At 41.9% G+C, this 72,089-nt stretch overlaps 1 protein-coding gene across 2 annotated transcripts; it reads left to right on the forward strand.

Annotated features, from left to right (window-relative positions):
* The first annotated feature begins 6,305 nt into the window (after window positions 1-6,305).
* gorab (golgin, rab6-interacting) lies at window positions 6,306-49,450 on the forward strand. 2 transcript variants are annotated; one of them, XM_078218357.1, is made up of 5 exons: window positions 6,306-6,501; window positions 32,104-32,470; window positions 35,171-35,272; window positions 36,151-36,291; window positions 46,861-49,450. In XM_078218357.1, the coding sequence occupies exons 1-5, from the start codon at window positions 6,444-6,446 to the stop codon at window positions 47,312-47,314; spliced, it is 1,122 nt and encodes a 373-aa protein (XP_078074483.1). In that variant the 5' UTR covers window positions 6,306-6,443; the 3' UTR covers window positions 47,315-49,450. The 2 variants fall into 2 exon arrangements, with proteins under 2 accessions (XP_078074483.1, XP_078074482.1); XM_078218356.1 differs by lacking the exon at window positions 6,306-6,501 and adding an exon at window positions 31,764-31,840.
* The last annotated feature ends 22,639 nt before the right edge of the window (window positions 49,451-72,089 follow it).

A 72,089-nucleotide genomic window follows, 5' to 3' on the forward strand; every position in this document is an offset into this window, starting at 1 on the left:
CCCCTAATCATTGGTTCTTCCACCCTGGGAAAAAGCTTCTGACTATCCACTCTGTCCACGCCCCTCATAATCTTGTAGACTTCTATCAGGTCGCCCCTCAACTTCAGTCATTCCAGTGGGAACAAACCAAGTTTCTCCAACCTCTCCTCGTAGCTGATGCCCACCATATCAGGCAACATCCTTGTAAATCTTTTCTGTACCCTCTCCAAGGCCTCTGCATCCTTCTGGTAGTGTGGCAACCAGAATTGAACACTATATTCCAAGTGTGGCCTAACTAAGGTTCTATAAAGCTGCAACATGACTTGCCAATTTTTAAACTCAATGCCCCAGCCGATGAAGGTAAGCATGCCATATGCCTTCTTGACTACCTTCTCCATCTGCATTGCCACTTTCACTGACCTGTGTACCTGTGCATCCAGATCTCTCTGCCTATCAATACTCTTAAGGGTTCTGCCATTTACTGTATATTTCCCATCTGTATTAGACCTTCCAAAATGCATTACTTCACATTTGTTCGGATTAAACTCCATCTGCCATCTCTCCGCCCAAGTCTCCAACCGATGTTGTATCCTCCGACGGTCCTCATCAAATGTCTTCCCTAATCTCATTCTAAAGAATTTGAACTTTACAAACCTTTTTCATATCTGTTAGGAAAATGTTGCCCTCAAACCCAGGTCAACTGACACTGTGGGCAAAGACACTCAAACTCTCAAATTATTGTACGACAAATCTCCTTTATTGTACTGTTCCAAGTTACCACAAAATTACACCTGGTATCAGGCTTCTTTATACACAAAGTAACTAACCTCTGGCTTACTTTGTTACACACTAAGTAACTAACCGTTGACCTACTCTGTTATACACACGTATTCAAAAGGTATCAAATAAACTTCACAAAATATCCAAACTCACAGCATAACCTTAAATATACTACCTGCGATGAGGCAAACTTATCAGATTCCTTGCTGATGGGTTTTGTTCCGATGTCTCCGAGTCCGAGACTTAGGGTTCTGCTTCTACAGTGGTTAATCCTGGGTTACTACTACTGATGTCTCTTCTCCTTATATAGATCCTGATGGTACTGATCATGCATCCAGCCACGTACTCCAAGGACAGGCACTGATCAATCACTGTCATTTTGAGCGTCATACCTCTGTCAGGAATTGTAATTCCCTCAGGAACACGGGATCAGTGTTCAGTCACTGTCTGTTAAAAGCATAGCAACAGCCACTGTCTAATCAATTCCCATATTTGTTCTAGAGCTGCACATCCTGTTGTTTGCTGCTCCCACAATCTTAAGCCTCTTAACCATCAAGCTTTGCTTTTATTCAGCAAACAGAAGGACTTGGTGGATGATGAGTCTGGGGAAGGATGTGTAGATAGTTTGGGTCATGTTGGCGACTTGACAAATACATGAATAGGATGGGAATAGAGGGATATGGTCCCCGGAAGGGTAGGAGGTTTTAGTTCAGACAGGCAGCATGGTCGGTGAATGGAGGGCGGAACGGCCTGTTCCTGTGGTATAATTGGTGTCTTTATCAATACCCACCGGCCTACAAAATGAAAAGATAGTTTTAAGGGATTATATTTGTAGACAGCTTGAAGAGCTCATACAGCGAGGCAATATGGGTAGAGCTCAGGAATAGGAAAGGTGCAGTCACAATGTTGGTGGTTTACTATAGGCCACCCAACTGCCAGCAGGAGATAGAGGAACAGATATGTAGGCAGATTTTGGCAAGGTGTAAAAGCGACAGGATTGTTTTGGTGAGAGATTTTAACTTCCCCTATATTGACTGGGACTCACTTAGTGCTAGGGGCATGGATGGGGCAGAGTTTGTAAGGAGCATCCAGGAGGGCTTCTTGAAACAGTATGTAGATAGTCCAACTAGGGAAGGGGCCATACTGGACCTGGTATTGGGGAATGAGCCCAGCCAGGTGGTCGATGTTTCAGTAGGGGAGCAGTTCGGGAACAGTGACCACAATTCAGTAAGCTTTAAGGTACCGATGGATAAAGTTAAGCATAGTCCTCAAGTTAAGGTGCTAAATTGGGGGGAGGCTAATTACAACAATATTAGGCAGGAACTGCAGATGTTTGAGGGCAAATCAACATCTGGCATGTGAGAGGCTTTCAAGTGTAAGTTGATAGGGATTCAGGGCCGGCACATTCCTGTAAGGATGGCAAGTTTTGGGAACCTTGGATAACAAGAGATATTGTGACCCTAGTCAACAAGAAAAAGGAAGCATTTGTCAAATCTAGGAGGCTGGGATAACACGATGCAAGTGTGGAATACAAGGAAAGTAGAAAGAAACTAAAGCAAGGAGTAAGGAGGGCTAAAAGGGGTCACGAAAAAGCGTTGGCCAGCAGGATTAAGGAGAATCCCAAGGCTTTTTATACATATATAAAGAGCAAGAGGGTAACCAGGCAGAGGGTTGGCCCAATCAAGGACAAGGGAGGGAATCTATGCGTGGAGCCAGAGGAAATGAGCAAGGTATTAAATGAGTACTTTGCGTCAGTATTCATCAAAGAGAAGGACTTGGTGGGTGATGAGTCTGGGAAAGGATGTGTAGCTAGTTTGAGTCACGTTGATATCAAAGAGGAGGAGGCATTGGGGTTCTTGAGGAACATTAAGGTAGACAAGTCCCCAGGGCCTGAGAGAGGCAAGGGAGGAAATTGCTGGGGCCTTGACAGAAATCTTTGTATCCTCACTGGCTCACATGTGGAGATGCCGGCGTTGGACTGGGGTAAGCACAGTAAGAAGTCTCACCTGGTGTTGTGAGACTTCTTACTGTACAGGGGAGGTCCCAGAGGATTGGAGAATAGCCAATGTTGTTCCTTTGTTTAAGAAGGGTAGTAAGGATAATCCAAGTAATTACAGGCCGGTGAGCCTTACATCAGTGGTAGGGAAATTATTGGAGAGGATTCTTCAAGACAGGATTTATTCCCACTTGGAAATAAGTGGACGTACTAGTGAGAGGCAACATGGTTTTGTGAAGGGGAGGTCGTGTCTCACGAACTTGATCGAGTTTTTCGAGGAAGGGACGAAGATGATTGATGAGGGTAAGGCATTAGATGTTGTCTACATGGACTTCAGTAAGGACTTTGACAAGGCCCCTCATGGCAGACTGGTGCAGCAGGTGAAGTCGCATGGGATCAGAGGTGAGCTGGCAAGGTGGATACAAAACTGGCTCAGTCAAAGAAGACAGAGGGTAGCAGTGGAAGGGTGCATTTCTGAATGGAGGGCTGTGACAAGTGGCGTTCCTCAGGGATCAGTGCTGGGACCTTTGCTGTTTGTAATATATATATAAATGATTTGGAGGAAAATGTAACTGGTTTGATTACTGAGTTTGGGGATGACATAAAGATTGGTGGATTTGCGGATAGCGATGAGGACCATCAGAGGATACAGCAGGATATAGATCAGTTGGAGACTTGGGCGGAGAGATGGCAGATGGAGTTTAATCCGAACAAATGTGAGTTAATGCATTTTGGAAGGTCTAATACAGATAGGAAATATACAGTAAATGGCAGAATCCTTAAGAGTATTGATAGGCAAAGGGATCTGGGTGTACAGGTACGCAGGTCACTGAAAGTGGCAATGCAGGTGGAGAAGATAGTCAAGAAGGCATTCATGCTTGCCTTCATTGGCCGGGGCATTGAGTTTAAAAATTGGCAAGTCATGTTGCAGCTTTATAGAACCTTAGTTAGGCCACACTTGGAATATAGTGTTCAATTCTGGTCACCACACTACCAGAAGGATGTGGAGGCTTTGGAGAGGGTACAGAAAAGATTTACCAGGATGTTGCCTGGTATGGAGGGCATTAGCTATGAGGAGAGGTTGGAGAAACTTGGTTTGTTCTCACTGGAACGACGGAGGTTGAGGGGTGACCTGATAGAAGTCTACAAGATTACGAGAGGCCTGGACAGAGTGGATAGTCAGAAGCTTTTTCCCAGGGTGGAAGAGTCGACTACTAGGGGGCACAGGTTTAAGGTGCGAGGGGCAAGGTTTAAAGGAGACGTAGAGGCAGATTTTTTACAGAGAGTAGTGGGTGCCTGGAACACGTTGCCGGGGGAGGTAGTGGAAGCGGATACGGTAGTGACTTTTAAGGGGCATCTTGACAAGTACATGAATAGGATGGGAATAGAGGGATACGGTCCCTGGAAGGGTAGGGGGTTTTAGTTAAGTCGGGCAGCATGGTCGGTGCGGGTTTGGACGGCCGAAGGACCTGTTCCTGTGCTGTAATTTTCTTTGATCTTTGAAATGAGGTATAGATTTAAGAGGGCTGAGTTTAATGTTTCTGTGCTTGGATGAGTAAAACCTATAGTTAGATGAATACTGGACAAAGACGTTTGTATGTGCGGGGATTGGTTTTGGATCCAGTTGTGATTATATTGTGCTTGGAGGCCTGTGGCACGAATAATAAATAAACTAGCAGTGGTTGCTTAGCAACTGGGGCCCTGTAAAGTTAAAATAAGTTTTTTAAGTTTTATTTTTAATTGGAATTAGAGCAGTTGAAGACAGATCACTCAGGAGTGACCAGCTTTCAACTCTGCCAGGAGAAGCTCAACAGGACAAGGGAGATGCAAAGATGCAAGCTTCCTAAGGAACAAGATATAGTCCAGATAAGTAGGGAACTGGAATAGAATGTTTCAGACAACTGAAGTTGAGTGACAGCAACAAAGGTATTGTTCAGAAGAATTCAAGGAATTCAATAAGACAGAGTTGACCTGTTACGACAAGCAACCAATTTGGATCATTACCCAACTCACCACCAGCTCAGCGACAGCAGTGTACCATCAACAAGACAGATGCATTGCAGCAACTCACAATGCTTCCTTCAATCACACCTTCCAAACCCAAAATCTCTACCACCTAAAAGGACAAGGGCAGTAGACACCTAAGAACACCTGCAAGTTCCCCTCCAAGTCCCACACCATCCTGACTTGGAAACAAATCACCATTCCTTCACTGTCACTAGGTTAAAATCCTGGAACTCCATCCCTATCAGCACCTGTGGATGCACTTACACCATATGGACTGCAGCAATTCAAGAAGGCAGTTCACCACCACCCAATCTGCATCACAGGACAATTAAGTATGGTCAATGCTCATGAACCAATATAAGAAGCACACTGAAAAACATACAATCAAAAGGTTTGCATTAATATGCATCCCAAGTCACTTCACACTAACCTAAAAAGGGTACCATAGATGCATCTTCAGGTTTGCCTCACAGCGCCACAGACCTGGGTTCTATTCCTAGCTTGGGTCACTCTCTGTGCGGAGTCTACTTGTTCTCCCCTTGTCTTTGTGGGTTTCCTCCAGGTGCTCCGGTTTCATAGAATCCCTACACTGCAGAACGAGGCCATTCAGCCCATCGAGCCTGCGCCAACAACAATCCCACCCAGGCCCTGTAACTCCACATATTTACCCTGCTAATCTCCGTGACATGGCCAATCCACCTAGCCCGCATATCTTTGGACTGTGGGAGGAAACCAGAGTACCCAAAGGAAACCCACACAGGCTCGGGGAGAACATTCAGATGCCGCACAGTCAGTGACCCAAGGCCAGGATGGAACCCGGGTCCCTGGCGCTGTGAGGCAGCAGTGCTAACCACTGATTCAGTCTCCCAGAGTCCGAAAGACATACTGGTTAGGTGCATTAGGCTATGCTAAAAAATTCTCCCTCAGTATACCTGAACAGGCGCCAGAGTTGGGGGACTAGGGGATTTTCACAGTAACTTCATTGCAGTGTTGATGTAAGCCTGCTTGTGACACTAATAAAAATAAGGTATGTTCTGACAGCATCCCTGTCACAGCTCCTGTACACAATTCAATTTTTAAATTCAAAAGTGCCAGAAAATCTCAGCCGGTCTGACAGACAGATTCCAACACCCGCAGTATTTTTGTCTTGATCAAATTTTTAATTGTTGAGCTGCATCACTCAAAGAAATACTTCGCAGCCTTAGATTCGCCTGTTAATAGTTTGAACTTGGCCACTTTTAGCCAACTCAATCAACTTACGACGTGTTGTCCCTACGCTTGACCAACTGGTTTGAACGTAGCACTCCGGACAATTTTCACCCCCCCGCCCCCTATCCACTTGGTGAACAACACCTGAGGAGGCACCTGCCTAACAAGACCGACACTGCGTCTCGTTCCACGACGGTTGGGCCGGGCCAGGTGTCACGCGTCGCTGGCCGTTAAGGAAGCTCCGCCCAAGAACATTAACGTCACTGGGTGGAGAGATCCTGGCGGCTCCCGTGACGTAAGCGGAGTGGATTCGAGTGCCACGTGTCCCGTGTGATCATGCGCACTGGCTTGTCATTGCTCTGGGCTGCTGTTGGAGTTAGGCCCCCCTCCCCCTCCGTCCTGTTACCTGGTCTCCTTCCTGCTGCAGCCGGGCTTCCTCTTGAGGTTTTGCCCTGATTGTGTGCGAGGAGGTATGGCTGGCTGGGCAGGATTTTCGGATGAGGAGTTGACGCGAATAAAGCAGCTGAAAGGTAACCCGAAGAGTCGGGATGTTTCGATAGTGACCGTGGTTTCAGGGTATTCCTAACTTTAACCTAGGTGATGGGGGAACTTTTGTTAAAAGATGACTCAGGGCAAAATTATTAGTCACTTGAGTAAATGTGGGTTATTTAAGTGAAGCCATCATAGATTTGTTGAGGATAAATCGTCTTTAATTTGCTGCACTTTTTTTGATGAGGGCAATGCTATTGAAGTATTTGATTTATTATTGTCAATATATTGGGATACAATGAAAAGTATTCTTGCACACTATACGGATTAAACACACCATTCATAGAGTACATAGGGGTGAAGGAAAGGAGAGGGTGCAGAATATAGTGTTACAGGTTGTCAAGAAAGATCAGCTTAATAAAAGGTAGGTCCATTCAAAGGTCTGATGTCAAGCTGTTCTTAAGTCGGTCTGACAGCATCTGTGGAGAGAGAATAGAGTCATGTTATGAGTCTAATTGACTCTGTCAGACCCTTTGTTACATGCTGACGAAGGGTCATCCAGACTCAATGTTGGCTCTATTCTCTCCCCACAGATGCTGTCAGACCTGCTGAGATTTTCCAGCATTTTCTGTGTTTGTTTCAGATTTCAGCATCCATCTTGAGTCGGTTGGTACGTGTGGTGAACCATGGATGGTTACCACTATGGGTACTTGTACATATGTTACTCTTGTTACTGTTGGGGTTAGGGTTTGGGTGTTCTACCTGTTATCATTGTTTATGTGGTACACTCCATTCGGCTCTGCCTTCTTACAGGAGTATAAAGGTCACTGCTACTTCCTAGTAGCCCTTAGTCTGGGATAGTATTGTTAAGTAGTGTGCTCCAATCTTGTTGTGAATAAAAGCCTTTATTCCCGGGTACGTCCTAGCCTCCCGTGTGAATCAATCGCACATCAGTATGTGTTCTCAGACTTTTGTATTTTTTTCCGACGGAAAAAGGAAGAGAGTATGTCTGGGGTGCATGGGGTCATAGAGGTTTACTGCATGGAAATAGGCCCTTCGGCCCAAGTTGTCCATGCTGCCCTTTTTTTTTTAAAAACCCTGAAGCTGGTCCCAATTGTCTGCATTTGGCCCATATCCCTCTATACCCATCTTACCTATGTAGCTGTCTAACGGTTTTGGTAGTGAGAAAATGGGTGATGTGAGTCCTTTAAAAATAGATGCAGTAATATTACAAATGAAAATAGGGAAATGGCAGACGTTTTCAAAGATGTGCGTGCCCCTTAGTGTCCTGGGATGTGTAGGTTAGAGGGATTAGCGAGGTAAATTTGTGGGGCTACAGAGATAGAGCCTAGGTGGGATTGTTCTGGGTGCAGACTCGAATGGCCTCCTGCACTGCAGGGATTCTATGTTGAATAATTATTCACAATAAAGGAAGAGGAAATTATACTTACCATTTTGGAGAAATTAATAAAGAATTAAAAATTGGAGCTCACTGAAGTAAACAGAGGAAACATTATTAGAAAAAAATGGCATGCAAGACTGGCAAATTCCCATGACCTGAAGGTTTCTACCACAGGGTTTTAAAGGAAGTAGATGAGAAAATTGCAGATGCTTTAGCCATATTCTTCTAAACCTCCCAAATTCTGGAATTGTTCCTATGGATTGCAAAGTTTCAAATGTAACTGCATTGTTTAAGAAAGATGAGAGAGAGAAACCACAAATTTAGATCTGTTGTCTAGCTTCTGTTGTGAGGGAGTTATTGCAATCTATAGTTAAAGGGCAGAGCGACTGAGCACGTGGAGAAATTTGAACTGATTAAAAAGTGCCAATATGGGTTTGTAAATGGGAGTTAACACCCAAAAGGTAGCTAACTGATTTTTTTGAGCAAGTAACTGAATTAATAGACATGGGGAATGTCTGTGAATGTTACCTATATGGACTATAAGAAGGCATTCAATAAAGGTTCCTCCATTAGGCTAAATTAAAGTTTGCAGAACTAAAGACCTAGTTAAGAAACTTGTTAGGTGGCAAATGGCGACCTTTGAATAATGTGGGAAAATATGAACTTGTCCATTTTGACAAGAAAAATAGCAATGCAGCGTATATTTAAATGGTGTGAGACTACCACCCAATAGGTACAGAGGGATCTTGGTGTGCTGGTACATGAATCACAAAAGGTTAGTATGGAGGTACAGCAAGCGATAAGGAAGACAAATGGCATTTGGTGTTTATTACAAGGGGAATTAAATATAAAAGTGTGGGAATGTTGCTGAAGTTTACAAGTTCTTGGTGAGATAGCATCTGGAGCGCTGAGTACTCTTTTGGTCTCCATAAGATGTTGGAGCAGAGCATTGAGTTTGCTGTGCAACTCAATGAGATTATGACTGATCTGAAATGTTAATCCACAGCTCCACTTTTCTGCCTTACCCCATAACCCTTGATTCCTTATTGATTAAAAATCTATCTATTTCAGCCTTGAACATACCTAACGATCCAGCCTTTACAACCCTCTGCAGTAAAGAATTCCACAGATTCACTACCCTCTGAAAGAAGAAATTCCTCCTCATCTCCTTACTTAGCATATACACAGCTTTTCAGAGTAGGTTCATTCAATTGATTATGATGAGAAGCAGTTACCTTTATGAGGAAAGGTTTTGGAGTCATAGAGTTTTATAGTACAGAAAGAGGCCCTTGGCCCATCATGTCTGTGCCAGCCATCAAGTATCTAAATATTTTAATCCCATTTTCAAGCACGTGGCCCATAGTCTTGTGTGCTATGGCATTTCAAATGCTCATCCAAATACTACATAAATGTTGTGAGGGTTCCCACCTCTACCACCCTCTCAGGCAGTGTGTTCCAGATTCCCACCCCCCTCTGGGTGAAAAAGCTTTTCCTCACATCTCTAAACCTCTTGTCCCTTACCTTAAATCTATGCCCCTTGGTTATTGACCCCTCTGCTAAGGGGAAAGGTTCTTTTCAACCACCCTATCTATGCTGCTCATGATTTTCTACATCACAATCAGGTCCCTCCTCAGGCTTCTCTGCTCCAAGGAAAACAGAGTAAGAAGTCTCACAACACCAGGTTAAAGTCCAACAGGTTTATTTGGTAGCAAAAGCCACTAGCTTTCGGAGCGCTGCTCCTTCGTCAGGTAAGTGGGAGTTCTGTTCACAAACAGGGCATATAAAGACACAAACTCAATTTACAAAATAATGGTTGGAATGCGAGTCTTTACAGGTCATCAAGTCTTAAAGGTACAGACAATGTGAGTGGAGAGAGTGTTAAGCACAGGTCAAAGAGATGTGTATTGTCTCCAGACAGGACAGTTAGTGAGATTTTGCAAGCCGTGGGGGTTACAGATAGTGTGACGTGAACCCAAGATCCCGGTTGAGGCCGTCCTCGTGTGCGGATAAGAAGACCTCATAAGAACAGGATATGGCGCTCGACTCATTGATCGACAGTTCCGACGTGCCACAGCGAAAAACCGCACCGACCTTCTCAGAAGACAAACACGGGACACGGCGGACAGAGTACCCTTCGTCGTCCAGTACTTCCCTGGAGCGGAAAAGCTACGACATCTTCTCCGGAGCCTTCAACATGTCATTGATGAAGATGAACATCTCGCCATGGCCATCCCCACACCCCCACTTCTTGCCTTCAAGCAACCACACAACCTCAAACAGACCATTGTCCGCAGCAAACTACCCAGCCTTCAGGAGAACAGTGACCACAACACCACACAACCCTGCCACAGCAACCTCTGCAAGACTTGCCGGATCATCAACACGGATGCCATCATCTCATGTGAGAACACCATCCACCAGGTACACGGTACATACTCTTGCAAGTCGGCCAACGTTGTCTACCAGATACGCTGCAAGAAAGGATGTCCCGAGGCATGGTACATTGGGGAGACCATGCAGACGCTACAACAACGGATGAATGAACACCGCTCGACAATCACCAGGCAAGAGTGTTCTCTTCCTGTTGGGGAACACTTCAGTGGTCACGGGGATTTGGCCTCTGATCTTCGGGTAAGCGTTCTCCAAGGTGGCCTTCACGACACACGACAACGCAGAGTCGCTGAGCAGAGATTGATAGCCAAGTTCCGCACACATGAGGACGGCCTCAACCGGGATCTTGGGTTCATGTCACACTATCTGTAACCCCCACAACTTGCCTGGGCTTGCAAAATCTCACTAACTGTCCTGTCTGGAGACAATACACATCTCTTTAACCTGTGCTTAACGCTCTCTCCACTCACATTGTCTGTACCTTTATGACTTGATTACCTGTAAAGACTCGCATTCCAATCATTATTTTGTAAATTGAGTTTGTGTCTTTATATGCCCTGTTTGTGAACAGAACTCCCACTTGTTGAAGGAGCAGCGCTCCGAAAGCTAGTGGCTTTTGCTACCAAATAAACCTTTTGGACTTTAACCTGGTGTTGTGAGACTTCTTACTGTGTTTACCCCAGTCCAATGCCGGCATCTCCACATCAAGGAAAACAGCCCAGCCTATCCAGTCTCTCTTGATAGCTGAAACACTCCAGCACAGGCAACACCCTGGTGAATCCCCTCTGCACCTTCTCTAGTACAATCACTTCCTACAGTATGGTGACCAGAACTGCACATAGTACTCCAGCTGTGGCTTAGCCAGTGTTTAATGCATTTCCATCATAACCTCCCTGCTCTTACATTCAATGTCTCGGTTAATAAAGGCAAGAATCCCATATGCCTTCCTAACCACCTCCTCTATCTGTTCTGCTGTCATTAGAGGTCTCTGGACATGCACGTCAAGGTCCCTCTGATCCTCTGTACTTCCTAGAGTCCAACCATTGTACCCATTAGAGTTTAGAAGAATGAGCGATGATCTTATTGAAACATATAAAACCAAAGAATCTTGAGAAACCTCACAGGGTGGATGCTGAGAGCAATTTTCGCCTTGGGGAGGTGCCTAGAACAAGGGAGACAGTTTAAAGGTTTCCCATTTAAGACTCTGATGAGGAGAATTTATGTTCTCTTGAAGGTTGTTGGTCTGTAGAATTCTCTTCCTTAGAGAGCAGTGGAGGTTGGGTCATTAGATATATTCAACACTAAGATAGACTTTTAATTGGCAAGGGAGTCAGGATTATGGGGATGGCAAATAGAAAAGTGGCATTGAGGCCATGTTGCAACTATCCCTCTTATTCCATGAACTCGCTCACAAATTTGTTGTGCAGCACTTTATCAAATGTCTTTTGAAAGGACATGCACTCAAGAATTAGGAGCATGAATGAACCATTTGTCCCCTCAAACCTACTCCACCATTCACTAAGGTGATTGACTGATATTTGATCTGATTTATTAATGTCACATGTATTGATATGCAGTGAAAAGTAATGCTTCTTGCTTGCTGTACAGGCAAAGCATACAATTCATTAAGTACATAGGAGAGAAGGAAAGGACAGGATGCAGGATATAGTATTACAGTAATAGCTAGGGTGTAGAGCAAGATCACCTACCTTGTATTAAGTTGATCTACAGCCTAGCTATGACTGTAACACTATTTTCTTGTCATGTTTTAAGTATTTCAATTGGTAAAAGTTAAGCTAATTAATTTGTTAGAGTTAAACTGTATTGTTAAATAAAGTTTGCTTTGATGAAAGCTTCCTAGTATGTCAATAGAATCACACCTGGAGTAAAACTCCTCATCCTCACACTTATGCCAAAATAGAAAAGCGGTTGTGGTCTAGCCGGGCTTCATGACATACCTCGGGGTTCCGATCTGGTACTTTGACACACCACACTTTAGAAAGAATGTGACGGCATTAGATAAGGTGCTGAAAGATTCATGAAAATTGGTTCTAGGAATGAGAAACTTCAATTAAGTAGAAAAATTGGAGAAGTTGGAAAAGAAGATTGAGAGGAGATCTGATAAAGGTATTTAAAATTGAGTGGTCTGGACAGAGTAGATAAAGAGAAAATGTTTCCACTGGTAGAAGCAATGAGATAAGCAAGTCTATGTGCGCAATCTTCTTGAAGCATTGAGGACCAGAGGACACAGATTTAAGGTAAATGGCAAAGGGAGCAATGGCGACATGAGGAAAAATCTTTAAGTTTTGAGGTGTGGTCATTTGTGATGCACTTAAACAGGGCATGGCAATTTGCAAATTTTCACAAAGAGCAGTGAGATTAATAAGTTAAATGTTTTAGTGTAGATTTACCAAGGCTAGAATTCACTTGTTCACCTTTGAATAACACATTGAGACAGTTCTCATCCATGAGTATGATGGCCTATTGGAAATCATTGTAATTTGAATACATTCAATCTGATGATTTTTAAGGTGTTACCTCAAATGATTAGGAAAGTTGTAAAAACTCAACCTGTTCACTCATGTCCTTCAAGGTACCTGAAGTACCTGCCACTGCTGACCTACTTGGAATGAAAATTAACGCCTGATGCCATAAAAATAGGTGGTAAAAAACAACTTAGACTTCCCATTTGTTGAGTGACCTTCCTGTCTGCAGGATGTCCCAAAGCTCTTTACAGCCAATGAAGTACTTTGAAGTGTAGTCACTGTTCATAAAGAAATACTGTATTGTCAGTTACTCATATCTAAAGAACAAATCTTAAAAAAGAGGACAGACATGATTTAACATCATTTCCAAAAGATGAAGCCGCTAACTATACAATTCTTCCTTAATACTGAAATGTCAGCCAAGATAATGTAGTCAAATTCTGCACTAGGGTTTGAACCAATAATCATCTAGCTCTAATGCAGATCTTAGCACACGAGACACTGCAAAATGCTTAATGACTAATGGATTACTTTTGAACTGTGGTTACTTATAAAAACAAGAAAAGCATCTCTCGTGCATGTGACAAAGTTCTACAAGAGAGTGACCTGGAAATATTTTTTACTGGTGTAAGTTGAGATGGAATATTGGATACTATTCAGCAGGAGAGCATGCTCCCAGTGCTGTGGATTTGTTTAACATTGAGTTGAGCAGGAAGAAGAAAAAATGTTTATTTGTAATGTCTTGTCTGAGTGACTGAAACGTGAAGAGTGATCCAGCCTGAGTGTTTCGATACTTGACTTCAAATCAGCTGCAACTGGTTTTGAACCGCCTCTCGCTTTGAAGTCAGAATGAAGAAGTACAATTACAGATTCAGAATGTAGTTTTTCTATCCCACTGAGGAAAGCTAGAAAACCGACAGTGTAAAGGGCAAGCAAGCTTGCATTTATGTTGTCCTTTTATGTTATTGGAATATCTCAAATTGCTTTACTTTGGAACCAAGCAAAGTACCAAACTTTGTGCATAAGAAGGTCAAAAAACACGATTAAATGAACAGATAATCTATTTCCTCATTATGTTTGAGGAAGGAATGCGAGCCAGAATCGCAGATCACACACTTGAATTTTTGTGCTCACCAGTTTAATAATTCATTTGCGAGCCAATCCATCAATCTTTTACTGGAGTATCAATCTAGACCAGGGTTCCCAAATGGGGGATCGTGACTTCCAGTGGAATCACAAGACAGGATTTGGGGTTGTGGGCTCGGAGGCAACAATGGCTGCCATGAAGCTCAGTCTGAGTGTTCACAACTGCAAAACTCTTCGTAATCCTCTGTTTTTACTAATGATGGCTGTAGCCTAGCAGACAGATCTTTGCTGCTGCACAAACAACTGTGAACAGATTGGTTTTGTTTTAATGTGCAGTTTTGGTACTTCCCACTTTGTTCAATTTCTCCACCACCCAGCTTTTGAAGACCCCACTCAACAACTCTTGCACCCCAAACTTTCCCCCTCGGGTCACAGGAAGTGGGGTGGTGGGGAGGTCACACCAGGAAAATGTTTGGAAGCACTGATCTAGACAGTGTGCTGCTGTAATGATGCTTTATCCCATAACTTTCTGACTGCAAAACAAGAGTGGTCACTGAGCTAATTGACTTAAGTAGGCTTGCAATATAAAGAAAGAATTTGCATCATTTAACTTCCCTTCACTTGCACGATAATTCTTATCCAAAAAAATGGATATTTCAGCATAGATGGTCATTCAGCCTTTGTTACTTGTGCAGTATATGATTTTATAAAGCTATTTATTTGAAACTCAACAGCTTGCATTCATATAGCATATTTAACATAAGATGCCCCAAGGCACTTTGTAAGGGTTCCCAAATGCATTTGACACCAAGCTACTAGGAGATATTAGGCAAAATGAACGAAGAGAAGTTCCTTCAAAGAGAAAAGAAAGGTAGAGAGATTTAGGAAGGGAATTCCAGAACTTAGGACCTTGCCTGCTGAAGGCACCGGCTCCAATGGTGGCCTAACTAAAATCAGGGATTTTAAAATTAAGAAGCAAGAATTGGTAGAATGCAGCAATCTCTGGAGGCTGCTAGGAGGGAGGAGAAGAAGGGGTGGATCAAGGCCACCAGCGTCTGAAAGCAAGGATGAGAATTTTAAAATAGTGTTGTTGATCAATCAAGTATCAGTGTAGGTCAGTGAGCACAGGAAAGATAGGTGAGTGGGACTGGGTGCACTGGCAGCAGAATTCTGAATTACCTCAAGTTTGCAGGGGGGTGGAACATGGGAGGGTGGCCGGGCATGTGTTGGAATAGTCAAGTCTTGAGGTAACAAGCATGGATGAGGATTTCAGCAGCAGATAAGCTGAGGCAAGCAGTGTTAGAGAGGTGGAAGTAGATGTTATTAGTGATGGTGTGAATATGTGGTAGTTAGCTGTTCTTGGGGTCAAGTAAGACACCACGGTTGTGAACAACATGATTCAACTTTAGTTGCCAGGGAGAGAGATGGAGGAATGCTAAAAATTATTTACAATTTTCTGACTAAACACATTAGATGCTAGAGGATCAATATAAAGGGAAAATGCTTTTGAAATGTGCTCTTTGCAACAAAAAGCAGGAGTTTGTGCAAGATTGGTTTTATCAGCAACCACATTGTGACTAGTGTGTTTAAAATATTTTTTTTAATTGATAGAATAGTTACTTGGAAAAAGTGTTTATATGGAAAAGCAGGTGAAAGAAGTTGGGGTACAGATCAGCCAGTGTCGAGTTGAATAAAAGAGCAGGCTTGAGGAGCTGAATGGTTGACTCCTGTGCCTTGTGTTCTTGTGATGTGAAAGTTTGAATTTCAAAAACTTTAATTACTAACATTTTAACTTTGTCATTTTGTTAGCATTTTTATACAGTGCTTAATGAAGTAACACTGGTTAAGCTAAAGTATTACCAAGTATTTTGTAAAACTGATTTATTGGAATTAACAATTAATTAAAATAAAATGTCTTGATGCAAACAGGTCCGGTCAGTATGGGTTGACTATTAAGAAGGAAAATTGATTTTCCAGCCCCTTCAAAATGATAAGACTATTGCAATAATTAAAATGCTTACATTTATGTAGTACTTTACTTTGTCACATTAATACGTCTCATAGAATCAGAAAATCCCTACAGTGCTGAAGGAGGCCATTTGGCCCATTGAGTCTGCACCAACTCTCCAGAGCATCATACCCAGGCCCTATCCCCATAACCCCACGTATTTACTCTGCTAATCCCCCTACCCTACACATCTTTGGAGACTAAGGGGCAATTTAGCATGGCCAATCCACCTAACCTGCATATCTTTGGATTTGGGAGAAAACCAGAGCACCCGGAGGAAACCCATGCAGACAAGGGGAGAAAGTGCAAACTCCACACAGTCACCCAAGGCCAGAATTGAACTCGGGTTCCTGACATTGAGGATGCAGTGATAACCACTGTGCCATTGTGCATCAAAGCACATCACACAGTAAATTGTCTTTAAAATATTGTAACCTATATAGGTAAATGAATTGGCAAAATGTCTAGTTAATCTTTTTTTGTTATTGCTCATTGAAGGGGACACCTGAAAAAGTTGTCCATTGAATAGTACTCTGGGTGGCATGGTGGCACAGTGGTTAATACTGCTGCCACATAGCACCAGGACTTGGGTTCAATTCCTGGCTTGGGTCACTATCTGTGCGGAGTCTGGACGTTCTCCCCATGTCTGCATGGGTTTCCTCCGGGTGCTTCGGTTTCCTCCCACGGTCCCAAAGACGTGCTGGTTAGGTGCATTGGCCATGCTAAATTCTCCCTCCGTGCACCCGAACAGACACTGGAGTGTGGCGACTAGGGGATTTTCACTAACTTCATTATAGTGTTAATGTAAGCCTACTTGTGACTCTAATAAATAAACTTCAGAAACAGTGAGACCTTTAATGCCCATCTGAACGTTTGGTACATGCAGCTGCCATCAGTTCAATGTTTCTTCTGAGGTACACTATCAGTGTAGCAGCATTCCCTCAGTGCATTCAAATGTTAGCTTTCATTTTGTGATCAATTTTGAACATAGATACATAGTTGCTGTGGTCAACGTCAACTAAAATGCATAGGTGCCACCTGCCATATTTGCCATTGACTGAGGTTTACTGTAGTTCCATAACAGTTAATGCATCTTGGAAACAGAGCCACCATACAGAAAACTGGCCTCAGACTCTGTAAAATAGTATGAAAGCATTCTTTTCAGCCAGTGACTACAGCATTACAGATTTTGCTTGTTTGGCCAGAAGTACTAGGGAGAGTACTTCATTATCCAAGGAACTGTCACCCACGGAAGCATTCACATGCTTATGGTGTAGTATGGGTTAATAGTTCATAGTACAAATCTGTATTTGTAGATTTACTGTGTTTTTTTTCCCAAAAAGGTCTATTGCTGCATGATGAAAAATTAGCATCAGATTGTGAAAAAAATGGGTGCCAGTCTGTCTGTCTCGATGCTCCTACCTGGACCACAATTTATGTAATTCTTGAGTTCTTAGCGACATCATGGCTCCACTGTATAATAAATATTACAAAATTGGTTGGTTCAGCAAAATCTAGAAACCTAAATGGTGCCAACCACTTTGCATCTATATTGCATTCGTGCAAACATTTTTTGTTAAATGTGTTTTAAAATAATTTTTAAAAACTGTCCAAATGAAGAATATTGCTCAAAGGCGCCACTCGTCTGGAAAATACTTAAAACCTGCTTCAGTTGCAAATCATGAATGAGGTACCCATGTATTTTAGTTTATGATATTTTTGCATTTAAGTTGGAAGTGATAGGAAAACAAAAGTTGCTGCTACTTTTCCTGAAAGTCCATAAAGTTGGACAGAGTTAAAATCAGTTTAAGGGGAGTCATGATATTTATAACATCATTGAGAATTGAATTAACTAACTAAAAAGAGAAAATGCTTGTTCCATTCAATCCCATAAAAAGGACTTGGATGTTTTCCAGCTTCTTGATGAAGGTTAATGTTTTGGGCATAAATCTCCTCTTAGATGCTGATAGACTTGTGTATTTTCTGTTTTTAATTCAGGTTTCCAATGTTGCAGTTTCTGGTCTCTCTTTCTGCATTGCATATTGAATCAGTGCTGGTCATATATCTTTACTGTAAATTGGTTGGAAAATGCTTTTCTTACTAATTGCAGACCACTTAGAAAGTTGTGTGTGTATTTTTGTCAAATTTATTTTGCCATTATTATCTCTTATTCAGTTCAAGCAACTCTGCTGGAATCAGGAGGGACAAAACGTTGAATTCTAACTAAACTATTTTAGTTCATGCAATTTTTGCTGCCTTGGTTCCGTTCTATCATAGACACTGCTCCTTGGCTCTTTTGAGTTCCACGACATTAGCTTGCACACTTTTTCTGACACTCTTTTCTATTGTAATAAAGGTGCATTCAACTAATAGAGAAGCAGAAATGGATGCTAGAAATTTGAAATACAAACATAAAATGCTAGAAAAACACAGCATTTGTGTAGAGGGAGAATCAAAGTTGACCATAAGAGATAGGAGCTGAAGTAGGCCACTCAATCCACCATACAACGATATCATGACTGATCTGATGTGATAATCCTCAACTCCACTTTGTTCTCAAAATCCTTGATTCCCTTACTGATTAAAAATCTGTCCATCTCATCCATGAAGATACTGAACCTAGCCCTCTGCAGCCTGTCTTATTCCCAAAATCCTTGATTCCTTCACTGATTAAAAATCTGTCTATCTCAGCATTAAACATGCTTAACAACCCAGCCTCTGCAGTAAAGAATTCCACAGATTCACTACCATCTGAGTGAAGAAATTCTCCCTCATCCCTGTCTTAAATGGGCAACCCCTTACTCTGAGATTATGCCTGCTGGTCCTGGACACTCCCACAAGACCTTTCAGCCTCTACCCTATCAAACCCCCTGAGAATCCTATATGTTTCAATAAGGTCACCTCACATTCTTCTGAACTCCAATGAGCACAGGCCCAACCTACCCTACCTCTCATCATAAGAAAATCCGTCCACGCCTAGGACCAATGTAGTGAACCTTCTTTCCTTGGATAAGGGGACCAGAATTGTTCATAGTATTCCAGGTGTGGTCTAACAAGTGCTTTGTATAGTTTTAGCAAGACTTCCCTATTTTTATACTCCATTCCTTTTGAAATAAAGGCCAACATTCTGTTTGCCTGTCCAAATACCTGTTGAACTTGCATGCTAGGATTTTGTAATTTGTGTGCAAAGACCCCCAAATCCCTGTGTGCTGCAGCTTTCTGCAGACGTTTTCCATTTAGACCTTTCTACTAATATTCTGATGCATTCATTTGCAGGCTTTGAAAACTGCTGAACCCCTGAATTCAGTTTTTGCTCCTACAACTTCTGGGTTTTTAATCCCTCCCTGGTGCCGGGGTACTGGATGTCTCAGAGAGGGTAGAAAGCATATTAAAAAGGGAAGGGAATCAAACAGATGTAATTGTACACATTGGTGAAAATGACGTAGGTCAAAAGAGCAGGGGGGTCATACGAAAGCAATTCAGGGAGATGGGTGCTAGGCTAAAAATAAGGCCTCTAGGGTAGCAATCTCTGGACAGCTCCCGGTGCCTAGTGCTAGTGAGGCCAGGAACAGGGAGATTCTACAATTGAACACGTGGCTAAAGGACTGGTGCACGAGGGAGGGTTTCAAATTCATAGATCATTGGGAAGTCTTCAAGAGAGAATGGCACCTGTACGGAAAGGATGGGTTACACCTTAACTGGAAGGGCACAAATATCCTGGCTGGGAGTTTTGCTAGAGTGTTTTGGCAGGGTTTAAACTAGTGTGGCAGGGGGGTGGGGATCAAAAGAGTAGGTCAGTAAGTACTGAGGCTGGGGTCGAGCTGGGGGCCAGGACAAGGCTAGATCAGAAGAAGAGCATTCTGGAGCAGGATGACCTGAGTGGGCCTGGAGGTCTGGAGTGCATCTGCTTCAATGCGAGGAGCGTAACGGTTAAGACAGACGAACTTAGGGCCTTAATGCTTACGCAGAATTTGGATGTGGTTGCGGTGACGGAGACATGGTTAAAAGGACAGGACTGGCAGCTGAATATTCCGGGGTATCAGTGTTTTAGGTGAGACAGAGGAGGGGCTAAAAAAGGTGGAGGAGTAGCGATATTAGTTAGGGAGCATATTACAGCGGTGCAGAGGGTGGACAATTTAGAGGGGTCATGTAATGAGTCGCTGTGGGTGGAGCTCAAACAGGAAAGGTGCAATCACTATGCTGAGGGTATACTACAGGCCACCCAACAGCCCACGGGAAGTGGAGGAATGGATATGTCAGGAAATTCTGGATATGTACAGAAAAAATAGGGTTGTTATAGTGGGAGACTTCAATTTCCCTGGTATAGACTGGAAAATGCTTAGGGCTGGGGGTCTGGACGGGGAGGAATTTGTAAAATGCGTACTGGAAGGTTCTTTGGAACCGTATGTAGATAGCCCAACTAGAGAGGGGGCTATACTGGATCTAGGTCTGGGAAATGAGCCCGGTCAGGTCGTCAAAGTTTCGGTAGGGAAACATGTGGCAAATAGTGACCACAACTCTGTTAACTTTAGGATAGTAATGGACAAGGACGAGTGTTGTCCTAAGGGTAGGGTGCTAAATTGGGGGAAGGCTAACTATAGCCGGATTAGGCAGGAATTGGTGGCCGTTGATTGGGAGAGACTGTTCGGGGAGTAAGTCCACGTCTGGCATGTGGGAGTCTTTTAAGGAACAGTTGATAAGGCTGCACGACAGGCATGTGCCTGTAAAAAGGAAGGATAGGAAAGGTAGGATTCGAGAGCCGTGGATAACCAGGGAAATTGAGGATCTGATCAAAAAGAAAAGAGAGGCGTACGTTAGGTCCAGGCAACTGAAAACAGATGCAGCTCTGGAGGATTACAGAGAGAGTAGGAAAGAACTCAAACTGGGAGTTAGAAGGGCAAAAAGAGGTCACAAAATGTTCTTGGCAGACAGGATTAAGGAGAATCCGAAGGCATTTTATTCATATGTTAGGAACAAAAGAGTTGTCAGGGAAAAAGTCGGACCTCTCGGGGACAAAGGAGGGGAATTATGCTGAGAACCCAAGGGAATAGGGGAGATCCTAAATGAATACTTTGCGTCGGTATTCACAAAGGAGAGGGACTTGTTGACTGGGAGTGTCTCAGAGGGAGGTGTTGACCCGTTAGAGAGAATCTCCATTACAAGGGAGGAAATGTTAGGTTTTTTAGGTAACATTAAAACTGACAAATCCCCAGGGCCTGATGGCATCTATCCTAGACTGCTCAGGAAGACAAGAGATGTAATTGCTGGGCCTCTGACGGAAATCTTTGTCTCTTCTTTGGACACAGGTAAGGTCCCTGAGGATTGGAGGATAGCGAATGTGGTACCGTTATTTAAGAAGGGTAGCAGGGATAACCCGGGTAATTATAGGTCAGTGAGCTTGACGTCCGTGGTAGGGAAGTTGTTGGAGAGGATTCTTAGAGACAGGATGTATGTGCATTTAGAACGGAACAATCTCATTAGTGACAGACAGCCTGGTTTTGTAAGAGGGAGGTTGTGCCGTACAAATTTGGTGGAGTTTTTTGAGGAAGTGACAAAAACGGTTGACGAAGGAAGGGCCGTGGATGTCGTCTATATGGATTTCAGTAAGGCATTTGACAAAGTCCCTCATGGCAGGTTGGTTAAGAAGGTTAAGGCTCATGGGATACAAGGAGAGGTGACTAGATGGGTAGAAAACTGGCTTGGCTACAGGAGACAGAGGGTAACAGTCGAAGGGTCTTTTTCCGGCAGGAGGTCTGTGACCAGTGGTGTTCCGCAGGGCTCTGTACTGGGACCTCTGCTATTTGTGATATATATAAATGATTTGGAAGAAGGTGTAACTGGTGTTATCAGCAAGTTTGCGGATGACGCGAAGATGGCTCGACTTGCGGATAGTGATGAACATTGTCGGACAATACAGCAGGATATAGATAGGCTGGAAAATTGGGTGGAGAAATGGCAGATGGAATTTAATCCAGATAAATACAAAGTGATGCATTGTGGAAGAACTAATTTAGGGGGGAGTTATACAATAAATGGCAGAGCCATCAAGAGTATAGAAACACAGAGGGACCTAGGTGTGCAAGTCCACAAATCCTTGAAGGTGGAAGCACAGGTGGAGAAGGTGGTGAAGAAGGCATATGGTATGCTTGCCTTTATAGGATGGGGTATCGAGTATAAAAGCTGGAGTCTGATGTTGCAGCTGTATAGAACGCTGGTTAGGCCACATTTGGAGTACTGCGTCCAGTTCTGGTCGCCGCACTACCAGAAGGACGTGGAGACTTTAGAGAGAGTGCAGAGAAAGTTTACCAGGATGTTGCCTGGTATGGAGGGTCTTAGCTACGAGGACAGATTGAGTAAACTGGGCTTGTTCTCCCTGGAAAGACGGAGAATGAGGGGAGACCTAATAGAGGTGTACAAAATTATGAAGGGTATAGATAGGGTGAACAGTGGGAAGCTTTTTCCCAGGTTGGAGGTGATGATCACGAGGGGTCACGGGCTCAAGGTGAGAGGGGCGAGGTATAACTCAGATATCAGAGGGATGTTTTTTACACAGAGAGTGGTGGGAGCCTGGAATGCGCTGCCAAGTAGGGTGGTGGAGGCAGACACGCTGGCATCGTTTAAGACTTACCTGGATAGTCACATGAGCAGTCTGGGAATGGAGGGATACAAACAAATGGTCTAGTAATGTTCCGTTTAGTGAAAATTCACTGCAAATTGTATTGACTAGATGCTGGGGCATGTGCTCATGGTGGAAATGTTGATCGGTTTTAAGGGAATTGTAACATTTTAAGGTTTTATAAACATTTTATTTCAGGTCACCTAATTACATTGTTTTGATGACAGTAAGAAAGATCCATCCTTGTTGCTTACAACTCTGAGACAGATTGTAAGTTTGCATAGCTATGAAACAAACAGTTGAGTGGAAGGGATAATAGTGGAAAAGGAGGGTTGGCAATTTCATTCCTCAAGTTGAATTTTGAAAGCATCTTTGGGGGAATTACATAGCAAGGTAGATAGTTGGAAAATGTTTGGGAAAGACACGTCTAGCCTCTTGCCATCTGCCCCTTGGGGGAAAGAAATGGAAATAAAGAGTGAAGTGAATGACAGGAGAGAAAGAGAGTGTGATGGAATAGGAATGTTGATCAGGTGGTTTGAAATGGGAAGTGCTAAGGGTAGGGTTTGAAGTGAAGGAGTGCTATTGCATTGTAATTACAGCACAGAGATTCGGCTTGAGTTTTTTGCCGGGCTTTATATATTATCACGGTAGCACAGTGGTTAGCACTGTTGCTTCACAGTTCCAGGGTCCTGGGTTCGATTCTCGGCTCGGGTCACTGTCTGTGTGGAGTTTGCACATTCTCCTCGTGTCTGCGTGGGTTTCCTCCGGGTGCTCCGGTTTCCTCCCACAGTCCAAAGATGTGCGGGTTAGGTTGATTGGCTAGGTTAAAAATTGTCCCTTAGAATCCTAAGATGTGTAGGTTAGAGGGATTAGCGGGTAAATATGTGGGGGTAGGGCCTGGGTGGGATTGTGGTCGGTGCAGACTCGATGGGCCGAATGGCCTCCTTCTGCACTGTAGGGTTTCTGTGATTCTGTGATTTCTGTGAACTGCCTCACACTTGCTCTCACTAGATGGGATATGGCAGTGGTGCAGGTAAAGGAAGCATGAATAATTGAAGGAGATAATGGGAAAGGAGCTGCTGAGGGTTGCTTTCTTCCCACACTTTCTCACATTTGAACGATGCTGTCTGCAGCTGCTAGTGGCTTATTTCAATGCCATAATCACTGACTCTCATCTGAAAATGTCAGGAGAGTGGGAGAAAATGAAAGAAACAAACAATTGAGAGAAACACAAATTAACTTTGAATTATTCCAAATGCTTCCCAGCCACTTTCAAAGCGTACATACTTTGTAATGAAGACAAACAAGAACAGAGACACTGGGAGAACGTGCAAACTCCACATAGACAGTCACCTGAGGCTGGGTCTCTGGCACTGTGAGGCAGCAGTGCTAACCAATGTACCACCATGCCGTCTATTCTGGGAAATGAACTGAAAGATTAATTATGTGTCTGTACACTTCCTGTCTATTCAATGCCATTGCAAATTACTATGTCCACATAATTGAAACAGCATCTCCACTAGGAAGACAAATAATATGTTTACATTATAAATGCGGACAGAGAAATTTACAATGGAAGCATAAAATAACGACAGAATATATCACTTTAAAATGGGTTCTAAATTATGTCTCTGGTCTGCTAATATCCTGTTCTCTAACCTAATTTTCTGCATACGTATGTGCAATGCCATGGTTAATTATCCTGTGACATATTAAAGATCCTTACATCTGCGCTTCTTGTCTACAAAATATTACCTTGTATATCTTTCTGGGAGATGTTGGTGTCGTGGTAATGTCACTGATAGTGCAATGCCCTGTGTAATGTTACAAATCCTGACATCTGTACGCAGCATTTGCCGCCTATAAAATATTACTTTATATACCTTTCTGGGGAGGTGGTAGTATAATGGTAATGTCACTAGTAATCCAGTATCCCAGGCTAATACTCAGTACACTTGTTCAAATCGCACCACAGTAGATGCTGCAATTTAAATTCAATTAATAAGTCTGGTATATAAAGCTAGTCTCAGTAATGATGACCATGCCAGCGATCATTGATTGTTGTGAAAACTCATCTGGTTCCCTAATGCCCTTTTAGGGAAGGAAATGTGCCAGGCTTACCCAATTTGGCCTACATGTGATTCCAGACCATAGCAATGTGGGTGATTCTGACTTGCCAGCTGAAATGGCCTCGCAAGCTATTCAATTCAAGCTCAATTAGGGATGGGCAAAAATGCTGGCCTTGCCAGCAATGCCCAGACCCCATAAAAAAGAATAATGAAAAATAATACAAAGCCTGCTTCCTGTTCTCATTTTTGTCAACTAGACAGTTTCCATGATAAATTTCTATAAAACCTTTCACTGTAATTACACCCACTGCTGCTGCATGCAGTTTTGCATCCCCCCGCCCCTGGGTCTGTAAGGCAGAGTGACTCCTATGCTTCCATCAGCTGCACCTTTCTTTCCAATTTTCCTTTTTTTTGCTGTTTAACTACTGTACAAGTTGCATTACCATTCTGACTACAGTTCAAAAATACTTCATGAGCTGTAATGTGCTTTTGAGAAGTCTGGTAGTTGTGAAAAGCACTACATATGTAAATGCAAATCTCTTTTTAAAATCATATCATTCAAAAATAAGGTTGCATCCAAATGCAAGATTTAGCAATGTGGATTAAATTAGATCTGCACACTCTGGTTCAGTGTAGCCTCTAACCCCTGCATTACCTGAAGTATGCTCTTGGTCTTTGTTCCCCACATGCAATGCTGTGAGTGATTGAATAACACGGGTAATGTATCTTTTCACTATGTTAAACTTGCTTAACTTATACAATAGTAAAGATAGTTTGCAAACTTGTGTGTGAAAATTTGGGTAGCTTTTTAATCATTTCCTGACCAGCTATGGAAGTTTGTATGCCTCATTATCCCCACTTTAAAGACTTTAGTTCAAACTCGCTGATCTGAAAAGTGCATGATAAATATTCCCCAGGGCAGGAACCAAAGTCAAAGTGTTAGATAAATAACTGTTAAGATGTAAAGATTGCCAATTAGGCAAGAATCTGAACAAATCATCTGCACACTTGCACATGAATTGAGTGCTTGGTTTGTCCCTCAAATAGACTTCCGGGAGACCAGCTTATCTAAATGGTCTAAAATTGTCAAGTTAACCTGCATGTAACTTCTATGAGGAGATTAACAGCTAATACCAAACTAAAAAAACTTTCATTAATGTCCTTAATATCAAAATCTCCTAGCTCGTTCACTGAGTGATTTTTGTGCCTAAATTAGAGGAAGAGAGAATGTTGAAGTATCAAACCTTCTTCATTCATAAGCTTTTGTTCTATAGAGACCCTTTTTCAGAAAACACAATAATTGTGCCAAATTTGGTTGCAGTCAGGGAAAGAAAACTAAATTTTCATAAGACATTGAAGGCTTATGGAAGAAATAATAACTATTGCATGTAACACATATAGGGATTAATTTAGGAGTTTTATTATGCAATTTTAATGTTCAAAAGCCAATAACCGATGATCTGTCTAAATGTTTTCCCAACTAGAAGAAACAAAAATTGTGCAGTACTTGTAAGGTTTACCCTGGCTTATCTGTATTCTGTTTACTAAAATTGATACTAATTGTGATTCGATGGCCAGCCTAGGTATGAGAGCAGAACACTGTTGGAATATTTCGAGTGAGTTTTGGAACTGTCACTCTGCTTTGATTGATCTTCCTTTGAAGACTAGTGTAGAATGGGCTGACCACTGTTGTTTTAATTACCAGGACACCCTCCAGTGATTTTTAACTAAGTTATTTATCTAATGCAGGTAAATTATAGAAATTAATTTGGGAGACTTCCATGAAGTTGCTGTTGGAATGATTTGTATGAAAAATTTAATGCCAGTGACAGGAATGTGAAAGTTCTGTTAATAGTTTGTATTCACATGGAAAAGCGAGCACCGCTTCACCAGTTTTATTTGTTCCTTGTTTGATGAACGGTCACGAGTTTATTTGAGGTATTTCAATATTGCAGGGAATACCTATCCAACAGGAGTTTAACTAATTCTTTCCACACTCGCCCTCGCTTCAAAGTCAGCTACCAGTCTGATGGAGATCTATTTGGATATATTTATAAAATTAGCCTTGTTTCCTTTACATGCACCGTGGTTTGAGTTAGATCTAGATTATAGAAACATAGAAAAACTACAGCACAAAACAGGCCCTTCGGCCCCACAAGTTATGCAGAGCATATCCCTACCTTTTTAGGCCTACCTATAACCCTCCATCCTATTAAGCTCCATGTACTCATCCAGGAGTCTCTTAAAAGACCCTATTGAGTTTGCCTCCACCACCACTGACGGCAGCCGATTCCACTCGCTCACCACCCCCTAACATTTCCCCTGTACCTAACCCCCAGCACCTTAAACCTGTGTCCTCTCGTAGCAGCCATTTCCACCCTGGGTAAAAGCCTCTGAGTCCACCCGATCTATGCCTCTCAACATCTTATATACCTCTATTAGGTCTCCTCTCATCCTACGTCTCTCCAAGGAGAAAAGACCGAGCTCCCTCAGCCTATCCTCATAAGGCATGCCACTCAATCCAGGCAGCATCCTTGTAAATCGCCTCTGCACCCTTTCAATCTTTTCCACATCCTGATATCAATGATGGATAAGCTTTCATGAATTGTAATAATAAAGCAAGTGCAAAATTTTCTCAAAAAATGACGCAGTGTCTAAATGGTGAGAAAACTGGAGCAACCGGTGCAGACCGGACCACAATCGCCCCGAGCTTAGTCATTTCTTGGGATAATGGTGAGCTGCGTGCTGGTTCGGGGAGGGGTGGGGCCTAAACATGCCAATGAGCATGGCTGCAAAGTGATCAGACGCTGTTTTGAAAGGGCGCCCTGATCTCTCAGAGCACTGGGAAGACTCCCTCCTCCCGTGGACATCGGAACACCCCCCTCCCCCCTCTCCCGACACACGGCATTGGGGCACTCCTAATAAGTCTCCCGTCATGACTCCCCACTCAGGCCCCACCTCCTTGGCGCTGCCAGTGTACTAGATGGGCTCTGCCCAGACATGTCCTCAAACTCCTGGGGGCTTCAGTGGATTCCGAGACCCCAGCATGGTCATCATGCCTGGTCTCATGAGTGATTCCCGCTGGATTCGCACCGTGCCTGAATGTCAGAAGACTCTGGGAGTTGGGAAAATCTGGCATTGAATGGCTTAAGCATATTTAAATGCTACCTCAAATCTGCTAATCGGCCCTACGCCCTTTCTGGGCATGATCTGGTTTGTACCAGTAGCAGGGGACCAGGATGATTGCCAACTGTTTGGGACCAGGCGCTAAACCCGTTTTTCGGCACACGTACTGGGATTGGCATGATCTGCTCTGTGTGCAGCGGGGTCAGAAAATGCCACCCAAGTCTTTTGTTTGGTCCATGTTGAATAATTGCACTCTTGTTCCTCAAAAGCCAATCTAATTAAATCAAGAGAAATGGCACATCAAAACCCTATGAATGCTATGCGACTCTAACTTATTTGTGTATTTTTGCTCTTCCCAAATTCCAATGAAGTAGTTCTGTAAGCTACTTGTCGTTGCTTATGTACCATGATATCTTAGATCTAGTATAGGATGATGTTGACAGACAATCTTGATTCAGCCACCAGATGTCACCAGTTTGCTTAGTGAATACTACATAACAAAAGGTTTTCTGAATACCTGGAGCATCTAATTTTCTGTCAATAAAAATATAATTAAATAACCATTAAATTAGTTTTATGAGCCAGCTGGATGTAACCATATCCAGGTATTGGTAGTCTTCCAGTCTTGCACACTGATGTATGAGATAAAGGGCACATAATTTCAAACTACCCTGGTCCACCTGCTGGTTTAAATAATAAGTGGACCATCTATTAATCTATTTAAATAGGCTGAGATGGAATGAACAATGATTTGAAGTGTCTTTGGGATATCAAAGTATGCATCATTTAATAAGTTATTGCACAAGTAACCTGATGACTCATTCAAAATTTTCAGCACATTTTGATTTGATTTATTATTGTCACGTGTATTAACATAGTGAAAAGTGTTGTTTCTTGCGCACCATACAGACAAAACATACCGTTCATAGAGAAGGAAACGAGAGAGTGCAGAATGTAGTGTTACAGTCATAGCTAGGGTATAGAGAAAGATCAACTTAATGCAAGGTAAGTCCATTCAGCAGCAGGGAAGAAGCTGTTCTTGAGTCAGTCGATATGTGATCTCAGACTTTTGTATCTTTTTCCCGAAGGAAGAAGGTGGAAGAGAGAATGTCCGGAGTGCGTGGGGTCCTTAATTATGCTGGCTGCTTTGCCGAGGCAGCGGGAAGTGTAGACCGAGTCAATGGACACTGGCTTGCTGGCTGGTTTGCGTGATGGATTGGGCTACATTCATGATCTTTTGTAATTCCTTGCGGTCTTGGAGCAGGAGCCATACCAACCATTTCTACTGAAGGCCAAGATAATTAATACTATTGCAGGTGCTAGACAGCCTTAACACACATTATATTTTCTCATGCTTCAGGTGTGATGATTACAAAAAATTATTCTCGCATGTGGAAGGTCTGTTTTAAGCATGCATACTACGGCAGCAATAATGTCGTAATTGGAGCGGTATTGTGTACCAGCTGCATTGCTAACATCTACAGTAGGATTTGTCGGGAAAGTTGTTCTGCTCCTTCCAACCGTGCCCCCCACCCTCCCTCTGCCACCACCACACACACACACAATTTTATGGCAATAAGCTTCAATAATCTCTGTTGATCTTCAGTGCCAATTGATCTGCAGATTAAATTCAGATAGGGCATAGTTGGTAACTTGTGTGACATTCTAAGACTCTTTTAAGAAGTGTTGAGGCAGTGACAGATTTTTAATTTATCCAACTACAGTCTAAGATATGTAATTAAAAATGGATTCTTGGTGCCACTTTTAAAACACTAAATTATGATTATAGCCATTTAAGAACCACAATTATGCACACTAGTTTATAAAAATGTAATTTATATAAGGAATAGATTTCCACGACATCATTTTCCTATTTCATAAAGTTGGCATTATCCTGGAATTAATTTTCTCTCTTATAATGTATGTGTGAAGAACACCAATAAACATTTCCAAACCCAGACTGATTTATACATAAATTACAACGATGAAAGAATCAAACCAATAAAACCTCAATCTTCAAAAATTTCTTTTTAACCTAGACAACTGATGTTAGCATATGGTGTCAGCAAAATACTTTGTGATGATCGTTGCTTTGAGTGAAGTGGTGAACCAATTAATGTATTGTATATTTTGCCCTGGGGGTTATTGTACAATATCCTTTACTACTGTTACGATCCCAGCTGATAATACTGGACACATCAGAGTGAAACTCAGCATGGTATATACTAACTTTTGTTTAGAAACTGTTGAGATAAGTTACTGAACAAATTCACAGGGGTTTGCTGATGAATTTTTAACAAAAAGAATAAAACATTTATTAAACAAGACAAATGAAACAATATTGTGCCAGACAAAAAAAGTTGGAAATATTACAATACAAACCCCAACTATCTCTTTACAGGTACATACAAATTTGGAAAGATAAAACAATTCAGGGCAAGTATGGAGTACATGCGAACCAGCTGGCAAACTAGACAGACACACCACCATAGAGCCATAGAATCCCTACAGTGCAGAAGGAGGCCACTTGGCTTATTGACTCTGCACCAACTCTCCAAAAGAGCATCCTACCCAGGCCCAAACCCCCACCCTATCACTGTAACCCTGCCCATTTAGCATGGTCAATCCACCTAACCTACATATCTTTGGACTGAGGGGGGAAACCGGAGCACCCGAAGGAAACCCACACAGACACAAGGGGAATGTGCAAACTCCACACAGTCACCCAAGGCTAAAGTTGGACCCAGATCCTTGGCTGCACGGCAGCAGTGCTAACCCTGTGCCACCCTTCTGGGCCACCATTCTGTCCTCCACACTCAAAGCAAATGATAGATTCTCTGGACTTCTCAAGAACCCAGTTGTTATACTGTGGTTTGTTATACTGTGAGCTGTCCGGTCTCGCTGATACTCTACTTTTCATGGGGGCATCCAGTCTCCACGGTCAAAGAACTCTCAGAATTGTTAAGGCACAGAAGGAGGCCATTCTGCTCATCATGTCTGCACCAAATGAGCATTATGGCTTTGTCTCATTCCCTGCCTTTTCCCCATATTTTTGCACATTGTTTCTATTCAAATAATAACCTGATGCCCTCTTGAATACTCCGATTGAACCTGCCTCCACCACATTTCCTCGGAAATCTTGCTCTCACTCGAACGGTTCACCTCCAAGGTTTCACTCTCGTCCTGTGAGACTCCTCTCCTCTGAAAGCTTCACCTTTCAAGTACATTATCAGATCTTTGGCAGTACTAAACAGAACTCCATTGCTTCAAAATATCCTCTGTGCTTCAAATCTGTTCCCTACAGCTCTGTCTTTAATGTGGAGCCTATTTATCTGTTCCTTGCGTTTAATCGGACCTGTTTTAGATTCCTGTCTTTGTCTTTTAATTTGGGACTTCAATCTTGGATCTCTCGTCATTTATTTAAACAGAGATATTTTTCTCTTGAGGGTAGAGTGTCATTGGAACTCCCTTTCTCAAAAGGCAGTGGAGGCAGAGGTAGATAGATTCTTGATAAACAAAAGGATGAAGGAATACCAGCAGTAGACGGAAGATTACAGTCAGATTAACCATGATCTTTATTGAATAGTGGGGGGGAGGTGCTGAGTGGCCTACTCCTCCCAGTTCGTATGTTCATATGTCATTCAATGATTCATAATGAAAGCTATGGAAGTAAGAGATGTGTGTTTGAGCTATGGAAAGTGCCCCACAACCTCTTGATCCCAGTTTTCTGCAATTGCATGTTCCAGCTCCCTTTACAGAGCAGATAAAAATCATCTCTTGTTTTTGGAGTTTCAAATTCAATTCTGGGGACTCATTGGGAACTGGATCATAGGTACTTGAGAAAATGATCTTTTCTATTATTGTACAACCATCAGTTGTTGCTGAATGCACATTCTGTGGAAAATATACAAGGTTTGATAAGAATTTTAAGAAATATGTGATCATCTGTTGGTTTTAACCTTTAATTGTATGCCAATAAGCATGTACAAATGAATGGCACGTTTTTAAAACAAATATTAAGGATATGGCTTGTATGTTTTTCATGATGTAGGAAAGAGCTTGCGTTTGGGTTTAGCCCCTGTACGTATAATATGGTCCAACATGGGGCTGGGAATGAATCTTGCTTATCTATTGATCTATTGGGGCCAGTTGCATTAAGCACGCACATCTTCCAGGATCTGTTCCAATGTTTCCAGGTACCATATGACCATTTTCTTTTAGAAATAAAGCAAGTTCAACGCTCTGAACTTCAAGCTTGTGCAGTAAAATGTGTTGGAGCCATGAAATATGGCAATACATTAATGTATTATAATATGAAGGAGAAATTACATATCCTGAATAGAGAGTAAGAATTGTCCTTGTGGTTAGTCATATGACATCCTTGGTATTTGAGTTGATACCAATTTTTGGCCATGTTGTTGAGTGCAATAAAACTAACATTTTTAAACGTTATTTCCAGATCCATTGATCTCCAAGCCAGAAAAATTTAAACGAACACCGTCAACAAACAAAAATCGTCAGCAACTTCAGAGGGAACGAGCATTGCAGCAGCTGCAAAGTCACAAAACTACTCAGCAAAATCAAGCTGCTCATAATCTTCAGGATCAACAATTGTCCAAACCAAAGATGAAGCCTACACAAGCCACAGAGCTGCCATCACCCAAACTAGAAGCAGAGCAGGCTCTGCAAATGACTGAAAAACAACCAACTGAAATTGGAGTAAGCCACCAGAAAGATACAGATAAACCTGGACCCAAAGCATCATTTACATTCCAAGATTCCTCAGTTCAAGAGTTATCGACAGAACAGATCAAAGGGGTGGAATTGTTAGTAAGTTTAGAAATAAATATGAAATTACCCATTGATACATTGGTCAATTATTCAAGCTTTCGTCTGATTAACTTGGATTCAATGCAGCATGGTCCTTGGAAGAGTAGTCAATTGCATTGGAGTAAGATCATAGAACCATAGAAACCCTACAGTGCAGAAGGAGGCCATTCGGCCCATCGAGTCTGCACCGACCACAATCCCACCCAGGCTCTACCCCCACATATTTTACCCGCTAATCCCTCTAACCTACGCATCCCAGGACTCTAAGGGGCAATTTTTTAAAACTGGCCAATCAACCTAACCCGCACATCTTTGGACTGTGGGAGGAAACCGGAGCACCCGGAGGAAACCCATGCAGACACGAGGAGAATATGCAAACTCCACACAGACAGTGACCCGAGCCGGGAATTGAACCCAAGACCCTGGAGCTGTGAAGCAGCAGTGCTAACCACTGTGCTACCGTGCCGCCCATTGTACTTAGGTGAACATAGAAGATGAGATGCAAGCTTAATTTTCTAACATGGGAGCAGGGATAAGCAACTCGAGCCTCTTCTGCCATTCAATTTGATCATGACTGTTCCCTATTTTCATTCCATTTACCTGCTATAGTTCCATATGCCTCAGTACCCTTGCCAAAATATCCAATTAATTTCAGTTTTGAAATTTTGAATTAATTTAACCTGAATGGCTCAACATTTGTGATAAAGTGGCTTCATCCTTGAACAATACATCTCTAGGTTTAAGTTCATGCCCCTTTGTTCTGGATTCTCCATCCAGAAAAAAATGTTTCTATTTAACTTATTGTATATAAACAACAACTTTAGATTGCCCCTTAATCTTCCATATTTTGGGTATACAAGCTTTTTAGCCAAGGTATCATTCTGGTGAATGATATCTCGGGGCTGCACCCTCTCCAAGGCTCATGATGATGTGGGGAGGAAGTGTTATTGGTCTCCATACCACTTGGGTGTACTCAGACCAAAGAGCGGGGTCATTGACATAGATGTATGTCCAAGGGAGCAAATGGAGAAACTTCAACATGATAATTCCTGTCATTTCCCATTCACTCAGATGTAACAAAAGTAGTTTTGCTCTTGTATTATGAAGATGGAGTTTCTGAAATACGTGGAGAAGTGCCATAGAATATTCATAGAATCCCTGCAGTGCCGAAGGAGGCCGTTCAGCCCATTGGGTCTGCACTGATTCTCTGACAGTGCTATTTACCCCACTAATCTCCCTAACCTACACTTCTTTGGATTGTGGGAGGAGACCGGAGCCTCCGGAAGACACGCATGCAGACATGGGGAGAACGTAAACTCCACACAGACAGTGACCCAAGGCCGGAATCGAACCCAGGTCCCTGGCTAACCATTATGCCACCATGCCACCCAATCAGTTTTTCATACATTATGGTCCATCCTTTTAATGTACAGCAAATTTGTTCTGTATATTATTGTACAGTATTTTCTCTTGAGCCAATGCAATTTACTTGCACGATACAGTTTGCTTACATAGAACATTGATTGCTCTCCCTTCTTTCTCTCTCCATCATTACTCCTTCACCACCCCCCAAATTCAGATTAAGAATTTGAGGGGTCATCAGTGTTCTACTGTAGCTGCCTGTAGATGTGAGATTTTTGCTCCTGTTTGTTAATCTGTCAGGAAATGTGATGGAACACGAGGAACTTTGATCTGAATTGGGCTGCACTGTACACTTCGGATTTCTTGTAGACTATGGCTGGCTAAAGTTGAAAATCATTCCCCAACATTGACCACTCCATTCCATCAACAAATGTTCACCAAAGAAAGTCTATGCCAATGAATAGTGCTGGCACCTCCCTGTCCCCTAGTGTAAGAAAACTCGGTTCTACTTAATACATTCTCAGTACAGCAAAACTTTAGTACCAGCAGCTCTGCAACACATATAATAGGCATACATGTCTACTCTTAATTAAAGCTGTTTAATTCATATTAATTTTTTAGCACTAAATGCCTATTTTCCTATTTTACTTTGTGTAAAAATTACTTTGAATTATCAGGAATGATGGATGATGCCTCTCGGGTGTAACACATTAGTGCACTCTTTATAACCGTGTTTACCATGGTTATAAAAAGTGTTGTTAGCATATCTTCACACTCATATGGTTTTTGTTTTACTCTTTTTGAGGAAAGATTTTCAAGATGATTATTGGCTGTTGAATTTTCCTTCCACGGCCAACAAGCCCTGTCGTTGGACTCGAACCCAGAGCTTCTGGCCCTGTGGTAGGGCGCTACCACTGTGCCACAAGGCCGATGCTAATCTGTTAGCACTATGATGTCAAATAAATCAATCAAAATTATTCAAATCAAATCAATCATATGTTGTTAAAGCTGTTATGCCATTTAAATAGTCTAATTGAATAGAAGATGGCACACACTTAATTTTGAAGTGGTAACTGACTATTTTCGTTAAAAACACAAATGTTGGAAATATCCAACAAGTGATTTGACATGAGGGGAAAAATAACAGGTGTCAGAATCATCCTCTGACTTGAAGCAAAGACTTCCTTGCATTTGTATTTTTACTTCTCTATTTTTCCACTGCTCAATCTGTTCAACAAAGAAACAGTATTGGTGAGCTGTTGGCTAAGTCAGCTCACAGGAAGTAAGGAAAAAATTGTAAAGAAACCGCACAAGTCAATTTTATTTTTCCACAGGCGCGAGAGATCACGTCTGGAACAGTTGCAACTGGAACAACGATTAATGGAAGAGAAGAATAAACGCAAGAAAGCCCTTCTTTCAAAGGCCATTGCAGAAAGGTATGGAACATTCTTAACAGCAGGATAAGCTGACTCACTAGATTGGCCCATCAACCCTCATTTGTTTTATGTACTATTGTATCCCTTCAGAGCTGATATTCAAAGAAGTTACTTCACACCAAACTTTGGGCCATTGGATAGGTTTTTTTTCCCTACATTGTCAAATTTGTCCCAGTTTGGATGACGCTAGAGCACAGCATTCATATCCCAGGTTAACACAATAACATTTGGTAATTTTCCAACAACCACTTATTTGCAACATCTTGACCATCTAACTTAGTGCAGCCAACCATTATTTTATTTATTCTTTTATGTAATGTGGGCATCAGTGGCTAGGCAAGCATTTATTGCCCATACCTATTTGCTTTTGAGAAGATGGTGATTAACTCGCTTCTTGGACTACTGCAGTCCATGTGCTGTAACTACACCTCAGTGTACTGTTAGGTAGGGAGTTCCAGGATTTTGACCCAAAGATAGTGAAGGAATGGCGATATAGTTCCGAGTCAGGATGGTGTGTGGCTTGGTGGGAAACTTGCAGGTGGTGGGTCTTCCCATGCGTCTGTTGCCTTTGTCCTAGCGCTCAGTTCAGACTCCATTGCATGCTGGCTACTTGAGTGTGGTCAGGAAGGACAATCAATAACTTTGCACACGTATAAGCGAAGGAGTAATTGCCTACTGAAGTAATGAGGGGTTTTGAAAATAAGGAATGCACACCTAATACGTGACAATGTTAAGTGTTAAATTTAAGAACTTGTATAGACATCAGTCATTAGATTTTCTTCAGCTCCATCTAAAGTTTTTAAAATTTAAATGGGTTGTTGTGGTAAGTTGTCAATCGCTACATGTCTATAGTAGTTCTAACCAGTTATGCATTTCAGGTCTAAACGAACAATGGCAGAAACTGTGAAACTAAAGCAGATCCAAAAGGAACTTCAGACCTTGGACGATTTGTTATCAAGTGATGTCAACATCTTACGGAATCGGATTGAACAGTCCAGCTGGGAATATTATCAGGCTAAGTAAGAATATCTTTGCCCTCTAAGGCACAAGCCACTGTTTCCGTTCTAACCATCCAGGTCCAGTTATGACCATTCTAATTAAAGAATTGCAAATACAGGACGTTCATAAAAGTCTTTGTACAACTTCAAACTTGGTGTAGGTATGACAGCAAACTATAAACAGCAAGGAAAACATAATTGCTTTAAGTTTTTAATGTTAGTTATGGACTTCAGTTTTGTAACACACAGTCCATCTTTTCTTCTGTCACCATTTTCAATCAGTCAGCATCTGAAGTAAAATGAAGAATCATTGGCAATATTAATGAATTATGTTTTCATGTGCTGTTTAAAGTTATTGAAAATTGAAGTTGCACAAGGAGTTTATTAATACCTATAAAGAATTTGGGGTATTCAATCACCTCACTCTCATTGAATTAGTATAAAATTTCATGTGAACGTCATGAGCTATATGACTGATCACAGCTGATGCTGATCACTCTCCAGGTACTTATAGAAACAGTTATTGGATAGGGATCGAATTGTAATTCCGGTCAAATGTCCCAATTTCACTATCTGAGATCCTAAACCAAATTCTATCTTTAGCTCACACTGCCTAACTACAGAGAGCATCATGTGGATTTACCCACTGAGCTGTATGAACCATTTGTAATATACTTTTTAAATTCGAGGTAGTTTACAACTTGTTTTGAATCCTGATTAATTTGTGATTTGCTGAGAAAACTATTTTCATATTCTCTGACTATAACGAATTATAATTGTCAGTAATTCAACATAAACATGATCAACAAAAAAATTAAACATTTTACCCTCTGATTATTGGCTGTTTGAATGGTTTACTTTCGGTAAATTGACACTTAAACATCTTGCATGCTATAGTTTCTTTTAAATAAAACATTTTATGCTTAGAACAGAAGTTTTATAGAAATGGAAAATTCTATATTGGAATTTTATACTTGGATTAAGAATTAAGTTGTTAGGATGACTGTATCGGCCCTGGAGTAAAAATAACATTTTGTTTAATGTTTGTCATGTGTACAATGCATATGATATAAAAATAAGAAAAACTATCTGTTCATCTGTGTGTGATCGAAACATGGGCTCAGACTAGAGCTGAATGTTAGCTTTAGCAGCCAAAATGATCTCTCTGGTTTTGTAACAATTGAGGCTTAGATGTAACTGTGTCACTAACAACTATGTTTCAAAAGATTTTGAAGTTGGGAAAAATGGTGTATTAATCCAGTGAAGAGAATAATATCATCGCTTTACAGGTTTCACTAACAAAACTAAAATAAGTCCTTGCTGGCATTTGGTGTGAATCTCATTGAACATAAGAAATGATCAGTTAATTGGTGCAGATAATGTGCCCTTTGCCCCTTACTTAGAATGAATTTCATTGAAATATAATCAAAGCAGCATTTGATGTAGGGAGTGTGTGGGAGACTGCAACAAAATACAAACTATTAATAAACTTTTATAGTTAATTGGAAAATTAATTGCAGCTGTATCTTATGCAATGACACATAAGAATACAGAAGTCACGTACTGCTTGGATAATCGTCTAAATGGGATGGGGAGCAAAGAAATCTCGGGGTACAGGTACATATTACGAAAAGTAGTGAAGCAGGTTAAAGCTGTTTTTAAAAACAATCCTGCTATTCATTTATATAAGGATACAAAAGGGAAAACTGAGGGAGTTTCTGATGGAGTCTTAAGGGATTGATAGGGCAATTGTGGAAAAGATTGTATTAGACCAGAACCAGAGGTCACTAATAAATTGAGTCGGGCATTCAGGAGGAATTTCTTTACCCGATGTATAAATATTCTGGCTGGGAGTTTGCTAGTGTCACACGGGAGGATTTAAACCAGTTTGGCAGGGGGGTGGGAACCAAAGCAAAGGTGAATTAGCTGAAGGGGAGCCAGAGAGTAGGGCCAGTAAGAGAAGCAGCAGGCAGGGTGGGGTTGCTAATCAAAGAGGGTCTGGTGGACTGAAGTGCATTTGTTTCAATGCGAAAAGTGTAACGGGTAAGGCAGATGAACTTAGAGCTTGGATTAGTACTAGGAACTATGATGATGTTGCCATTACAGAGACTTGGTTAAGAGAAGGACAGGATTGGCAGCTTAACATTCCAAGATACAGATGTTTCAGGCGGAATAGAGAGGGATGTAAAAGGGGTGGTGGAGTTGCGCTACTGGTTAAGGAGAATATCACAGCTGTACTGCAGGAGGACACCTCGGAGGGTTCATACAGCGAGGCAATATGGGTAGAGCTCAGGAATAGGAAAGGTGCAGTCACAATGTTGGGGGTTTACTATAGGCCACCCAACTGCCAGCAGGAGATAGAGGAACAGATATGTAGGCAGATTTTGGCAAGGTGTAAAAGCGACAGGATTGTTTTGGTGAGAGATTTTAACTTCCCCTATATTGACTGGGACTCACTTAGTGCTAGGGGCATGGATGGGGCAGAGTTTGTAAGGAGCATCCAGGAGGGCTTCTTGAAACACTATGCACATAGTCCAACTAGGGAAGGGACCATACTGGACCTGGTATTGAGGAATGAGCCCCGCCAGGTGGTCAGTGTTTCAGTAGGGGAGCAGTTCGGGAACAGTGACCACAATTCAGTAAGCTTTAAGGTACTGATGGATAAAGAGAAGTATAGTCCTCAAGTTAAGGTGCTAAATTGGAGGAAGGCTAATTCCAATATTAGGCAGGAACTGAAGAATGTAGATTGGGGGCAGATGTTTGAGGGCAAATCAACATCTGGCATGTGGGAGGCTTTCAAGTCTAAGTTGACAGGAATTCGGTACTGGCACATTCCTGTAAGGATGAAGGATAAGTATGGCAAGTTTTGGGAACCTTGGATAACGAGAGATATTGTGAGCCTAGTCAAAGAGAAAAAGGAAGCATTTGTCAAAGCTAGGAGGCTGGGAACACACGATGCATGTGTGGAATACAAGGAAAGCAGAAAGAAACTTAAGCAAGGAGTAAGGAGGGCTAAAAGCGGTCACAAAAAAGCATTGGCCAGCAGGATTAGGGAAAATCCCAAAGCTTTTTATACATATATATAAAGAGCAAGAGGGTAGCCAGGCAGAGGGTTGGCCCAATCAAGGACAAGGGAGGGAATCTATGTGTGGAGCCAGAGGAAATGAGCGAGGTATTAAATGAGTACTTTGCGTCAGTATTCATCAAAGAGAAGGACTTGGTGGATGATGAGTCTGGGAAAGGGTGTGTAGATAGTTTGAGTCATGTTGAGATCAAAAGGAGGAGGTATTGGGGTTCTTGAGGAACACTAAGGTAGACAAGTCGCCAGGGCCTAATGGAATATACCCCAGAATACTGAGAGAGGCAAGGGAGGAAATTGCTGGGGCCTTGAGAGAAATATTTGTATCCTCACTGGCTACAGGGGAGGTCCCAGAGGATTGGAGAATAGCCAATGTTGTACCTTTGTTTAAGAAGGGTAGCAAGGATAATCCAGATAATTACAGGCTGGTGAGCCTTACATCAGTGGTAGGGAAATTATTGGAGAGGATTCTTCGAGACGGGATTTATTCCCACTTGGAAATCAGTGGACGTATTAGTGAGAGGCAACATGGTTTTGTGAAGGGGAGGTCGTGTCTCAGGAACTTGATCGAGTTTTTCGAGGAAGGGACGAAGATGATTGATGAGGGTAAGGCAGTAGATGTTGTCAACATGGACTTCAGTAAGGCCTTTGACAAGGTCCCTCCAGGCAGACTGGTGCAGAAGGTGAAGTTGCATGAGATCAGAGGTGAGTTGGCAAGGTGGATACAAAACTGGCTCAGTCAAAGAGGACAGAGGGTAGCAGTGGAAGGGTGCGTTTCTGAATGGAGGGCTGTGACAAAGTGGCGTTCCTCAGGGATCAGTGCTGGGACCTTTGCTGTTTGTAATATATATAAATGATTTGGAGGAAAATGTAACTGGTTTGATTAGTAAGTTTGCAGATGACACAAAGGTTGATGGATTTGCAGATAATGATGAGGACCATCAGAGGATACAGCAGGATATAGATCAGTTGGAGACTTGGGTGAAGAGATGGCAGATGGAGTTTAATCTGGACAAATGTGAGTTAATGCATTTTGGAAGGTCTAATACAGATAGGAAATATACAATAAATGGCAGAACCCTTAAGAGTATTGATAGGCAAAGGGATCTGTGTGTACAGATACACAGGTCACTGAAAGTGGTAATGCAGGTGGAGAAGGTAGTCAAGAAGGCATACGACATGCTTGCCTTCATTGGCCAGGGCATTGAGTTTAAAAATTGGCAAGTCATGTTGCAGCGTTATAGAACCTTAGTGAGGCCGCACTTGGAATATAGTGTTCAATTCTGGTCGCCACACTGCCAGAAGGATGTGGAGGCTTTGGAGAGGGTACAGAAAAGATTTACCAGGATGTTGCCTGGTATGAAGGGCATTAGCTATGAGAAGAAGTTGGAGAAGCTTTCTTTGTTCTCACTGGAACGACGGAGCTTAGAACATAGAACATAGAAAAGCTACAGCACAAACAGGCCCTTCAGCCCACAAGTTGCGCCAAACAATTTCCTTACCTTCTAGGCTCATCTATAACCCTCTATCTTACTAACCTCCATGAACCTATCCAAAAGTCTCTTAAAAGACTCAATCGAATTCACTTCCACCACTACCGGCAGCCGATTCCACGCACCCACCACCCTCTGAGTGAAAAACGTACTCCTCACATCTCCTCTATACCTACTCCCCAGCACCCTAAACCTGTGGCCTCTCGTGACAACCATTTCAGCCCTGGGTAAAAGCCTCTGAGAATCCACTCTATCAATACCTCTCAACATCTTATACACCTCGATCAGGTCACCTCTCATCCTTCACCTCTCCAAGGAGAATAGACCTAGCTCTCTCAACCTATCCTCATAAGGCATACCACTTAATCCTGGCAACATCCTCGTAAATCTCCTCTGCACCCATTCTATGGCTTCCACATCCTTTCTGTAATGAAACCAGAACTGGGCACAGTACTCCAGGTGGGGTCTGACCAGGGTCCTATACAGCTTGCAGCATTATCTCCCGATTTCTAAACTCAATTCCTCTGTTGATGAAGGCCAGTATTCCATACGCCTTCTTAACCACAGCCTCTACCTGCGATGCCACTTTGAGCGTCCTATGAACCCTCTGTTCTTCCGCACTGCCAAGCGTCTTACCCTTAATATTATATTCCTCCATCCTATTCGACCTGCCAAAATGAACCACCACACACTTATCAAGGTTGAAGTCCATCTGCCACTTCTCCGCCCAGTCTTGCATCTTATCTATGTCTCGTTGCAACTGCTGACATCCCTCTACACTATCCACAACACCTCCAACCTTTGTGTCATCAGCAAACTTGCCAACCCATCCTTCCACTTCCTCATCCAGGTCATTTATAAAAATCACAAAGAGCAAGGGTCCCAGAACAGATTCCTAGGGCACCCCACTGGTGACCGACCTCCACTCTGAATAAGACCCACCTACAACCACTCTTTGCCTTCTGTGGGCAAGCCAGTTCTGAATCCACAAAGCAACGTCCCCTTGTATCCCATGCCCCTTCACTTTCTCCATAAGCCTTGCATGGGGCACCTTATCAAACGCCTTACTGAAATCCATATAAACCACATCTACCGCTCTTCCCCCGTCTAGGTGTCTAGTCACATGTTCAAAAAACTCAATCAGACTCGTAAGGCATGATCTGCCTCGGACAAAGCCGTGCTGGCTACTTCTGATCATACTATTCCTTTCCAAATGTTCATAAATCCTGCCTCTCGGGATCTTCTCCATCAACTTACCTACCACTGAGGTTAGACTCATCGGTTGAGGTTGAGAGGCGACCTGATAGAAGTCTACAGGATTATGAGAGGCATGGACAGAGTGGATAGTCAGAAGCTTTTTCCCAGGGTGGAAGAGTCAATTACTAGGGGGCACAGGTTTAAGATACGAGGGGCAAGGTTTAAAGGAGATGTACGAGGCAGATGTTTTACACAGAGGGTGGTGGGTGCCTGGAACTCCTTGCCTGGGAAGGTAGTGGAAGCAGATACGGTCGTGACTTTTAAGGGGCGTCTTGACAAATACATGAATAGGATGGAAATAGAGGGATATGGTCCCCGGAAGGGTAGGGGGTTTTAGTTAAGTCGGGCAGCATGGTCGGTGCAGGCTTGGAGGGCCGAAGGGCCTGTTCCTGTGCTGTAATTTTCTTGTTCTTTTGTTCTTTGTATGGTAATGTGCTACCAGAAGAAGTACTTGGAAAAATAGATGCATTCAAGGGGGAAACAGGATAGAGGCATAAGGAAGAAAGTAATAGAGGGCTGTGTTGATGGGTTACATGAAGATGGGTAGGAGTGAAGTTCCTTTCGGAATAAATGGCAGCATGGACCAATGAATGGCCTGTTTCAAAACTGATGCAAAATACTGCAGGTGCTAAAATTCTGAAATTGAAAACAGGAAATGCTGGAAATAATCGGGTCAGGCAGTATCTGCGGAGAGTGAAACCAAGTTAACATTTCAGGTCAATTACCTGTGGTCAGAACTAGAAGAAAATTAGAGATATAACATTTTAAGCAAATAGAGGTAAGAAAGGAAGATGTGGGGAAAATAATTTTTTAGAAAACGAAGGCCTGTGCTGGAAGGTAGGAGACAGTGTTGGAAGACAGAAGGAGATCGTAACAGGACAGGTAAAGATACAAGAGATGGGAAAAGCTGAATCATCAGCAATAATAATCGCAAAAATAGGGTTAAGCAAAGGGATGGCAGTGTTTATGATCTGAACATTGTTCATCTGTATTGAGTCCAGAAGCATTCGTGTGGAAAGAGGCATCATCAGAACAGTGTCTCCATCCCTGTTGCAACTGGGAGTGTGGAATATGGATCTTGCAGGATGTGAGATGAAAAGAATTGTAATCAAAGTAGCTGCGGGAGACAGTGGGTTTACAGTGGATAATGATCAATGGCAGAAATGCAGTAAGAGGTTGAGAAAGGGAGGATTGCGATGAACCATATGAAGACTCAGGAAGGGTGAAAACTAGAAGCAAAATTGAACTTCTATCGGATCAATTAACCACAAGATTGGAGACTGGAGTGAAGATCTCTAAAGCAAATGAGGTCAGTGATAGTCTTGGAAACAATGGCTTAATGTTCAATGGTGAAGATGTGGTTCAGGGAGACGTAGGAGAAGTTGTTGTTTGTTCAGTCTGTTTCATAGAAAATGTTCACAAAACATCATCACCCCATCCGTGGGTTAAATACTAATGTTAGGGTTGATTGTGAGAAAACAATGGTGCAAGTTCAGATGGAGATGAGTTTGATTGAGGGAAGCAGAGAAATTGAAACGACCAGTGTCAGTCAGGCAATTCTCAATGGAAAGATCCAGAGGAGGAAAAGAGACAGATGGATCAGAAATTCTGATCCAAGAGAAAAAGACTTCTCACCGAGTGGGTGGCACAATGGTTCACACTGCTGCCTCACAGCGCCAGGGACCTGGGATTTGAACCTGGGAGCATTACCCTGGATCTCTGGATTACTAATCCAGTAGCAATACCACTACACCACTGCCTCCCCTGTTTGGTATAGTGTAGATTGTGAACAAGCAAAGTGAAAATATCTAATTCGACCAAGCATTACAACCCACCATTCAGTGCCACTACAATATTATTTTATTATGATGCATTTTGGAAGGTCTAGTACAGATAGGAAATATACAGCAAATGGCAGTACCCTTAAGAGTATTGATAGGCAGAGGGACCTGGGTACACAAGTCACTGAAAGTAGCAACACAGGTGGAGAAGGTAGTCAAGAAGGCATACGGCATGCTTGCCTTTATTGGCCAGGGCATTGAGTTTAAAAATTGGCAAGTCATGTTGCAGCTTTATAGAACCTTAGTTAGGCCGCACTTGGAATATAGTGTTCAATTCTGGTCACCACACTACCAGAAGGATGTGGAGGCTTGGGAGAGGATTTATCAGGATATTGCCTGGTATGGAGAGCATTTGCTATGAGGAGAGATTGGTGAAACTTTGTTTGTTCTCACTGGAATGTTGGAGATTGAAGGGCGACCTGATAGAAGTCGACAAGATTATGAGAGGCATGAACAGATTGGATAGTCAAAAGCTTTTTCCCAAGGTGGAAGAGTCAATTACTAGGGGGCACAGGTTTAAGGTGCAAGGCGCAAAGTTTAAAGGAGATGTACGAGGCAAGTTTTTTTTACAGAGAGAGTGGTGCGTGCCTGGAACTCGCTGCTGGGGGAGGCAGTGGAAGCAGATACTATAGTGACTTTTAAGGGGCATCTGGACAAATACATGAATAAGATGGGAATAGAGGGATATGGTCCCCGGAAGGGTAGGGGGTTTTAGTTCACACTGGCAGCATGGTTTGTGCAGGCTTGGAGGACCAAAAGCTTTGCTCCTGTTATGTAATTTTCTTTGTTCTTTGTTTGTTTGTTGATTCCGGCCTCGGGTCACTGTCTGTGTGGAGTTTGCATGTTCTTCCTTTGTCTGCCTGGGTTTTCTCTGGGTGCTCCGGTTTCTCCCACAGACAAGTGTGGGTTAGGTTGCTAAGTTGCCCCTTAATGTCAGAGGGACTAGCAGGGTAAACATGTGGGGTTACGGGGATAGGGTGGGTTTGTTTTTGGTGCAAGCTCGATGGGCTGAATGGCCACCTGCACTGTAGGGATTCTATGATTCGTAGTAATTAGTGTGGAAGCAAAGATGGAAGAAGAGCACAGCATCCTGCTCAGCTCAAAATCCATTCAATAGTGTCTGTGGATGAAGTTTGCAGCCTTTGTTAAAGACTGTTCAGGATCAGCAAGGATATCTAAACACATGGGGAAGAAGGGATGATGTCTGAAGTAAATGAAGGAGAAAAATTATCCAGAGGGGCATTGGTCTCCTGACCTGTCTTATGCTGTAAACTCAATGTAAGTCTGCTCAATAACCATTTATTTACAGGATAATGAAGTGAAATATCATTGCTCCTATTTATCCTTACTGAAATGTTGTATTGCCTATCTGTGCTACTCCCTTCAATTCATATTTGGAGCATCCATACAAGAGATTTTACAGTACTGTCAGCCAGAGCACTGTTACAATCTTGTGACCTGATCCAAGCTGTAGTTTATTCAACAAATAAATTTGGATCTTCAGAGCATCATAAAATAATATTGTAGTGGCACTAAATGATGGGTTGTAATGCTTGATTGAATTAGATATTTTCACTGCACTTGTTCACAATCTACACTACACCAAACAGGGGAGTCAGTGGCGTAATGGTATTACTACTGGATTAGTGATCCAGGGTAATGCTCCCAGGTTCAAATCCCACCCTGGCAGATAGGATCATAGAATCCCTACAGTGCAGAAGGGGGCCATTCAGCCCATCAAGCCAACAACAATCCCACCCTATCCCCATAACCCCATGTATTTACCCTGCTAATCTCCTTAACTCTAAGGGGCAATTATCATGGCCAATCAACCAAATCTGCACATCTTTGGAGATAGTGAAATTTGATTCAATAGAAATCTGGAATTAGAAGTCTAATGATGACCATGAAACCATTGTCGATTGTTGTAAAAACCCATCAGGTTCACTAATGTCTGTGTCCTTAGCTGGTCCAGCCTACGTGTGATTCCAGAGCCACAGAAATGTGGTTGACTCTCAACTACTCTTGGGCAACTAGGGGTAGGCAATAAATCCTGGCCAGCCAGCGATGCCCTATGTTATATGCCCTAAATGCCCTATGAATTAAAAAAGGCGTACCTCACATCTCCAAAGTTGAAGTGGTTAATAGTCGAGTCTTTCTCTCAAACCAACTATATTGACAGCCAAGACACCAGTTCAGTTCTACTGAATTTATATTGACAGCATTTCAAGACCTACGTTTATTTCAGGCTATTTGGGAACAGATTTTGAAAATGAGCTTGAAACTTTTAAGATGTACAGTACAACTTTAATTACCACAATCATTGTACTGACTGTATATTACAATAGTTTTTGTTGCATATCTTGTTGGCCTGAATTCTCTGGTCCCACTGCAGTGGATGGGGATTTGGCTGAGTGCCAACTTCTCCGTCCTCACTTGCAATGGCAGCGGTGTTCATTGGAAAGATTTAAGAACATAAAACATCTGCATGTGCAGTTCTTCAACCTTCTGAGGTTTTGACCTTACCTTGTCACTGAAGAGCGTGGAAGAGTTAATGAAAACTAGACTATTTCCTTCGTGGATGTAGCAAAAGTGAAAGCTAGACGTTGGTAAATCAAATGAAGGAATGGCATTGGTTGGGAGAGGGGGAAAAAAGTTATTAGACTATTGTGCATCTCTTAATAGCTGGTAATGACACAACTGGTGATTTGTAAACTGCTCTCCTATTACACAGTTATGTGTTGATAGGACCTGAGGAGCAAGAACAGAAAGTTCCTTACAAAGAAACGTTATTCAGAATTGTGCATTGTTTTTTATCACTTTGCAACTATTTTAATGACTTGGAATAATATTTGCACTCACATCCTGAACAGTGAACAAAATTCATCTTGCTCATTATGCGTCTTTTCCTTGCCCTCAGAAAGAGGTATGATAAGGCAGAAGTGGAATACGTTGCAGCAAAACTGGATCTATACAAGAAGACTGAATTGAAGGAACAGTTAACTGAGCATCTGTTCACCATAATCCAGCAGAATGAATTACGTAAAGCTAATAAGCTGGAGGAACTGATGCATCAGTTGGAAATGGAGACAGATGAGGAGCGGCTGGAGCTAGAGATTGACGTGGACAATATGTTGCAGCAGCAGGAAATGTTCAAGGAAACTGATCAGACTAAAGCAGGTGATGAATCAGCACAGCAGGCTGTTCATGAGGGGGACAATCTGAGTCACGCAGTTAAATTAGTTGAAAAAAAAGAGATCCCTGCTGCTAATGACACAGGTGAGAAAGATTCAAAGGACAAAGCTAAAAATCAACCGGAGAACTTGAATCATACAATGTCAGAGACGATTCAAACACCAGTTGCTATGAACTGAGAGGGTGCGGTGTTTCACAATGGTTTTGGGTGAAATTGATGTTGGTTTCCACAATATGATCATCCATCTGTTGGCAACTTAATCCATACCAACATCAATTATTCAGAAAAGTGCCCAAATATTCTACATAATTTTTGTGCTTCACATTTTACCAATGAAGAATTCAACCAGTGAAAAAAAAATTAAGTTTCGGGTGTGTAAGACAGATTACAAAATCAGAGAGGTATTTTAGACCTGAAGATTGACCTGTAACTTGAGGCATTTTACAAGTGTTCCTATACTTGATAGAGTCTCCTACGACACTAACTTACTGTAAATTTTGATATGTGCAATATAGTTAGTTTCTCCATGAAGTCTTCTAAGATTTAACTGGTCAGAAAGTTGCCTTGAGAATTCATAATTTTATACAAACTTTTTAAAATATTCGAATAAACAAATCATTTTCTCCGAAGTTTAAATTTGCTGTTAATAATGACTAGTTTATAGGTTTGCTTGAATTCTGAAGTATTTTTAAAAGTTTAAAACTATTTCAAAGGAGCCATAATGATGAAGAGCTTGAAGATGAAATGATTTGGATCATCATTTTTGTATAATTTTGGATTTGTTTTTCATTCTGTCATTTTCTAGAGTATGTTAACATTTTAATGTTTAAAAGGGTTGCTGTAGTAGAGCCTTGTTATAGGTGTTACAGCAATATACCAACTTGGCCTTGGCTTTAAACTGTCGATACCTACCTTTTTTATAAGATTCAAAAAGTTTGAATATTATACAAGCAGTGGACTATGACCAATTCAGAAGAGAGTTGCAATGAGATGAGTAATAAAAATTAGCTGTACAGGTACAGTGTTTCAAATTTGCCTATCTGAAAACCAGAGTTGTCTAAAAAGTGCACATTTTTATATGTTGCCATGCATCACTTTTAATTGTTATTAAATGAGTAAGTTAACTTAGCAGGACAATCCCATTCAGTGCTGCAGTGGCACGGTCATAGAACCATAGAACCATAGAAAATTACAGCTCAGAAACAGGCCTTTTGGCCCTTCTTGTCTGTGCCGAACCATTTTATGCCTAGTCCCACTGACCTGCACTTGGACCATATCCCTCCACACCCCTCTCATCCATGAACCCGTCCAAGTTTTTCTTAAATGTTAAAAGTGACCCCGCATTTACCACTTTATCCGGCAGTTCATTCCACACTCCCACCACTCTCTGCGTGAAGAAGCCCTTTAAATATTCCCTTTAAACTATTCTCCTTTCACCCTTAACCCATGCCCTCTGGTTTTTTTTCTCCCCTAGCCTCAGCGGAAAAAGCCTGCTTGCATTCACTCTATTTATACCCATCAAAATCTTATACATATGATGTGCCAGACTAGTTGTCAGCTTCCACACTGGTCTTTTTTATGGTCTGAGCGACCCTTGACCCCACCCAACCTGAGTCAGTGAGTCAGCCTGCCTTACCTTGTTATTTTGTTCATTTTCAAGTGTTATTTCTTCGATATATTTTGTATTCTACTTGAATGGAAAACAACTTTTCCACTTTATTTAATGTGTCACCTATTAATTTAATTAAGTTTCAGATTTGTTTTTCTCTGAAAATCAGCAAGATCTGAAATCTGGCATGGACTCTGCCTGACGTTGCCAGTTTTGAGACACTGTACCTGTACACAGAAATTAAATAAAAACAAATTCTATAAATTAGGTTCTGCGAAAGTGAAAAAAATCTTCTCCTTTAAGTTTATTGAATGCCTTTGTTTAATAACTAGACTGTTTGATTTTTAGATATTTATGCCCACTCCTGTAACTTGCATGGTAACACATTTAACACAAATGCTGTTCATGCTTGTTTTGATTGGCTGCTGGACCAATATGGAATAACTTGTATTTGTTTGTCTGATCCACCCTTATTTTATTGTTTGCTTCCATAGACTTGGGTGGACGTTAACACTAATTTATATACATTGATTGCAGAATGTATATGAAATGGATTTACACCAGATTTGAGTCCATTATTTTTGTTTATTCTAAGCTTGTTCACTTCGCAAAACTGTATTTTTATATTTATGCATAACTCAATTGATTCAAAATCAACCCATTTAAATGTATTTATGTGAAATTAAATCTGAAATTGCAACTCTCTCTGGTGCTGGGATTCTTGCATTTTAATTTCCCTGCTAACTCCCCTGCCTCCCCACATCGTCCCTTCCCTTTTTAAAAAAAAAAGTGACTATGGTTGGACAATGGTCCCACCAGTACAAACCCTAGTTATTAAATCACAGCCTAGACTGAACCTAACTTTTCATCAGATGTCCACATGTCAGTATGCATTCGTGCTAGTGGTTTCTTTCCTCCATCCCAGCCATTAATTGCCTAGCCTGGAGAAACTAAAATCAATTGTATTGTCTCTAAAACTTGCTACTCATCAGATTAGAGGAAGTAATCTGTGGTGGTTTATATTTTAATGAATCATGGGTAGGATGCAGTTATAAATAGCCTGCATCAGAAGCCATATTGATATGCACATGTGCTAAGGTACTATTAAAAACAATGTCAGTACTTCTCTTGTTTTTTTAAACAAGAGATGAATACTGTTATCTATAAATTTTAAACCAATCTTAAGGGCCAGCCATCTGAAACTTAAACAAACCCAACAAATACTTTGTCTTTTGCAAGCACCATTCAGTTTTGAATTAGAGTCAAGTGCTCAGCTATTTCAATTAGTCAGTCGTTAATAGGTAAGAAAAAATATTCTTATTCCTCTCCTTCATCCACGATTTCACAAAACCTTTTGGTTTGATGCAACTGTCACTCAATAAAAGACCAGGTTCTAGATTAAGCATTGCCACTTGTACCCAACAGAACAAAACCTTAATTCATATTAGTTTCTACAAACTCCCCACCAAGCACATGAGGCAACACTAGTAATATGACCTAATCCAGTACATTTCATGTACAAATCAGATGGACGTTAAAGGTGGGTCTATAGTGAGTAAAAAGTGCATACGAATTGTTTGAGGATTTCAATTTCCCAGGATTTGTGTGCACTGCTTAAGAAAACCAACACACTTGTGTAGGTGCCATTTGCCAATTTCATTTCATATTCCAGGAATTCACCATCGCTCTTTGTCATTTTATACCTAAAATTATGTTCTCCTGATACTGCCCTCTTCTGGGGTCTGAGAATTTCACATTTTCCTTTCTCATAAAGCCACAATGGATCTTGGAAGTTTTACTATTCTTATAATACTCTTGGATAATTTGATTTTGCATTTTCACCTTGGATCCCTTTAAAGAGATGTGAAAAGTGGATGATGATTTTGGAACAATATCCCTGAGCGCATTTGAAAAGCGATTCATAAATTTTCCTACTGAAAACATGTTTTTCATACCAAAGTATAACATGTTTGTTTGTTGGTATGTCTTGGTAGTACCGCTATTGCTTGACTCTGCTCTTAAACAGAAGAACATAACATAAGAACTAGGAGCAGGAGTAGGCCATCTGGTCCCTCGAGCCTGTTCTGCCATTCAATAAGATCATGGTTGATCTTTTAGTGGACTCAGTTCCACTTACCTGCCCGCTCACCATAACCCTTAATTCCTTTACTGTTCAAAAATTTATCTATCCTTGCCTTAAAAATATTCAATGAGGTAGCCTCAACTGCTTCACTGGGCAGGGAATTCCGCAGATTCACGACCCTTTGTGTGAAGAACTTCCTCCTCAACTCATACCTAAATCTGCTCCCCCTTATTTTGAGGCCCTGCCCTCTAGTTCTAGTTTCACTTGCCAGTGGAAACAACTTCCCTGCTTCTATGTTATCTATTCCCTTCATAATCTTATGCTTCTATAAGATCTCCCCTCATTCTTCTGAATTCCATTGAGTATAGCCCCAGTCTACTCAGTCTCTCCTCATAAGCCAACCCTCTCAACTCTGGAATCAACCTAGTGAATCTCTTCTGCACCCCCTCCAGTGCCAGTATACCCTTTCTCAAGTAAGGAGACCAAAACTATACACAGTACTCCAGATGTGGCCTCACCAGCACCTTATACAGCTGCAACCTAACCTCGCTGTTTTTAAACTCCAGCCCTCTAGCAATGAAGGACAAAATTCCATTTGCTGCCTTAATTACCTGCTGCATCTGCAAACCAACTCCTTGTGATTCTTGCACAAGGACGCCCAGGTCCCTCTGCACAGCAGCTGCAATTTTTTACCATTTAAATAATGGTCCATTTTGCTGTCATTCCGACCAAAATGGATGACCTCACATTTACCAACTTTGTACTCCATCTGCCAGATCCTCGCCCACTCACTTAGATTATCTATATCCCTTTGCAGACTTTCAGCATCCTCTGCACACTTTGCTCTGCCACTCATCTTAATGTCATCTGTGAATTTTGACACACTACTTAGTTCCTAACTCCAAATCATCTATGTAAATCGTAAACAATCCCAACACTGATCACTGAGGCACACCACTAGTCACTGATCGCCAACCAGAAAAACACCCATTCACCCCCACTCTTTGCTTTCTGTTAGTTAACCAATCCTCTATCCATGCTAATACATTACCCGTAAAACCGTCCACCTTTATCTTATGTGGCAGTCTTTGGTGTGGCACCTTGTCAAATGTCCTCTGGAAATCCAGATACACCACATCCACAGGTTCCCCATTGTCCACTGCACATGTAATGTTCTCAAAGAATTCCACCAAATTAGTCAAACATGACCTTCCCTGCGTGAACCCATGCTGCATCTTACCAATGGGACAATTTATATCCAGATGTCTCACTATTTCTTTCTTGATGATAGATTCAAGCATTTTCCCTACTACAGAAGTTAAGCTAACCGGCCTATAGTCACCTGTCTTCTGTCTACCTCCTTTTTTAAACAGTGGCATCACATTTGCTGTTTTCCAATCTGCAGGAACCACCCCAGAGTCCAGTGAATTTTGGTAAATTAGCATTAGTAATTGCCTGGCTTCAGAGCATCTCCATCAATTCAGAAGCAAAATACTGCAGATGCTGGAAATCTGAAGTAAAAACAGAAAATGCTGGAAATACTCAGCAGGTCTGGCAGCACCCATAGAGATGGAAGCAGTAAACGTTTTGGGTCGATGACCTTTTTGCCAGAACTTCCATCTCAATGAATGGCTGTTCGATCCATAGCTCCCTTGCATTCCTCACCTATTCTTTGGCAATATAATTCACATCACCTTTCACATATATGCTGATAACACCCAACCCTGCCACATACCTTTTTCTTTTGATCTCAACACTCTTTCTTTTGTCAGATTGTTAGTATGACATCCAGTTTTGGATAAACACTAGCTTCCTGCAGTTAAACGGAGGTAAGACGAAAATAATGATTTTTTGCTCTTGCAATTACCTCTGCTCCATCCATCCCTGGCTCCCATCTCCGATTAAACCATATTGTTTGCAAACCCATGAATTCTATTCGGCGGGTGCTAAGCTTTCAACTCTCTCACAAAAACTGCCAACATCCATCTCTAATGAGAAGTTATCCACAATGTCTTAGCCAATATTTATCTACCAATCAATATCACAAGAAACAGAAGATCCAGCCATTATCATATTTCTGTTTGGTACATTTGATCATTCTGGTAAGTGGTCTTGAATGTTTGTCTTTCCAGAGGAGTTCACTTATCTATCCTGTGTCTATTTATATCACTACCTGGATATGTAACAATAATGTACTCTTGCAGTCTAAGTTGAATATTTGTGTCCACGTTTAATCTTTCAACTCCAAATGTTTACTTGATCCACCTTTGAGGCATAGCCAAGTGCAAAGTGTTAATCAGTTTATTTCACATGAATGGGGACAAACTTAACAATTATGACAGAACTACTTGCCAAAATGATGTCTATCTTTACATAATACAAATAAACACATTGTGCTGGCCCACATAATAACCTTTCTGGCTTAAAATGATCATCTCCTCCCATGTTTTATTTGTTAAAATTTTTTCCATTCAAAGTTCTAAAAAAAATTCTGAAACAACCTTTTTTATTCCAATCTCCAAGCCAGTAAGTTGCTTTTTTCTGTCATCTGCAGAAATAACTTAACATTAACTGCTTTTCATCTAGATAGCTTTGTTTAAACAAAAACAAAGGTAGCCATTTACAAACATTTGAAAAAAAGTTGCAAAATTCTGAAATCCAATGGGCAACCTGCTGCTGCATGCCTTCTTTCTTCACTCTTTCCTCTTGGTCCAGGATTGAAATGTCATGTCCTGTTTGCTTTGCTTGGAAATCATAGGGCACTCAAATCAGAAATCCCTGTCTCAAATCAATGATATTTACAAATCCAGAACATGGTCAGCTTGGTTTGATTAGTTCACCAAACCAGTGTCAATTCCCAAAACAGGATGGCAGTAGTATTGCAAATAACTTGACACTTGTCAGCCATCTTCTATCTACTGGCCAAGGGCAATATCTATCTGTCTTATTTTATAACTTAAAAGCTAGTACAAGCTGAAAATTTCTAAATTTAATCAATTACATCCTCACTGACCTGATCGTAGACGGTAACAGCTCAATTAAGATTGTAAAATCAAGAGTTCTGCATTTTTCTCTCTCAATTCTACGTGTTAGTTAGATACAAGGGATTTGTATCAAAGGTAGACCCTTTTGCCACACCCTACTCCATAAGTGGATGGATAACTGCTTTTTAATCTTTGACACTCAGCTCCTGTAGCTCCATGCAGCTGCTTGTGTGTGATAATGGCCACAGCCTGATAACTGTGTTGGGTGACAGGCCATCCTTTCTGAAGCACAAAGAAAGTTTCTTAATTAATGTAGCAGTGGAAATGTTCATCAGTGCAGGTGCAGAAAGTACTGCAGACAACCAGATTCCCAGTCACCTTGACTTGTCGGGCCACCAGGAACAGATATGGAAAACTGAGAGCGCGGAGCTGACCAAGCAACATCCACCTCCACTGATATCAACTCACGGTAGGTGTTTAATGTGTCTTCAGAACCTTGCAGACACTGTCACACGCATTCTGTTATATACCAAAACAAGAAAATGAACTCCTTTAGTATTCACCCACTCACTATGGTATATTGCAGGCATAGCAACGCTCTAGAAAAGTTAGCTCTGTTCTCTTTCCACAGATGCTGTCAGATCTGCTGAGATTTTCCAGCATTTCCTGTTTGTTTTTATGACAAAAAAAAAGTGGGAACTCTGCTTCTTGCAATGTACAAACTCTACTTGATCAAATAACAGGTCCTGACCCCAGTACAGCACTGTTCTGATTGGCAGAGAGCTATCACAATACCATATTGACAGTGCCACTTGAATCAAAACTTTCCCAGCGGAGGAGGGCTAGCCAACAGAGCTATCAGCAGGTTACACATTCTTCTGACTGAGAGGTAGGTATCAGCTTTTCCGTCAAGCCTCACATCGCAAGAAGTCTGCATACGGTCCCTGGGGCCAAAAATGATAGCCTCGTGACCCTACGTCGACCTCTTGTGAACAGCATGTATGCAACAATCATCCGTGCATATATTCCAACAATGATGAGTCCTGAGGATAATGAGGACAAAACCTGAGAACCAGGACAGAGCTGTTGTAAATACTCCACCTGAGGACAAGCTCATTATGATGGAAGAAGTTCATTGCTTAGTATGGGGTGTCCTGGGGATCAAGGTGTGGGGAAATGTAACAGCGATTGCACGTTTCTCCTGAGTCTTTACACCCACTGAAGTATGTCAATCACCAATACCATCTGTAGATAGGAGGCAAAATCCAAAGACTGGCATCAGATTGACTTTAATATCACCTGGCAGAGTAACATGTAAGAGTATGATCACCCAGGGTTATGAGAGGAATGGAGTGTTCTGCAGACCATACAGTACCACACTTCAAGATAAATTTATTGTCTCAACGAAAACAAGACCAATGAGTACTAGACCCTCAAGAAAGATAAGAATTCTCACAACACCAGGTTAAAGTCCAACAGGTTTATTTGGAATCATGAGCTTTCGGAGCGCTGCTCCTTTATTAGGTTCAACATGCATGAGGGAGAGCAGAACTCAGAGCTGTAATTCCAGCTTGCTTCAGAGCTACTCACCTGATGAAGGAGCAGAGCTCCGAAAGCTCTTGATTCCAAATAAACCTGTTGGACTTTAACCTGGTGTTGTGAGAGTTCTTACTGTGCCCACTCCAGTCCAACGCCGGCATCTCCACCTCAAGAAAGATGTACAGAAATTAGCATCTGCAGAATATTGCTTTCTATTCAGCCCAAGACTTTGGGAACAGCTATTCTCCAATGAAAATTGGAGTGATGATGCTGAAGTGGCATGGTCAATCTCCAAATCAATAGTTCTGAAAGCTGCAATAATGCCCTGGGAACATAGAAAAGAAAGCAGCATGATTGGTTGAATGAAAATTGTGATCAAATGAAGGAACTGCTACAGAATCAAATGTGTGGAATATGCAACACAGCTGAAAGCTGAAGTAGGGCAAACTCAGGGAGTGTGGGCTGCAGCAGGAGAGGAATAAATAGAGAGGGTTAAACAGACAGCAATGTAGTACCCACACTCACTGCAGGCAGACACATGACAAATTACAAATAGCTACATCTCAGATGGCACTAACACACAGCAACAACAAGAGAACCGATATCACTTACCAAGGTTCCACAATGTCTCGAGGAACCATTCTGCCTCTGAAAAACTAATCAAGTATCAGGAAGATGGGGGACAATTAACTCACCATCAAAATCGGTTTGACAAACACAAGGCTTTGATATTGTAAACAGGTAGACAGGAGATGTCCCCAGAAAATGATTAAAACTAAAGCACACAGGACAATGGATCTGAATAATGGGATCAAAAACAGAACTGTAACCAATTCAATGTAAAAATCTGATGACCTAATCGAAATGTAGCACTTTGTAGCGCGTAAAAGTATAAGAATATGTAAGAACTATGATTAGCAGAGTAGCTCAGAAGCAAGCTGAAATTACAGCTCCGAGTTCTGACCTCCCTCATGCATGTTGAATAAAGCCGTTTTTGTTGAAGTTCTACACGGTCTCGGAAGACTCAGTTCGTTCATTCCCTCCAACAGAAACCAAAGGAAAGTGTGCTTCTAAGAAATCACTCCAGGAAGCAAAACGAACCTGCAACAGAAGCTGTGAATGATCCAAGTTGCATGGTGGGCCAAACAAGCCAGACAGCTTCAGGTAATACACTATCACCATGACATAAGGAATAACTATAAGACCTTAAAAAAATAGTATGGCCCTCTCTCACATGGTTCCTCACCTGTTGTTAGCACTGACGGGAAATCATCCCCCCATCCATATTTTGAAATATTTTCCCAAATTTTTGACTGTCAGGTTTTTAGTTCCTGCGATTATAATTTTGACATTATCTTCCAAAGGGAATTCCTCTAATTCTATGCAATGTTCAGATGAAAACAAGATGAAAGAAAGGATCCAAGGCTGCTCCAGAGGCAGATTAGTTGCACCCAACATTGCCCATGCAAATCACATTCATAAGTAGGGGCACATCTGCCAAGGAATGTGAGAGAAGAGTTGCCAATACAAACTTCTTTTCACTATGGTTGATTTCCCAGATTTAGTAATCTCCTTGAATCTTATTTCTAACCAAGTTCCACCAGGGGGACAATTCTTCCAAGTTCACCACATGACTGAACATTTGAGCACCTGGCTCATGGCTACAGGGACATCAACAATCCAGTTACAGGTCACAAATGTATTATACAGGTCACTAATTGCTCACTAGGACACTGTAGTTTAATTACCTTTCCCATAGATAATTAGGCAGCACAAAGAAGATGCTACATTATTTTCAGTTTGCAAGATTCTCCCAAGTCCATCCTCCGCCCCCCCCCCCCCCCCAAAACCAGAGATCCATCTGAGCCCGCCCCCCTCCTCCAGTGGACGCCAGCGGAAGGCCAGGAAGGTGCTGCAGGCTCTCGAAGGACTGCAGGTCGGAAGGATGGTGGCGGGAGACCAGCGATCGAGGTAGGTTGGGGGTGTGCTCTGCCGAGGGGGTCCTGCCTCCCAGGGGGGCCTGCCTCCCAGGTGGTTCTGATCCTGGGGGGTGGGTCTGTCGGGGGGGCCTGCCTCCCAGGGGGGTCTGATCCTCGGCGGGGGGGGGGGGTCTGCCGGGGTGGTTAGCGGGGGGTCTGCGAAGGATGGTCAAGGAGGATGGGCTTCGGAGGTTCCCCTGCAGAATAGAAATCCGCTTCGGATTTTTATTCTGCAGGTCGCTTACAGCGCTGATCCGGAACGGACCAGAAGATGGTAAAGTGGGATTTGGCAGTAGAGTTGGGCGTGCGGTTCATTAAGTCAATTTAAATGCATTAGCATGCATTTAAATCATCGGGCCGCCCAATTCGGGCATGGACCGGACCCATGCCCGAATCGAGTGTCGGTAAAGCTGCAATCTGCTCGGATTCGGGTGCAGATCGCGTTCAAGGCCCAACGCCCGACTTTACCGCGATTTCACGCCCAAAAACGGGCGTGACGTTTTGGTAAAATTGGGCCCATAGAGTTGAGTTCAGTTGTGTATACCCAAATAGATGAGTTGTCATGTGTTTATCTATGGACCCAGCTCATCAGTTTCCATGAGAAACATTTTCAATGAATGAACCCTAAGCTCCTACCCTCCGCCTACTTCTAATACATAGATGATACATTTGCTATATTTGAATCTGCAGCTTCATCTAAGATTTTGCTTACTTTAATGAGCTCCATCCCATGCTCATATTCACCTTTGAAATGTAGCAGTCAAATATACCCCCTTTCTTCAACATGCTATCTGAGAAATCTGCTAATGGGTTCTCTATTATTGTCTATTGCAAGCCTACCGTCACTGATCAATATTTGGGATCCCTACAGATCTACGCACTGAAAGATTGACCTTATCAGAAATTTTGTTAATAAGGCCAGAGCCATTGGTTTACCATGCAAGACGGGTGCCAAAATAAGATGCATCAAAACTCTCTTGTGGGATAATGGGTACCCTGATCAGATCATACTCATGAAAGGGCCTAAGGGTGCTGCTTTTGAATCTGAAAAGTGCCCAATCTACTCCACAAATTACCCTGGAAGGGTAAAGTATCTCAGAATGTTGAGCAACAAGTGGAGCTAACCATTTCACACTGCTAATATGCAGTAGCAGCATGAATAGCATTTTCCACCAACAGTTGGCTTGAGGCTGCCCTCAGGCCAAAAAGACATTGTGATTACCTTAAAATGAGTAATGTGGTGCATACATTTCAGTGCTGGTGCAATGCCAGGCCCCATAGGCTGCACATCTAAATGACTGGCAGATTGTATCAAACTGCACATCTCTTTGGTAGTTCACAATAGGCAGAGCACTGACTATAGTTAATCAGTCCATGTGCACAAAACTCAGAAAATAATGTGTATTCGATGCGATTCTGTGATTATACAGCACTTGCAGAACAATCTTGAATGAGCTAAGGATTACACTGACAACTAATTTAAGATTATCAATCAGCCTCACAGTAGCTTATTTACATTTGCTAGAAACTACATATCATTCACAAGCAGAAAGAGCGTGTCCAGTCATTGCATTTTTTTTTAATTAAATAAAAGCAGGGGGAACAAAGAGTGGGTTCTCAATGGTAGTTCCTCAACCATTCAGAGCTGGCTGGCTAACCAATCAACACCCTTTTTTCATGCAGTATAAATTATTATTTTCTTTGGAATTTGGCATTCTTGTATCTGTCCTGATGAGGGCAAGACAAAAAGATTTGACAGCATGTCGCTCTTTTCAGCAACACTCAAGTTCTGTTACCAAGTTTTGCTACCAAGCAACTGCAAAAGTGTGCATTCTTCGAACACATAGGAATCTCACTGCTTGTGATAGCTGATATGATTCTGGCAAAAGTTCTGACGAATATACCGATAAGCCACAAAGCAGAATGTGTGCTGCCAGAAAGCGAAAGTAGGTTCAGGAAAGGCAGAGGCACTTGAAACATGATCTTCACCCTTCGGCAAATATAAGAGAAATACTGTGAACAACAGATGGGATTCTGCTGTGCCTTTGTTGACTTGATGAAGCCCTTTGACACATTAATTAGAGAGAAGCTTTGTGCAAAGTCTTAGCCAAACTTGGATGTCCTGATCGAGCTGTAAATCTGGTGTAGCGTTTCACAATGGAATGACAGCCAGAATCACTGACTGTGGTGATGACCCATTTGACATAACAAGTGGTGTGAAGCAAGGGTACATCATAGCCCCATGCTCTTCAGTATATTCTTTGCCACTATGCAACTGTCTAGGCTTGGCCTGAGAAGTGGCAAATATCATTCATGCTACACAAGTGCCAGGCAATGACCATCTCCAACAAGAGAGGATCAACCCTTCAATGGCATTACTGAATCTCCCACTATCAACATTCTGGGGTCACCATTGACCAGAAACTGATCTGGACTAACCATATAAATACTGTGGCTATCAGAGCTGGTCAAAGGCTAGGAATTCTGTAATGAGTAATTTACCTCCTGAATTCCCAAAGCCTGTCCACCATTTACAGGCCACATGTCAGGAGTGCAATGGAATACTCTCCAATTGCCTGGATGAGTGCAGTAAATGATGACACCATCCATGACAAAACAGCCCGTTTCATTGCTACCCTTTCCACCAACATTCAATCCCACCACCACCAACAAACTATGGCAGCGATGTGTACCATCTACAATATGCACTGCAGGAACTCAACAATGTTCTTTAGGCAGCACCTTCTAAACCCATGATCACTATAATTTAAAACGACAAGAGCAGCAGATGCCTGGGACCACTACCATCTGAAGATGGCCTCACCCTGGTCATTCTTTTATTCCTCACATAAGAGTCAAAAGCCTTGGGGTTTTCCTTGATCCGACCCACCAAGGACTTCTCATGTCCCCTCCTAGCTCTCCTAAGCCCCTTTTTCAGCTCGTTCCTTGCTAACTTGTAACCCTCAATCGAGCCATCTGAACCTTGTTTCCTCATCCCTACATAAGCTTCCCTCTTCCTTTTCACAAGACATTCCACCTCTTTCGTGAACCATGGTTCCCTCACTCGGCCATTTCCTCCCTGCCTGACAGGGACATACCTATCAAGGACACCCAGTATTTGTTCCTTGAAAAGGTTCCACTTTTCATTTGTGCCTTTCCCTGACAGTTTCTGTTCCCAACTTATGCCCCCTAATTCTTGCCTAATCGCATCATAATTACCTCTCCCCCAATTGTAAACCTTGCCCTGCCGTACGGCCCTATCCCTCTCCATTGCAATAACAAAAGACACCGAATTATGGTCACTATCTCCAAAGTGCTCTCCCACAACCAAATCTAACACTTGGCCCGGTTCATTTCCCAGTACCAAATCCAATGTGGCCTCACCTCTTGTCGGCCTATCCACATATTGTGTCAGGAAACCCTCCTGCACACACTGCACAAAAACTGCCCCACCCGAACTATTCGACCTACAAAGGTTCCAATCAATATTTGGAAAGTTAAAGTACCCCATGACAACTACCCTGTGACCCCCACACATATCCATAATCTGCTTAGCAATTTCTTCCTCCACATCTCTATTACTATTTGGGGGCCTATAGTAAACTCCTAACAACGTGACCGCTCCTTTCCTATTTCTAACCTCAGCCCATATTACCTCAGTGTGCAGATCCCCCTCGAAGTGCCTTTCCGCAGCCGTTAAACTATCCTTGATTAACAATGCTACTACTCCACCTCTTTTACCAGCTTCCCCACACTTACTGAAACATCTATACCCCGGAACGTCCAACAACCATTCCTGTCCTTGTTCTACCCACGTCTCCGTAATGGCCACGACATCGTAGTCCCAAGTACCAATCCACGCCCCAAGTTCATCTACCTTGTTCCGGATGCTCCTTGCATTGAAGTAGGCACACTTCAACCCACCTTCCTGTCTACCAGTACCCACCCTTGACCCTGATACCTTCCCCAATACCTTACCACCCTCAACACTAACTTCTGGACTACAACTCCTTTTCCCACTCCCCTGACAAATTAGTTTAAACCCCCCTGAAGAGCCGTATCAAATTTCCCTCCCAGGATATTGGTGCCCCTCTGGTTCAGGTGCACCCCGTCCTGTTTGTACAGGTCCCACCTTCCCCAGAATGTGTTCCAATTACCCACGTATCTGAAACCCTCCCTCCTACACCATCCCTGCAACCACATGTTTAACTGCACTCTCTCCCTGTTCCTCAACTCACTATCACGTGGCACCGGCAACGTACCAGAGATGACCACATGTTTTGTCTTGGCTCTCAGCTTCCAGCCCAGCTCCCGAAATTCCTGTTTTAAATCCCCGTCCCTTCTCTTACCTAGGTCGTTGGTACCAATGTGTACCACGACTTGTGACTGTTTCCCCTCCCCCTTAAGAATCCCGAAAACACGGTCTGAGACGTCACGGACCTTGGCATCCGGTAGGCAACATACCATCCGTGAGTCTCTTTTGCTGCCACAGAACCTCCTATCTATCCCTCTAACTAACGAGTCCCCAATAACTATTGCCCTCCCGCTCTGCCCCTTACCCTCCCCAGCCACAGAGACGACACAGTGCTGGAGATCCTCTCACTGCGGCTCACCACTGGTATGTCGTCCCCCTCAACCGTATCCAAAGCCGAATACTTGTTGCTAAGGGGAACGACCACAGGGGATCCCTGCATGGACTGCTTCCTCCCAACCCCTCTCACCGTCACCCAGCTGTTTTCATTCCTCGGAGTAACTGTATCCCTAAAGCTTCTGTCTATGGCCACCTCTGCGTCTCTAATGATCCTAAGTTCATCCAACTCCAGCTCCAGTTCCCTAACACGGTTTTGGAGGAGCTGCAGATGGGTGCACTTCCCACAGATGTAATCAGCAGGGACACTGTCGTCGTCCCTCACCTCAAACATAGTGCAAGAGGAACATAGCACTGCCTGCACACCCATCCCCTCTCGATACCTTGCCAGTACCAGGTAGCTTCAAACATAGCTTCAAATTTACAACAAAATTTGCTGTGTACAAATCTGGCTAAGGAGAAAAATGGAGATTTGTGCCCAGTGGTATCTATGGTATTCTCATAGATCTGTGTGACATGGGATGGGATTTACTAGCCCACTCACCATCTGAATTGTCCGGTCCCATTGAATGTCAATGAGGTTTTGGTTGGTCCACCGAATCTCCCATGGTGGGTCCCACCACAATGGGGCTGAAAATTCCCACCCATGGACTACCTACTCCAGCCAGATTAAGCTGTTGGACAGGTTCTATATGAGATGCATTTGTTGTATCATGGGCACCAAATGGGAGAACAAAGTGCCCAAACTGAGGTACTTCAAAAAGCAGAAATGGTGGAATTGACATGTAGTACACATGACTGCCAATTAAATCCCTAAGGCAGTCATGTATTCCCGATTTTAATTTAGACGCCACCTGTGAGGTAGGCCAAGATTAAACATTAAAGACTCCTTGAAGGCGAACCTTAGGAAATGTGTCATGTCCACTGCAGACTGGGAGCAAAATGCGCAAGAAAGAACTACCTGGGGAGCAAACAAATGTAGTGGCTTTGTGAGCTGAAGCTGCATAGAGGCAGTTGAGTCACATGTGCAGCAGGGTATTGCAAGAGGAGGATTTACAGGCAGGAAATTTAAACCAAACATCAAGATGAGAGTGTCACTCGATTCATCAAAACCTGAATATTATCAGCTTTTTGGAAGCTGATTGGAAGGGAGGATTTATAGAGAGGGCCCTTAGACTAAAACTCATATCACGATCTGATGGAGTCACTCAGTTTATTGTAATAAGAATATCATAGAATTTTGAACAGGAAATAAAAAAGCACCAAACAAAGTGGAGAGAAACCATTCACGAGTTTTGTCTGTGGACGAGATTTCAACAGAGCATCTGACCTGTCAAAACACAAATACAGTCACAACAGGGAAACGGTGGGGATTGTGGTTTCAAACCCCATCTGGATCACCACAATGTACATTCAACAGTGGTGTTTATAATTAAATGTGATTTAGTTAATGTAGTTATGTGCACCTAATTATGCAGTTCCAAATTAACACCCTAAAAGGTTTCAATTCAGGCAAGACTCAACCATAAGGCAAGACAGGACTCTGAAATAGCAAATAATACCAAAGTTTATTTTTTAAAAAAGGAAAACAGTATGCTTATCAAAATACACAACAGACTTTTACAACTTCAGTTGGGTGATCAATCCAGGTACTCGGTTCCCTCACTGACAGCAATTTCCCTGAAATCCTACCCCAGGGAGCATTCAGTACTTCTTACAACTCGTCCCTCTCTCTCTCATGACTAGTTAGCAAAGATGGTTCTCTAAACGTCCATTTATAACCCTTGAATTAGAATGACCTCATCTCAAATCAAATCTGTTGTAATTAGCCAATTGATAAATTATTGTTATTGGGTTAAATTTATTGGATTTAACCATTTGTGCACACTGCCCCGTGGAGCGAAACAATGAGACTTCATAGTGTTTCCCTTATCTGAATTTGTATAAATCTTTAGTCATTACTCTGCCCCTATCCCAATGGCTAAGGAGAAAAATGGAGATTGTGCCCTGTGGTATCTGGTTACTGTCTTTCCAATTGACAAAGCTTAGAGTAGCAAATTAATACTTTTAAACTTGCATATGTTAGTATTCTCCCAGACTTAATAACTATTTGATGAATTGCCTATTCTTCAATCATAACATAATTGAGATATGTTGCTTATTCAATCATCTGTTTCTGGCTGGTTACTAATTATACCATAATTCTTGTTCAATACATGTGCGTGTTTGTTTAGTACAGGATATAAAATGATGTGTTGACCATGTTAACTTTACCACAGTAAATGTAAAATGTTCTAAAAATGGGCAAGTTAAATTGAAATGTACTGCCCAGGCCTATTTTCTCTTTCATGGTGATCTTTGATTCATTCCCCACAATTTTGAGTCAGGCTTTGATTCAGCCAAATATCTTTGCACATGTGACAAAGAACTGTAAATATGAGCATTCAGATACATTTTAACATTCAAGCAAAGAGATGAATGAACAAAAGCCAGTGAAGAGATGTAAGGTTGGCTGTTTAGTGTAGATAATAGAAATTGCTAGATAAATCTCAAAGATTTGTGCGATATCATTACCAATTTCACTTTAACTGATTATTTTGTACCAATACAATTCTGAATAACAGAGACAGAAAACTCATATATATTAGAGGGAAAGACTTACATTTATCTGGCATCTTTCAAAGTCTTTGGTCGTCTTAAAGCAATTTATAGGCAAGGAAGTAATTTTGAATTTTAGTCCACTGTCATAATATAGGAAAGTATTTATCATAACTTCCCTTTAAAATGTAGACTATGTGAAACATAACTTCTACCAGGGAAGAGCTGGCAATTTTACTTGAGAACTATCCATTGTATAAATGGAAAAGACCAAAAATCATTTTTGTCTGTGAATAAATATGGACTTCTACCTAATCTGTACAGTGCTAAATACACTAGTAACCCTTTTTATTATCAATCAGATGCTTAGCAGGTTAACTCCCATAATCATATAGACAAATTTTGCAAATATCCCTCACCATTAAGATATGCATATGTCTGCATGAAGCAAATAAAATAAAAAACAAACTTCCATTTCAAAGGGATAAATTATAGTCCATGTCTAATATGTAATTATGGTGATGCAAAACCATCCACAGGAAAATAATCCTTTGAAAATTGGAAAAGAACATGGTGTAATAAATGTAAATACTGCCCCTAACAAGGAAGTTTTTAACTTGGGGTACCATTTGTTGTGACTCCTGTAGGGAGTGATAACTTTAAACAAGAGCCTTGAATTCCCAAAGACCAACTTAAAGGAGTTGCACAACAAGATTTTAAGTTTATAAGTCTTTTACTGTAACAACAAACTAAAAGCAACCTCAGCTAAACATTACCTAGTCAGCAACTAATACTCTAAACTACAGAAATGATGGATTGTAGGTGAGTGTGCATAGCCATGATTGCTTCTATAATCTGCTGAATATTCCCCTCCATGCAATCACCAGTCCATCCATGGAGGAAACACTGCAATGGGTTATCACATGGCACATGGCTAGATTGTCACCTCCATAGTCTGTACAGAAGACACAACCTCTCTGGCATCTCCACCAAATCTTCATGCACCTCACATAGGATGTCCTGGATCTGCTGCCTTATGGATGACTCCAGAGGCTCATCATCCAACTGGGACTCGGTCTCTGGGTCACCTCAAGCATTCCTCAGATTGTCAGAGGACTTCTCCATCACACTCTCCAGCAGCTGCATATGCGATTGTGAAGTGTCCTCACCAGATTGTGCTTCCTTGTTTCAGCTCGCTAATCACTGCGAAGGAGCCAGCATCTGTGCTGATGCTTGGTGCAGGGAGACGATGTTCTGTTGCACCCATTGAGGCTTCTTCCTCCTCTTCAGAAACTAGTGTGGGTCCCTTGGGGTTTGCAGGTGCAGCAGTTGATGGTCCACCTGCACAAAAGATAGAAAAGAAGGGGTAGCCTTTGGCCATCCTCAACTTTTGTGGTGTAAGCAAAGACACAACATTCAACTACAGAAGCACTTCATGCAGAGTGAGATATTACAATTTGTTAGCATTTAACAACTTCCAGAATGCAGACACTCTTTCCTACCCAATTCATAAGACTTTGAATGCAGAAACCATCAGTGGGTCATTCATACCAGGCACCTTGCATCCTTCCCTTAGATCTCTTCACACCTCTCTCTTTCAATGGTACATAATGCCCCTTGCAATCTCACTACCCCAAGGTCAACTTCCAATCTCACCTCTACCAACTGAATGGCTGCAGTCATTCACTGCAAGTTCCAGAACATTCTCCTCCAGCAGAGTCAGGATAGCCAAGTTGGCAACACCACCTCCTGTCTTGTTCCTCTCCCTGGCATTATGGACTCTCTTCTCCTGCAATACACTGTAACAGTGTGATGATTTCGATTCTCGGGTACACTCATTCCTTCTGACTTTTATGCCCTGTGACAACTACACAGGCTGCACAATGATTAGCAACCAATAACCTTTGTGCTTTCCACACCTCAGCCCCACATCCCTCCAACCCCCAGCACTACCTTTACATAGGCCTCGAGACCATGTTCAGTATTTTAGTAAACCAAAGGTAGTTTTATGGCATTTATATTTGTACTTAAAAGACATTAAAAATGTGGTATCATTTTGGGTAGGTTTAACTTAATGTTTCTGTGCCTGGAAGGGAGTTGTAGTTAGATTTCATGCTGAACAAATGTTTTTGTGTGGGGGTTAGTTTCAGTTCCAGCTGAGGTTCCACTATGTTAGCAAGTTAACGTGTGAAGAAAGATAGTTGCTTAGCAACTAAAGGGGCTCTGTAAAGGGAGCAGAAGTTTTCTTTCTTCTTTAGTTTTAGCTGAAAGCTAGAGGTAGTTGGAAACAGACAATGAAGCAGTAAACAACTCTCTCAGTTCCGCTAGGGGATGATAAAGATGAGCCAGCTCTTTTAGCTTTGCTGTAAGAAAAACCGTACAATGGAGTAATGGTTGAGACAGCCAGTGCCAAAAATCTGAAGAGCAACTAGTTAAGATGCTAATGAAATGAAAAAAAGTTTCCAGAAGGTCTGGAGTTAAAGGGAACAAACAATAAACTGGGAAAAGAACAGGAATATGTTCAAAGACACCAGACAAAGCTAAGAAGAAATTAATTGATGAGGATACTTGAGAAAGGTTTTCTAAAAGTAATCCCAAAATTTGAAATCTCCCACTATTTTCTGTAAATAAATTATAAAGTATTAATTGATTATCAGAATGTGTAACAGTGAAAACCTGAAAGGATTAATCCAAAATCCTGGCATGGACCTATTGCTAAAAGTGGAGTAGAAGCTCTGGTTAAATAGGCCTTTTGGAAAACATCAACCAAATTTTGGAATGTGGATCACTAAATGAATGTTTTGGTATGAGAGAAAATTTTAATGTGTATTTTGGGAATGGAGTTTTGTAAACTCTCATCTGATAATCATCTGGGGGTATTCTGAGGAGAAACTCACAAACGCTAACTTTGTGTGCTGATGAGACCATTGGTTAAATCGACTTTGTCATCTGTGATAATCTTAAAACCTGTGTGTATTGGTTAAGCTAAGGGGAAGTAAAAGAGTATTGTATTATGACTCATTTTTCATGTTTAATAAATGTTTTTCCTTGTTGTTGAAACTAATTAGTGGTCCTGTGACTCTATTCTTCCATGTTTGATTAAAAAAGTAAAAGTTACAGTCTTTTGAGCCAGGGTTCAATTCTGGGACCTTCCCATCCAGTCATAGCATTAACTGGGATAATGACAAGTGTCATTTGTGCCTCATGTTGCCTCGCACTTCTAAGCAGTACACATGGCATTACCCAGATGGAGGCTTTCCATGATCTTCCATGTAAGCTCATATCCACAGTGGCGACTTACAAATCATTGCAGATGTTAATAGAGCATTGAGTCTCTTTCAACATTAAGTCCAGGTTCTCCAGACGACCGCCATACTATTGACCTCTGCTGCAACCTTCATCTTGGCTTCTCTGATCATAGTGGGAGGTCTTCTCTTTCCACCAGCAGGAATGAGTACCTCCTGCCTTTTACCTACAGCCTGGAGGAGAGTTTGCAGGGAGTTTGCTCGGGGACATCCTGCTTCTTCTTCTCTCCCATTCACCTGGCTCCTTTCTCAGTCATCAAAGATAATTATCAATCAGCTGTTCTGTATTTCCCTATTTCAATTATGATTATGTATTGAATGCATGCCATGGCTGTGTCTTTCCTGTCAAAGATCTTTAATTCTGCCCCTCTGTGGAAATAATAAAAATGAATTAAAATTTCAAACTCACCGGTGTCAATGCATCCAAATACTTATATATTGCACCAAACCTTCCTTCTTTTGGAACACCCCTATCCCTGGTGCATCTGACATATGCCAATCTTCCGTTTTAAGTTAGTGACCGTGACCTTCTGCTGGGTCATGTTCTGCCATCTTGGTGCCTGAACTTCCCACCCGCTAAACCCCATCAGGCATATAGGCCACCTTCCAGAAACGTTGTGGGCCAGCAATCCACCTGATGGCTACTAATTGTTGGACTGCCCTACCTGGAATGGCAGGTGCAGGGGTTGGCCAGCCACTCATTTCCAGGTCCAATTCCCCACCCACCATCACAGACATTACTCCGCCCAGGTTACTGAAGCAGAGGTAAATTAGTCACCCACCCACCTGCTTTAGCACATGGCATTTTATGGTAAGGAGAAATAATTATCTTTAAATAATGTTTTTTTTTAAAAAACACTCATCTTTAATGGTATAATCAAGAATATAAAGAAAAGGAAGAAATTTATTTTATTCCCAATGTGTGGCAATCAAAGCATGGGGCCTGGCACTCATTCAAAATATGGTGCTGGACCTTCCTGAGCTGCTGCTAACAGTTTGATAACAACTGTGTGGCTTCCCAGACTATTTCTGTGTGTAGTTAAGAGCTAACCATATTCATGAGAAATTAGAGTAAGGTGTAGACCAGAGTGAGTAAGGGTGACAGATTGCCTTCCCTAAACAATTTTATCAAGACCATTTGGGATTTCATGACAATCAAACGACATTACGATCACTTTTACAAATACCAACTTCCTACTTTCAGATTTATTTTCAACCATTGAATCCCAATTCACAAATTGCCATGATAGGATTTCAATTCACATCTCCTGGATTATTAATGTAGGCCTCTAGATTATGAGTCCAGTAACTTAACCATTCTGCTACCCCATTGAATCATTTTGAACAGAAGTAGGCCTTTCAGCCCCTCCAATCTGTTCCCAATTCAATAGATCATAGTTGATCTGTACCTCACTTCCATTTACCACTCTTGCTCTATACCCCTTAATATGCTTACCCAACAATATCCATCCCAATCAGGAAGATTTCTGTTGACTCAGCATTCAGTGTTTTTCAGGAGAGAGTTCCTGAATGCTATTACTCTTTGTGTGAAAAAAGGTTTCCTGATTAAATTCCTAAATGGTCTAGCACTCAGGTAAACATTATTGGCTGCTTTGTTATAGGATTTTGTACTAACTTTTAAAAAGCGTGTTCAGAATTAACGTGCGTGTTTGCTTTCTATTTGTGCTTTGGAAGTCGAGGAATGACTCTTCTGGGGAATGACCTTTTTTCCATTTCTGTATCCAGTAATTATATTAAGCACTCCCACGGCAGTATAGCTTTAGTTAACTGCTTCTTCATGACTGTTTCAGCAATATTCTTTAAGCAACAGCCTCAAAAGAGCAACCCTGCTTTCTTTCCATTCCACACACCATCTATCCTGTTGGGCTCTCTACATGAGGTCTCCCAATTATGCCAATTAGTCGAGAATTATGGAAGACTCTTTGGACTGGGTTCAACTCCACTATATGTTGAGTTTGTCCGAATTATTTTCATGCATAGTCCTTAAAACCTCCTTTCACTCCAATGTTTTAATACTCACTAGTGAATAGATTTTCACTCATGTGTCTAGGCAAAATTAAGGCTCAGCTTCCAGAGTTAAAAGAGCTGGGTCTTTTACAAAAGCTGCTTAGCTGAGACTGTCAACATTTTGCAGTGGCAAGAGAAACAACTTCTGGGGAATAAAGTTAAATGCAATTAATTGATGGCAGGGAGAACCGAGAGAAGGGTAAAGAACGCAACATGAAAGGTATTATAGTCCACACCCCAACTGAACAAGGGGAAAATCTATAGCGTGCACCAGCTAACCCCATATCCTATGGAGGTCAAACGTCAGAGAGTGACTCCATTTAATCGGATCACAGTCTCTAGTTAGCTTTACAGGGAAAATAACTTTCATTTATGTCCCCCAAGCGAAAACCAATTAACTTATATCCCGAAATATACAAAGAACCCCTACTGCATGCTGTAACCTTCCCTCCTCAAGTTAATGGAATACATCTGATATAAATCCTAAACCACGTAATTGGAGATATTGCTTGATTACAAGGATGGAGAATCAGCTAGTTTCAGAAAAGCTGATTATTTTAGTTCATTCTCAGTTTTTGTTTGAATTAGTAAAAGGATTGATATATGTTTTAGGTTGATCAGAAAATAGATTCAAGAATGTTGTTAAATTACAGACATTAATATTTTACAGCAGGATATTCAATGCTTTTGAAAACAAGCAGTTGTCATCACCAGTTATGAGATAAACTGGGATTTAAATAGTTTGGCGAAACAGCAATGGTAAGAGTGGGACATTGGCCTAAAATTGCAGGTTAATTTTTAAGTGAATAGTTCGGGATTGAGTTAATTATTCATAGAATCATAAAATCATAAAATCATACAGCGCAGAAGAGGCCCTTCAGCCCATCAAGTCCGCACCGACACATTAGAAACATCTGAAATCCCACCTAATCCCATCTGCCAGTCCTCGGCCCATAGCCCTGAATGTTATGATGTGTCAAGTGCTCATCCAGATACTTTTTAAAGGATGTGAGGCAACCCATCTCCACCACCCTCCCAGTCAGCGCATTCCAGACAGTCACCACCCTCTGGGTAAAAATGTTTTCCCTCATATCCCCCTAAACCTCCTGCCCCTCCCCTTGAACCTATGTCCCCTCATGACTGACCCTTCAGCTAAGGGGAACTGCTGCTCCTTATCCACTCTGTCCATGTCTCTCATAATCTTGTACACCTCGATCAGGCTGCCCCTTAGTCTTCTCTGCTCCAATGAAAACAACCCAAGTCTATCCAACCTCTCTTCATAACTTAAATGTTCCATCCCAGGCAGCATCCTGGTAAATCCCCTTTACACTCCCTCCACTGCAATCACATCCTTCCGATAATGTGGCGACCAGAACTGTACACAGTACTCTAACTCGATTGATAAAGGCAAGTGTCCAATATGCCTTTTTCACCACCCTACTGGTCAGACTAACAATCTTCTTTCCAAAGCAATCATTACTGCTACAGAATAAAGAGAGGCACTTTCTTTAAGTTTTGAATAAATTTTAAAATGGTTTGTGCTAAAAACATCATAAGGCTAAACTAGTTTACTTTATTCATCAGCTCCGACGAAGCATCATCTAGACTCGAAACAATGACTCCTTTCTCTCTCCACAGATGCTGTGAGACCTGCTGTTTTTCTCCAGCATTTTCTGTTTTTGGTATTTTAAATCTAGTTTTGTTGTATTACAATAAAAATAAAATACTGTGTCTGCTGGAAATCTGAAATAAAAACAGAAAATGCAGGAAATACTCAGCAAGTCTGGCAGCATCTGTGGAGAGAGATCAGTTAATGTTTCAAATCCCTATAATTATTCTTCACAGCTAAGGAGAAGGGGAAATGTGATAGATTTTATACTGTTTAAGAAGGGTGGGGCACATGAAGCAAAGTAAAAGGTCAGGGATAGGTGGGAGCTCAGGAGAGAATTGACAAAGGTGTCATGGAGGAACAAAGGGAGTGTTAATGGTAGTGCTACAGAACATGCCGATAGTGGCATAAAGGTAAATTAGCGGAATGTGATCATTGCAGAACAAGGATCAGTGCTCGTGAAAGCAAAACGTAAGAACGTGGCTGGGGAAAATTTGATTTTAAAAAAAGGTCAAGACGGAGGAGAAATTTCATGGTCTGAAGTTACTGAAATCAATGCTAAGTCCAGAGGTCCAGAAAGCAACATTACATATAGTTCAATTCCATCCATTTAAGAGTTATTACTAATCAA

This window comes from Mustelus asterias, chromosome 8 (assembly GCF_964213995.1).
Source record: "Mustelus asterias chromosome 8, sMusAst1.hap1.1, whole genome shotgun sequence".
NCBI lineage: Eukaryota > Metazoa > Chordata > Chondrichthyes > Carcharhiniformes > Triakidae > Mustelus > Mustelus asterias.

Excerpts from the sequence above, each read along its gene's own strand:
- gorab (XM_078218357.1), top strand. The coding sequence starts at position 6,444 with ATGGCTGGCTGGGCAGGATTTTCGGATGAGGAGTTGACGCGAATAAAG. Across the intron at positions 32,471-35,170 it reads CAGATCAAAGGGGTGGAATT|GCGCGAGAGATCACGTCTGG; the intron begins GTTAGTAAGTTT and ends ATTTTTCCACAG. Across the intron at positions 35,273-36,150 it reads TCAAAGGCCATTGCAGAAAG|GTCTAAACGAACAATGGCAG; the intron begins GTATGGAACATT and ends TATGCATTTCAG.